This window comes from Rhinopithecus bieti, unplaced genomic scaffold (assembly GCF_001698545.2).
Source record: "Rhinopithecus bieti isolate Rb0 unplaced genomic scaffold, ASM169854v2 scaffold_42380, whole genome shotgun sequence".
NCBI classification, from domain to species: Eukaryota; Metazoa; Chordata; class Mammalia; order Primates; family Cercopithecidae; genus Rhinopithecus; species Rhinopithecus bieti.
Genome location: NW_016818327.1, coordinates 2,050,047 through 2,112,456, shown reverse-complemented (window position 1 = coordinate 2,112,456; position 62,410 = coordinate 2,050,047). Strand labels below are relative to the sequence as shown.

Sequence of the window (62,410 nt, the reverse complement as noted above, 5' to 3'; positions counted from 1 at the left end):
AAAAAAAAAAAAAAAAAAAAAAAAAAGAAGTATATTTGACTCTTACATAAAAGGAAGAAGTAGACAGCTGATGTGATGACTCCATAAAATCTTCGGGGCCCCAGGCTCTTTCCATGTCATTATTCCCCTACCCTGAGGGTGTGGCACTGGTACTCGTGGGTGAAGTAGGATGCAGGAGTTCCAGCTTTTACATTTGTGTTCAAAGTAGCAGATGATAGAAAGGGGAAAAATAAAGATGTTCCCTGTCCCTTTTAAGAGAAGTTCACAAAAGTTCTTGTCAGCATTTCTGCATATATTTCACTGGCCAGAGCTTAGACCCATGGTCATAGCTAGCTGGACTAATAGCCAAGTTGAATGGCTGTAATGCCTAGCTAAAAAAAAAAAAGAAAATTAGAGTTCTAGTTCTGTTACTAAGGAAAATATATGTTAGCTTTAGTAGGAGTTAAATAGCAATTTCCATCATATTTAAAGTTTTCAAAGCTCTTCCTGCCTGATAGAGAGACTGGAACAAGAAGTAAAGTAGGCGCTAGGTGAATTTAGAATGGAAATTAGGATAGCCAAATGGCCATATTCAAAAGGAGGCTCATCTTTTCTAAATTAGTTGCTTGGGAAATCCTAAGCAAAAAGAACAAAGCTGGAGGCATCACGCTACCCAAATTCTAACTGTACTACAAGGCTACAGTAACCAAAACAGCTTGGTACTGGTACAAAAACAGACACACAGACCAATGAAACAGAATGGAGAGCCCAGAAATAAAGCCGCACACCTACAACCATCTGATCGTCGACAAAGCTGACAAAACAAGCAGGAGGAAAGTACTCTTTATTTAATAAATTCTGTTGGGATAAATGGCTGGCCATGTGCAGAAGATTGAAACTGGACCCCCTCCTTACACCGTATATAAAAATCAACTCAAGAAAGATTAAAGACTTAAATGTAAAACTCAAAACTCTCAAAACCCTGGAAGACAATGTAGGCAATGCCATTCTGGACATTGGAACAAGCAGTGATTTCACGATTAAGATGCTGAAAGCAATTGCAACCAAAGCAAAAATTGACAAATGGGATTTAATTGAACTAAAGAGCTTCTGTAAAGTGAAAGAAACTATTAACAGAGTAAACAAACACTCCACAGAATGAAAGAACATTTTCAAAAACTATGTACCTGACAAATGTCTAATATCCAGCATCTGAGAGGAACTTAAACAAATTTAAAACAAACAAAAAAAAAACGTTAAAAAGTGGGCAAAGGACATGGACACTTTTAAAAAAGACATACTTGTGACCAACAAGCATATGAGAAAAACTCAACATCAGTGATCATTAGAGAAATGCAAATCAAAACCACAGTTAGATACCATCTCACACCATTCAGTATGGTTATTACTAAAAAGTCAAAAAAATAGCAGATGTTTGTGAGGTTACCGAAAAAAGGAATGCTTATATGCAATTGCTAGGAGTGTAAATTAGTCCAACCATTGTGGAAAGCAGTGTGGCAATTTCTCAAAGAACTAAAAACAGAACTACCAGTCAACCCAGCAATCCCATTACTGGGTATATTCCCAAAGGAATATAAATCATTCTCTCATAAAGACACATATACATGAATGTTTATTGCAGCACTATTCACAATAGCAAAGACATAGAATCAACCTAAATGCCCATCAATGGTAGACTGAATAAAGAAAATGTGGTACATATACACCATGGAATACTACGCAGCCATAAAAAAGAACGAGATCATGTTCTTTGCAGGAACATGGATGGAGCTGGAGGTCATTATCCTTAGAAAACTAAGAAATTCCAAATACCACATGTTCTCACTTATAAGCAGGAGCTAAATGACAAGAACACGTGGACACACAGAGGGGAACAACACATGCAGGGGACCACTGAAAGGTGGAGGGTGTGAGGAGGGAGAAGATCAGAAAAAATAACTAAGAGGTACTCGGCATAATACCTGAGTGACAAAATAATCTGTACAATAAACCCCCCTGTTGCACATTTACCTATAAACAAACCTGCACACATACCCCTGAATTTAAAATAAAAGTTAAAAAAAAATCAGTTGCCTGGGAAGTAGTATTAATTAATCATTGTGGTTATTTATTATCTTTGCTCTGTTTACAGAATTTCAATATACTACTGGAAACAATAGAAAATAGCCTTAAATGTGGACGGTGTAATCTTGATGTCCTCCGTGGTCCAGTGCTTGAAGGGTTGAATAGCAATGTTTAGAAACTCCTGAATGGCTGCTGTCAAAGACAGCATCTGAACAGGAGTCAAATTTTCACACACACCAATTTTCACTGGCACATCAGCTGGATACCCTGCAACCAACTCCCTATTAAATTAACAACAAAACCATAGCTGCACCTACCCTTCATCAGCAATTTCCTTCAGGAATTATCCAAGGTCAGTGCTCTTCCATCTTACTACTTCATGACAGGAGTCAGCATTTAGCCATCACCCTCCAGATGGTGATGTTCAAGACCTTGGCAAACTGCCTTTCAAAGGTTGTGAGCCCTATTGAGAATAATTATCTAGATATTGAACGATATTTTTCACTCTTTATGGTTAAAGTAATTGGGAGCGATGTGGCTATGTTGGCAGAGCATTTGGCTTGCCTGTTTCCCTTTTTAAATAGCTGCAAGTGGAAAATGATGTGAGCCCACTTATCTGCTGTAACATTCAGAAGAATGGTTATTACGCAGCACTAGAACCTGAACTGGGGCCCTACGTTCAAGAAGAGGAGAAACCAAAGAGCATCCCCAGAGTGAGAAAGTAGCTATTTATTAGAGGTATGTGGCACCTGCAGGAGGAGAAATGCTGATACATTGCAGGTGACACTGGCCACACTGTGGTGTCAGCGGTGTCACATCAGTAGGTCAGACAGGACTTCCACAGTAATCGACAAGGGCTGTGACATGGCTGGCACAAAGCCAGATGAGAACCAAATCTCATCTTGTAGCAACATAAAACCACTTTATTTCACTATGAGCCTCATTCACTTGGACATCTCATGACACATTTGACAAAATGTTCTGTTCATTTTAGGAAGTCATCCACATTTCTGATGGTTTCCCTGGCATCTTTCTATGGCCAATAATAAAAATAGCAATGGCTAACTCATATTGAGCTTTTACTATATGCCAAGCACTATGCTAAATTTATATTCATTTTATCTCACATAATAATGGCTATTGGCCAAACACTATCCAGTCCTGTCTACTCTCCTTCCAATAGAATCTTGAGTGAAAAGTCCAGATAAAGAATATTACCTTTATAACCTCTATCTGTTTATTTAAGAGGAACAAAAATCAATATCAGGGTAATCAACCATAGCGTAGCCAAGGAGCAATTTTAGAAAGAGACATTTCTAAAATATCAGAATTTCATAATATTCTGGTTTATTTTTGGATGATACATTATTCAGGATGGTAAAATTTTCAGGGTTTTTTTTTTTTTTTTTTTCTTACAGGCTTAAGTAAATCTTCTACATCCCCAGGCTTTAGCTTAAAGTACAGAAATGATTCTTAAATCTTAAAGCTCTGGTCATCTGAGTTTTTTCTCTTTTAATAATCCTTTCTTCAAAGGCAATTCCTGCTCAGTGGGAAAAGTCACAGCTCCTAAGTATTTATGTATCAAGGTTTCTGTTCAAGGAATATTTAAAAGCTATTGACCAGATCACTGATTTCAATGGCAAGCTATAATCATTTTACATATAGTAAGAAAAGAAATACCTAATAACAAGGGAATAATATGAGCTATGTCTAAATGACCGCATTTTGTATCTTATACATGTTAAACTTCAACAAAATTGATAAAATACTTGTTATTTGTAGTCAGCCTAACCTGGGTTAAAAATCCTGTTTTACCTTTTATCATTGGAGCAGCCCTGTGTAAATTACTCCATTTATCTAAGTTTTATTGTCCCTGTAAATATCATTACTACATTGTGGGTGGTTTAGAAGTAATGCATGTAAAGCACAGCAGGTATTTGATAAATGATAGCAAGTATTACTATCTTTCTAGTTTTAAAATGAACTAAATGATACAAAGAGTAAATCTTAAATCAATGTGTAGAATAACATGTAAACCCTTTTTAAAAGGAATTCATATTTTAGTCCTTTAATATTTCCTATTAATGTTCTCTTTTGGAATAAAAAAATTAGTTATTAGATATGAGTTTACCAGAAGTAGATAGTTTTTAATTCCGGCAGAATAGTATTAGGCTATATCTGATATTCTCTCAAGCTATCAGGAGAGGTAAAATGTAATGAAAGGAAGCCAGGAGACCCAAGTTCTGAACTCTGCTGCAACACTTATTCTGGAATTTTGGGCTACATTTTCTAAGACCTCGATGATCTTAATGTAAACACAAGTGGTTGAATTAGATGATCTGGATGGCTTTTTCCTGTCCTTGCATTCGACAATCATGCACTCAATATTATGTATAAAATTCCACCAGCAGAAAGTCATTTCTTTGACTGTAGACATTGACAGGCAACATGGTAAAAGGAAAGAAGACACAGTTTGAAGTCAGACTTAGCTGAGTTCCAATCCAGCTTCACTTTCCAGTTATATGACTTTTAGCAAGTTACTCACCTTCTCGGAGGCTGTTTTCTCACTTGCAAAATGCCGATAATAATGACTACCTGCTGAGAATGTTATGAAGATTAGAGATGGTGTAGGTATTCAATAATTGAGTGGACATTCAATTAATCATAGTTATTATTTTCCAGAGTCCTCCAATAAAATGTAAATTCATCAAGAAGGATTATTTTGGGGGATTTTCCTGGTTGCCAGGAATGGAAAGCCACTCAAAACTCAATTAAATAAATGAGAAATATAAAGCATTAGTGTTAATAAGGTTACACAGAGTTTCACGAATCTCAAGACTGAGAGTCTATGGAACCAGAAATTGAAAAGGACGTAAAGCCTCTCCCTCTCTCTCTCTGCCCATAAGATGTGTCCCCTTCTATCAGTGCCTTTGATCCCTTCTCTGTCTTTTCTCATTTCACCCCTAATGTCCCCAGCTCCCTGGACTCCTTTCTGTCTCTCTTCTGCCCACAGAGGGTCCCTTATTGACTAACTTCTGTTTCACTCCCAGCTGTGGGATACCATTACAACCAGAGTGCAGGGCCTTGTAGTTCACTGTCTATTTCATAGGGTTAGGCTGTAGGAAGACTCTGGGATGAGTACATAAGACAGGATAGTACCCCAACATAAAACCAGTACAAAGGGTCACACAAAATGTTTGTTACCCCTGTAATACCAAGTTTCTGACAATAAGGTATATAGAGTTGGAGTGAGGGATGGATACAGTTTTTGTGAGTACTAAAGATTATATAATTTTGAGAACCCTCTTTTAGACCAAAAAATAAATAAATAGGGTGATTGTTTTAACCCATTTTGTGCTGCTGCAACAGGATATCACAGACTGGGTAATGAGTAAAGAACAGAAATTTATTTCCCTCAGTTCTGGATGCTGGGAAGCCCAATATCAAGGTGCCTGCAAGTTAATTTTCTAGTGAAGGCTACATCCTCTGGAGGGTAACAATGCTGTGTCTTCACATGGCAAAAGGCAGAAGGGCAAGCTAGCCAAATACTGCATGGAGCCTCTTTAGTAAGGATCTTAGTCCCATTCACAATGGAGCAGGTCTCATGGCTTAATCACCTCTTAAAGGCATCCTCTTTTAATGCTATCACATTGGCCTGAATGTTGAAGGCAACACATTCAAAAGATAGCAGGTATGAATACAGAATTACATAGAAGAGTGAATATTCGCTTGAAATTAGGAAAGAAAGTACAACAAATTATACATTGTAAAAAGGTTGAACGTAACACAAATGTCACAGAAGCCAGAAAATACTTTCTGTGAATTAATTAACACACATCTATAATCCTTTTTTCCTACATTTTTAGGCTGTATACTTAGTGCTCACCACTTTATGTAACAATAATATTAATAATGTTTTCTATAGAGAGAATCGAAAATAACTATCTTTTCTCTAGCATAGTTGATCAAAATTTATTTTGTCTAATTTATTGTCAAAATGTATTTTGTCTAGTTGACAGTTGAGGTATAAAACACAAGCATTTTCATCAGGTGTAGGAATAGTACAGGTTTGTTTTCTAAAAAGATAGGAACTCTGACCAATTCTATTTTATGATTTCATAAAACTTGCCTAATGCAGCAAACCCTCCTCTATCAATTCTATGACTATCAGGAGAGAACTTCTTTTTTGGTTTGACATCAATTAGAACTGAACCTTTTGGTTACAAGTTTACAAATATGATGTTTGGAAGAATTTTCCACACATCAGCCGCTGGCTAGTCTAAGAAATCTATATACTGCCAATGCCAGGTGATTTATAACACACTTACATAACAATACAGGTTTTAGCATTTGTACCTTTGTGTCAGGTGCAGGGAGGGTGATAAGTGTCAGTCTGGAAAATTTCCTACACTGAGACAACTATAACAATAATAAGTATTCATGGAAGTGACTGTGAGTCACAGTTAAATGTAGCCCACAAAACTCAAGCTAAATGTATACCCAACTTGCCCCCTTAGTCAGATCCCAAAACACTCCAACACTCTCTGTCCATAGGGGAAATAAGGAGCAAAAGCTGAAGTGAAAAGCAATAGCAATACTAACCTACAGTAGTTGTAATAACTTACTTTAGAGAATTAAACAAATATGTATATGCATGGTGAGCACATTGTTAGACTCCTTCTCGGGGCACTTAAGCTTACAATTTATCAACTTCATTGTACATCTGCCTCTGGTTGGGGTGCATGACAGATTATGATAGGCCAATCACTTAAGATGCAGTTGAGGGATGACAACAAGGCTGAAGTAGATGGACGTTGTCTCTGAGAGTTCAGCTTGAGGGCTCAGGGTGATCAAGGAATGAAGACTATAGGAGAACTACTGATAAGGTAGGCGAAGTGACAGCAATGACCAACTTCACCTGTTAAAAGAGTGTGCCCACAGATAATTCTGCATTTGCTAGCCTTTCCTGGGTACCTCCTCTGCTTCAGCAAGAAACTAGCCAGCCTGCACTCAGAGCTGGAGCTTCATTAAGCAAAATGATACAAGAGGTTTTTTCAGGTAAAAAAGGCATACAAGAGACACCAATAACGTGATTGTCAGAAAGGGAAAAACAAAAGTGACAACTGAAAGAGCAGAAAGACACTCTCAGAATTTTCATAACAGTTGTTAAAATCAGTGACAAGTAAAAGCAAATGGAAGACAGAAAAGAAATACCTTCGATAGCTTTCTTGGAAATGCTGTTGTATACAATGCAATGAAACATAACTAAATCAGGTGACAAGTATACTCAGACCATAAATTACAAACCTTCTAGGTAAGTTCATTAGAAACAGATATGTGTGCATGAGAAGAGCTAAACAAGTAGAGAATTAACAGAATGTAATTGTATTATGTACAAATAGGTCAGCTAAATACCATTAAATGAGTGGTTTTGTCAATAATGATCTTTCTAGAAAACTATTTACACACATGTCTAATATGGATGGATGGTGAAGGTAAAACTAAACATCATCTTACAGACTGACTAAAAATGTTATTACATAAGCCTTTGAGTAATTATAAAATGTATTATGTATTCAGTTTTTGCTATTTCCAGGGCCACATTAATGTTTCTTGTACACATATAATTATACAATTTTCATAGATGTCTTGTGAGAAAGGCATTTGTATTTCTTCCCTTTCCCAACCCTTCTCCCAGTTATCTTTCCTACCAATGTTTTATAGCTGAATTAAGATATTTCACCATCCCAAATAAATAAATTTAATACCCTCCCAACCTTCTCAAAACATGCTGGTCTTTTTTCATAGCACATATCGTAATGTGCAACTATGCACTTATTTTTTTGTTTATAGGTTTAATTTCTGTCTTCCTCTCTACCATGTAAACTCCATAAGGGTAGAGAGTCCTGTTTTGTTTACCCAGTAGGCTCTATATATACAGATTGGTTAAATAAATAAATAATGAGAAAACTGAATCTTAGAAAAGTTAATTAAGGCCATAAGTAAGTGGCAAAACATCATTCAAATTCTCCGTGTATTCAAAGCCCTTGAAATTAACCACCGTGTTACTCTGTCCGTGCTAGCAAGGCTGCATAATTTGCAGGGCCCACCACACAATAAAACCGTGAGCTCCTGTTCAAAAAGCAAGGAAAATGTGCCATTAAAGTTATTAAAATATAAATCTTTTTTCCTTTCTTCCACAGTTGTCTCTTGATTTGTGATATTTTTGCTGTTTAATGTGGTTCTAAGTAAAGAAAACTTAAAACTTCAAATTATTACCATGAATTTTACCGTTTATCTTTTGTTGTGTAATACCAGTTTTAAATGCAAATATGAGTATTTAATTTGTATGCAGAATCACCAAAATTACACAATTCTTATTTCATAACTTGGATATGCATATGTATTTTGTTCTTACCAGAACAGTAGAAACACTGCATAGAACTAACTCAATTGTTTTTATGTCACTTCTTACTTATGCACACATTAGACGAATATTTTCTACCTTCAACTTGCTGGTGAGCAAGGAAGGGTTGAAAGAAAAGAGGTTGAGGATTTTCTGTCTTTCTCCTCTCCTCTTATGTCATCATTTCAGCATAAGTATTTGGTTAATAAAGGAAAGTAACAGGAGTAAGAAAACATGTGGTAAGGGTACCTTGGTTGTTCATCTTTCTTTGAATGCCAGACTTCTTTAGATGTTTGAAGCTAATTCTAGTTCAAGAATAAAGTGTGGCTTTTCAGGTCTGTCATCTCTCCTACTTACTCCAGGCAGATATGACACACTTACCTAGCACTGGCTTGGAATCTTACTGAACTCTTACATACCATGGGTTCGCCAGAATTTGGTGCTTATTTGACCTTGTAAGTGCAAATGGGGCAGCAAGGAATGGTTTCCATGCATGGTATGCATTTCTCCTGAATTTGTGCCCATACTCCATTGTCCCATTGCATTTCACTTGCAAAACACAAGCTCAAAAAGAAAAGTAAGAATTTTCCAGACAGCAACAGCAAACCATTAAACCAAGCATGAGGCCTTTATGAGCTTACACACCCACGAAGCTGGCCCTGTATACATTCACAATCTAATGCATCTTACTGCTTTGTGCCTAGTGACACTCTATCCAAACTTCCGCAGTAATGAGTCATATTTTACCAAGATAAAGATACTTGATTTCAGTACACTATGAGTACAATGAAGGATGACAAGTAGTTCCCAAGTCGCTTTTCAAACTTTTATTGTAACTGGCAAAGGAGGCAGATACATATGTTTGCACACCAGGAACAAGGAATTATTTTTATTTGCAGACATTTATAATTGCTTTGCCATTGATTGAGCTATTAAATATTCAAATCTGTGCAGGGAGCAGGTAATTTAGTGCAGCTATATTTTCTTCCCCACTTCATTATTGAAATTGAACAAAAGCTGAATTATACAATCATATAGCTGCAAATATTTTAGTCAGGAGAAGAACCTTGTACTCTTCAGCCTCTTTTGAAGAATGAGACAATCATAAACAAGGTCAATATCTTCACTGTTCTTTGAGTCTGGGTTCATTTTCCATTTTTTCCCCAGTTTCTCCTGACATAATCCCAGTTCAGAAGGCATATGTTCTAGCAATTATACCAAAGTTTATCTGATTTACCATCACAGTTTGGAATTGTCTTGGCTTGAGGAGCCAATCTAAAGTTGATACTTAGATTGTATTAAAAAAATTAAACAAGTTTTTAGGTCTGTTTGACAGGTGAGAAAACCTAGTCTTATAAATGTTAAGGAACTCACATAGATAATCAATAGCAGCATTATAATTTGCACCCAGGACTGGCAAAGCATGCATTCATACCAATTCATTTTCAATAAACTCACTAAAGCCAAAGATAATATCTGTATGCTTTGACCAAACTAGAACTATTATATCTTTTTTATAATTTTCATTAGTCATTTAGCTCCAGTATATTCTTTTGCCCTTGGTTACACATTTTTATTCTATATACATTATTTCTTATATATTTTCTACTTTTCTTCCACAATTTATTTGGTGATATAAAATATACAAGTATATTTTCTTAAACTACATTACAATTAGAACTATACATATGATAACAAAAATATGAAATGTAGATGATATGTATTTTACATACATATATATTATATAATATAAACATAAATAAAAGATGACAAAGTAGATTTATGAATTATCTGAGAGATGTCAGATCTCACATAAAGACACTGAATTTAGCATTCGATCAAAACATTCAAAGATACAGATTTCATCAGTACAGTCCTCATACACATTTAGATTTCTGAGTTTATATTCTGCATTCTATATAATATTTATTATTTATTCAGTAAAACCAAAGATTAGTATGTGCAAAGCAGTGAATTCAACATTGTATTTGCGATGACTTGCATTCCCTTTACAAAGATGCTTAAAACAGTTTAACATCTGATAGCTATGAAGATGACCTTTTTCAAACTTAAGAAATTCTAGAGGCCCACGTTAAAAGATACTATATTCCCTTATGAAAACAAGTAGAACCAAATAGGCGATGGAGAATGTCAAGCTAGAAAGAGGACCCAGAGGGCACCCTACACTGAATCACATGAGGAAATACCCTTTCTTGTAATAGAAGACTTGACATTAACTATTTGTATTTCTTTACAAAGAAGTAAAATACTTTAGTTTTTGTAATTTATAGAGGTTCTTTTCAGGTTTAGTTGATAGAATATTCTGGTTCTATTCCTTGAGATTCCAGTTTCTGAGAAACAGCAGTTCATAAATGATTTGTAAGAGTGAGTTTATTTTTTATTTTTGTTCATTTTAGTGTAAGGGTTCACCAAACTCTATATTTATAGTTAGAATCATAATTTATTTAAATACCAGGTGATAATCAGGCAAATCAATAAATGAACAAATCAAAATACACCAACTAAAGTGAATAGTAAAAGAGCTTATTGTGTAACAAAGACTAAATAATTTAAAGGAAAATTAAGGTGAGTACTAAGCTTCATTCAATAGTTGATGTCTCAGGTGCTTCCTCCCCATTTAAAAGATGAAGAGAAGCTGACGTGATCAGTCCTAGCTGATGTTCCTTGTCCCACCTTCTGTCAACATGAACCACAAAAGCACTGAAATAAGAAAGCTTTTTTTTCTTTTTTTTTATCATAGTAGGCCTAATTCTTACTTGTGTCTGAGGAGTCTATTTAATTCCTTAAAACTTCTATTTGGTGGGTTTTCTTTGAATTTTGGATATCTGAAATGGTTTTTTGTTTGTTTGTTTTTTGGTTTTTGGCTTTTTTTGAGATGGGGTCTCGCTCTGTCACCCAGGCTGGAGTGCAGTGGCGTGATCTTGGCTCACTGCAACCTCTGCCTCTCCAGTTCAAGCAATTTTCCTGCCTCAGCTTCCCAAGTAGCTGGGATTACAGGTGCCCACTACCACGCCCAGCATTTTTTTTTTTTTTTTTGGTAGAGACAGGGTTTCACCATGTTGGTTAGGCTGATCTCGAACTCCTGACCTCAGGTGATCCACCTGCCTTGGCCTCCGAAAGTGCTGGGATTATAGGTGTGAGCCACTGTGCCTGGCCTGAAATGTACTTTTTGATTTAGTTTTGTAGTGTAAGAGGAATACAAATGAAAAAAAGACTAATAGATAAGGAGAAAAAACAAAAGTCCATAGTGAAAAGTGCAAAACATTTCCACCTAAGAGAGTAAATTTTATTTGGTTTTAAAATAGAAGGAAATGAAAAGAAATAGTAATCTTAAATTAGAAGTTCAAAAATCACCTACAGGTTTCTGAAGTGATGTCTCAGCCTAAATTATCTGAACAAATGTGTAATCTATTCCAATTTCCTTCTTGAAAGACTTTTATTTTCATCTGCATGGTCCAGAATGCCTGGGTACGATTTAAGCTCTGCCATTAATAAGCATGCACAACACCTGTAGATGTGGTCTTATTTATAAATAGGATCGTAAGCCTGCATGTCAGCTCTTTTAAAAATGTGAGGTCATGCCACATAGCCCTTGTCACCTCTCCTGTGATTATCCCTGCAAGAATTTAGCCTTGCTAAGCGTCCTTTCCCTTACCTGTAATAAAGGTATAATATTAATACCCACATCATTGTGGGGTTACAAACTTATTATAAATGTATTTTTCCATGTAAGGTTCTTAAAATAGTGTCCAATAAATGTTATTTATTGTTTAGCCAAGGAGGACTAAAGTTCAGCTCTGTCTCCTGCTAGCCATGTGACATTGTACTCAATAATCTAGCTTCTGATTTCATGTCTTGCCAAATGAGAAAAACTCACAGTCATGTTTCTTCAAATAAAACGTCATCAACTGTGAAACAGTAAGAAGGAGCTACTCTAGTGTTTGGCAATCAGTAGCAGTAGGCTCCTTTTCTTAGCAAAATTCAAGCAGGGCATAAATCTGGGCAAATATGACATCAGAGGTGGACATGAATAGTGACAAGTGCCTCCACATAAAACCGCCATTCAAATGATCCTGTTATCTTTGCTCATCTGAAATTTAGTTGTATCAGATTTTTCCTGAAGCAAACTGAAGTAACAACTGGGGTTTGTAGATCTCATTGTCATTGAGAGGATTGGCTGTGATATTAGCTATGTGAGTTAGTCTTAAATGTGAGGGTATGGACTTTGGAAATTCTGGATTGTTTTGACATACTAGTCTTGTTTTGGTTTGGCTTAATTTTTCTAGAATATCAGAAGCAAATTCAGATATAGCAGATACAAATAAGCTCAGTAATAATATTGACTTTATGATAAACATTTTTCTCTTTGCAATAATTTATTCAAGAAGGACTAATGAGTAAAGAAATATTTTCCTCGCTGGAGGATACCATATCTTTTACAGTGCTCAGTTGATCACATCAATTATTATTTAATCTTTAATGATAATTGATATACAATTAATATAAGAAAATCAAACATTTGCTATATAATTCAGTTCTACAATGCCTCAGTCTCCCTTAAGAAGCTCGCTTATTTTCTTCCTAACAAAAAATCATTTTATATGCTTCCATTGAGAATGCTACTAAGATGTTCAATCATTGGAAATTTTAATTTATCAGCTAAAGTTGGTGAGATAAACCTTTCTTTAGATGATCAGTTTTGCCAAAAAAAATTACTGCTTCTATCTGATTGTGCAAGTAAAATAAGTTGGTTGTATAGAACATAATGAAACTAACATATAAAAAGCATTCAGCTATAATTCGTAGATTACTTTGTATGAATGAGTATTACAGAATGAGCCAATATTGTGTTTGCAAATATCTCTCCACAGAAAAAACAAATCTTTGCACTTTTTTCAGCATTGTGTATTAATTTAGAATAATAAAAAATCAGCAATATTCAGATATCTGCTCTTTCTGTATCATATTCTTTTCTCACATTTAATATTTTTGTCATTTACCTTCCCCTGGGGTGACAATGGCATAATGAAAAAGAACATAAAATTAGAAAATCTCTTTAAAGTAGCTATTCCTATCCTTTGGGAGTCAAGACATCCTTCTTTTCTTGTTTTCATTTTATAACATGCACCCATTCCTAATTAGATAACAGAACACTTTATATATATAAGTGCCTCCACATAAAACCGCCATTCAAATGATCCTGTTATCTTTAGCTAAACTGAAATTTAGTTGTATCAGGTATATATATTGCACACACACTTTTCAAGTTAATTAAGTAAACTTTAAATCACAGAATAACTTGTTGAAATATTAAACATAGTGGGATATCAGAAATCAATGATTGAGAATCAAGCACTTACATTCTAAACATAGTGTAGACCAAATACCCCAAGTATACCTCTCACTCATTTCTCTGACTTCCCTTGGCATTCACCTTCTGGAGCATTAGAGAAAGAGTACAGCCTTTGCTAATCAAAATTGATTAAAGAGACTCTTGGCTGGTAAAGGCAGTTACTTTGGATGACTCACATCTTTCTGCTTGCACATGGCAACGATTTGGCACGGTTTTTACAGTAAGACTGTGTCTGTCATCCCCAAGATTTTGTTTTCTTTTAGAAATGTTAAGATTAATTCTGGAAAAAATATATTATAATTGTGTAACCACGTAAGGTAAGTCATTGATCAAGGGGAGTACTGCCCTTCTAATACTACTTAGGCTTTAAATATTCAATCTACCAAAGAATAGGAAATATTGCTACACTAACCTATTTACTTCATGTTAATAACAATTTCTGGGTGTTCTTCTTATCTGCATCCATTACTCCATGATAATGAGATTCTCCTGCTCTCAGAAGATATTACATGTGAAGGGTGGATGTTCCGTATGTAAAGGCACAAACACAGCTAAAACAAAAGCATTACATTTATTTTCAAAGTCATTATGTTAGGACCCTAGAATTACTGTTATTGCAAAATTATGTTGGTTTTTGAGCAAAAAAAATTGAGAAGTTATTCAACCTAGCCATCCCACTACTGAACAGTACATCACACATATCAGGAGAAAGATAAAGATCTTAAAGTTAACACATCACCACAGTTCTACATCCTTTTTAATTAATGGCATTATGTTTTAGTAGGTATAGAGTGGCAACTCTTTATAGGACTCAAAATATTTTCTGGCTTGATATTAAAGGCAACATGCAGCTTCCCATGTGAGTTCTCTACTCTTTCCTGAGAACCACCTGTAGACTTGTTTGACTTGTTTCATTAATTACAAACAAGGGAGTTTAACTTGTATCAGTACCTAAACAATCAAGTTAAAAAAACAATTACTTCTTTTTTTAATGTGAAATTTTTGTTCAGGTTCACTCAGACAAAATAATTAGCTGAGAGAACATTTTTACTTTTCCACTCAGTAAGGCTAAGCCAAATTCCACTTAAGATTATCATATTTCTAGGCTAGCAAGAGTTCATAATTACCTAGCTTCACTCTTATGTCAAATCCTCCATAATCTTTTGGCATGTTTCAATAAGAAAGCCTCACTAAGGTAAAGGAAAAGCTTTTTTTCCACATTTTATTCCTTCTAAACTGTAAAATAATTAGCAATATACTACATATAAGCAGTAAATCCAAAAAATGAATAAAATTAGAAAGTTATATAAAAATTGCTTTTCTGATTTTATTTCATAGAGTTTAATTTAAGGAAAAAATTGGCCACTTATGACTTTCCTACATTAATCTGTTTATTAGGTTATTTGCTCTCTTCTCCACACAGAGGGAGTTTTCATAAATGCATATTCACATGCCCACTGTAGGCTTGTGCGGAAAGGAGAATTAATCCTCCATTGTGTAGCAGTCAAGTCCTATTTAGTGGTTTGTCTGCTGAGATCAATACAGGGTCTCTAAGGCATAATGGCTGGCTCCTTTCACTCTTGCTAGACAAACAAATACCCCTTTTAAAAAATCAGTTCACGAAGAAGAAAATAAAAGCTTTTCTAGGCATAACCAGCCCTAGCTAAAACTTTTCAATAGCCTAAGTTTGGATTTCACTGCCACAGTCTTCATTTCTAGGCCCTTTTCCCTTCTCTAAATGTGACTGCTCTTCAGTCTCTCCCAATGAAAACCTGTCTTCAAGAAATAATTTGATATACATATTTAATCCCAAAGAGATGCCTGTATGAATTCAAAGTCTTAATGTGCTACAATTCTCAGGAATACAGCAGTCCCCCATTATCTGAGGGAGATATGCTCCAAGATCTCCAGTGGATGCCTCAATCCAAGGATGGTACTGAACTCAATATATTCTGTTTCTTTCTATACATATATATCTATGATAAAGTTTAATTTATAAGTTGGGCACAGTAAAAGATTAATAACAATAATTAATAATGAAATGGAAAAATTGTAACTATATGTTTTAGCAAACATGGTTTTTCTCCCTCGTAATATCTCATTATACTCTACTCTTCTTCCTCAAGCCAGATGATGTGAGATGATAAAATGCCTACATCATGAGATGAAATGAGGTGACTAACACAGGCATTGTGACTTAGCATTAGGATACTGTTGACCTTCTAGCAGTCATCAGAAGGAGGATCAAATGCTTCCAGTGATCCTGGATCATGGAACCATGACTATGTCAATGGTTTGATGTCAGGAGCAGACAATGTCGATGACTACTGGGCAGGTAGAGTATATAGTGTGGATACACAGGATAGAAGGTTAATTCATTATTCAGGCAGAACAAGTAGGGCAGAGTGACATTTCATCATTCTATTTAAAAGTGCACATCCTTTAAAACTTATGAATTGTTTACTTCTGGAATTTTCCATTCAATGTTTTTGAACCACAGTTGACACTGAGTAGCTGGAATTATGGAAAGCAAAACAGTAGATAAGACAGGACTACTGTGACTTTAACAAAGACAAGAATTCTTAGACAGAATTAGTCTTTGTGGAATTTATGTAATACAGGTAGGCATTTGAGACATGGAGTTGAAAGCAAACCATCTCAGTATCGTCATAGACAGCAACTTACTCCACCTACTTGTAAGATTATCCTGCAGCCAGGAGCTGCCTGGACACCTCTTAAAAAACCACATCTCTTCTGTTTACTGCTTGGCTAACTTCTTTTTGTTCCTCTAGATTCAGTTCAAATCTTGCCTTCTTATGGAAGTATTTCAAAAGTACACTCAATTCCCAAGGAATCCTACCATCATTTCTATTATTGCAGTTATTACTCTCAAATGTTATTTTCTGTTTGTCTCTCTCTCCTAGAGGTCACTAACAGCAGTGACTGCTGCTGATAATTTGTGCCTTTCCACACTTAGCACAGTGTTTGGAACATAATACCTTCTCCCTTCTCCCCCCTGCACCAATATTACATAAGTGGTAGACAGCAACCAGGGCAGTCAGCTCATTCTCCCTTTCATCTTCTGTCCACCTGTTAATGAAAGGCATCCAGTAATGGTGGAGAGGGGCAGTGATAGGAAAGAGGCAGATGCGCTAAGAGTCAGAGGTGCCTCTTTTCACTTCCCCTAAAGATGTATTTCCTAAAGTCGAGAAGCATGAAATGTTTGAAGAAATACATTTTGCAATATCAATGTTTTGTTGAGTGGTTTCAAACTCTTCTAGAAGAAACAGCACAACACTTAACCTTTCCAAAATGAGTTAATTACACAATGATTGTTCCTTCAAAGTCAGAGTTTGGCCAACTACATATGGCCCACAGGTCAAATGTGGCCCATCTCCTGTTTTTGTACTGCTTACGGGCATAGAAGAGTGTTTGCATGTTTAAATGGTTAGGAAATACCATATTTCTTGACATGCAAAATTAGTATAAAAATCAAATTTCAGTGTCCCTCCATAAAGTTTGATTGGATTACAGTGACTCTTGTTCATTTATGGATTATCTAGGCTTGTTTTTGCATTACAAAAGTAAAGTCGAGTAGTTGTGACAGAGGCAGTGCCGATCTGCAAAGCCTAAAATGTTTGCCAGCTTGCTTGCCTTTTACAAAAAGAGTGCTCTAAATGGGCATATTAGGAACAGCTCAGGCACTCGAATCACATTATTTACACCACTTAAAAAATAATTTAGAAACAATCGAGAGGAGAAAGAGATTCACTTAGGCTTGAAGAGAGTAAGCCATTGGGGCATTCCTCTTTAGGGTGAATAGCAGAGACGTAAATGAGATAATTAACAATTGTTTTCAGGAGGAGTTAGATCCCATAGAGCAGGGAATGTAAACAATAGCCTTGGTTGTCTGGAAAGTAGAACAAAATACATCAAAATATTTAGAAAGCTGAGATAATGAGAGTTCAGTTATTTGTTTATTACTCTAACTTCTTTCCTTCACTGGAAGATCCTTTTGGGGTGGTTCAATAAATTGAACCAAGTGTTCAATTTGTGATCAGCATCAAAGTTTCCAACTCACTATAGAAACTAGATACAGTTTTGAGGGAGGAAAGAAGGGAGGGAGAAAGAAGAAAGAAAAATATATTTGAGAGGATTATTTGCTTTTCGCTTTTACCATTTGCTTTAACTTATTTTTCACTTTTATATGTGGAAGTTCACGAATTTAAGTGTTCTTATCTAACAAGACAATTGTATTTGTATTTATAAAACCACTACCAAATGTTTCAGGGAATGCGCTTCTGCTGTTTCAAGTTTTAGCTTTGTTTTCTCATAATGAAAATCAGCCACCATTGATCATGTAGTGACTGCTCTCAGAGGTTAGTGAAGTCGTGAACACCCTAATAGGCTTTTACAACTACAAATAAATTATTATCATAACCCCTTATTAGTGGTAGAAACATCAAGTTGTCAAACAAATTCTATAAGAGTAGTCTAGCTATTCACTTAATGACACCTATAATGGAATCACTATGTTCTTTCTTGTGTTTAATTTAAAGCGCACATTGTACATTTCCATTTTATTGCCAAAACTCTCATCTGTGATCTTATAATCTCCTTTAAACACAAGAATATTTTTCTGTATTTAAATTTATAACTAACAGCCAGGCTGTGACATGTTTAGCTATAGACTTTCATTAGCATAATAAAAAAAAACCACCAAAATAAAGCAACAAGCAAAACAAAAACTCCTGCGACAAAAAAGACTCATGAGCAATTGAACTTGGAATTGTATTCATTTTTAAAGGCAACTTGGTTTTACATTTATTCACTTGCCCTTAAAATATGGCTTTAATTTATTACTGATGGCATTTTCAGAGATCTGTTGAAGGATTTAACTCTGAAATGGTTTATTCTAATTAAGAGCTTCTTGCCAACACTTAGTCACCATGAGGCTTGGAAGCCCCAGGGACCAGCTTTCATTACACATTGTGCCCATTTCATACAAGTAGAACATTTTACAATAATCAGATCTAATTTACATCTTTATAATGTTCCCTCGTTTAACACTTTTTTTCTCACTCTGTCAAAAGAGATACTTTGGTTCTTTAGTTTGTTCTCCATTTTCAGTGGATTGAAATGCACAGCTTTGACAGAAACTAAAAAGCTTCAAGCCTACCCTAGAAGAAGGTCCATCTTACCCTTAGTTTTTAACATAGTAAGTCTGATTTGCTCATGATCATTCAAAACACAGAGTGACCTGACACAGGAAACTGCTTCCCATCAGTCTCACTACTGTGTTTCCAATATGGATAAAATGCAATTTTCTGCTTTTGGGAGGGGGCGGGGCTGGAGACAAACAACAGTATAAGAGCTCTGCATCTGGTCCATAATGTTTTGGAACCAGGGTGGATCTTTGTAGTGAGCTGTGGTAAGGTGAGCAGAGCACAGCTTTAGGTGAAAAAGCCCTGGGTTCCTGTTTGGTTATGTCTCTTACTAGCGATCCAGATGCCAGCAGGCTGCATCTTCCAAGCTGGCTGGTCATCTGGTTTTCTGCCAGTTGTGCCAGTGGAAAGCACTGGCAGGAGATTGGAGAGGGGCTGGGGAAGGAGCCAGTGTATTTCTCCTCTTTCTTTGCATCTTCTAAGGCAGTTGCTCACACTACTTTGTGGATCTAGTATTTTCTGCATTGAAAGACTGTTTCAATGCAGTCTTTGAAAGAAAGTTCCAGCCTCCATGACACTCTGCCCTAAAACTGAAAAACTTCCTCCTCCCTTTGCCCTGCAGCCTCTTGCTGATGGCGGCTTCCTGCTGTTGCTAATTCCTGGGTTATCTTACGTGATGAGAGTTTTCTTCACTTAGTCCATTCTGTTGTAAACACTTGATATGATTTTTATTTGTCTGCTTAGACCCTGAATATGAGCAATACTATTTTAAAAGTAAGGTACTCTATTCACAATCCAACCTCATTTCCAGAAAATTAAGTGAAGAGAGGAGCATACAAAGAGATGTAAGAAAGTATGCATTTAATGTACTTAGAATGTGGGATATATGCTGCATTTTTTAAAAGTTTTCTAGTGTGAACATATTTTCAAAAAATTTGTTTCCTCTTTCTCCTTAAAATGAAACCTGATGGAAATAATTTTATGGAAAGTTCTTTTCAGTTGGTTTATGTTTAAGCAGGTGTACTTTTGGGTCATCTTTTGTTTTGTGTTGTTGATTTTCTTAACCAGATAGAGTAAGAATATAACCACAGAGCATATTCATACAGAATTCTGATGAAGTAGAACTATAGAGGTAGAGTCATGGATTTTTTAAGATCCTTTTCATGTATATATTTTTTCTGGATATGCCTTAGTTTGTATAGTTAATAAGAAGAATGACCATTCAATTGGTGCTTTAATCTCCTTAGAAGAGGCAAAATAATCCAAACACAAATCCATAAATTATACTCATTTAATTTTAGGAGATAAGTTTGTCTCACATTGATTGGAATAGAATCTTTCTTCTAAAACATATCTAATGTAAGCCTAAGTTCCTGGATTCTCATCAAAAACAAAGTTTGTTTAAGGATATAGAAACTTTCTAGGTTAAATTGAACACTAGAATTTTAGTGGAAGTGCCTGGCTGTCTTTGGGAGGTTAAATCACATTTTCTCTTATCTCATCTCCTTTTATATTTAAATAGCTGTGACTATTTACGTGAAGCATCATCATATTAAATTATTTATACTTAAAGAACTTTGGAATCTTAGCAGGGAAGAAGTCCCTGGTTAGTGACTAAGCAGAGAGGTGCACACATAAAGAAGAAACAAGATGATATGGTTTGGCTATGTCCTCACCCAAATCTTATCTTGAATTGTAGCTCCCATAATTCCCACATGTTGTGGGAGGGACCCGGTAGGAGATAATTGAATCATGGGGTCAGTTTCCTCCATACTGTTCTCATGGTAATGAATAAGTCTCTAGACAACTGATGATTTTATAAGGGGTTTCCCCTTTCACTTGGCCCTCACTCTCCCTTTGCCAGCTGCCATGTAAGATGTCCCTTTGCTCTTGCTTCGTCTTCCTCCATGATTGTGAGACCTCTCTAGCCAGGTGGAACTGTGAGTCAATTAAACCTCCTTCCTTTATAAATTGTCCAGTCTCAGGTATGTCTTTATTAGCAGCGTGAAAACAGACTAATACACAAGGCAAGCCCATGACCTGGCTGTATGAGTGGTAAGAAATGGCCCTATGGTGGTAAACTCCAAACTGGTCCTGTGCTTCCAACACAGGACAGGAGGAGCCCAGGCCCTACCTGGAGTGGTCAGTTGAGTGAGAACACCAGGGCTTTCATAGAACAGCCATTAGATCATGACAAGTATTTGGGAACAGGAATAATATGGGTATGGCCAGACCCACCAGGAGGGACACAACTTGTACTCACAGTTCCATCATCTCAGTTGGACACTGCTGCTGCCAAAAAGGAGCCTAATTCTCTGCCCCAATAAAGAGGTCAAGTCTTATCTCCTAGGTATTTAGAATTTTGTGCATTCTTTTCTGTAACACTTAAGGAGTAGATAACAGGTGGCAAAATTATCAGGCCTTCTTGGGCAGAATTAGAAATAAGGTATGTATTAGGTCATTACTGGATAATCCATAGGTAATTTTAAAAGCACAGTCAAAAATAAAATAGGTAAATACAACTTAAAAATGCCATGAGACCTCTAATAGCTAATGGATTTTAGGCTGTAAACTCAGATGGGGAAGAACATCAAATTAAATAGCTGCACTTCTTGCTTTAAGGCTGCCTAACTGACATTCTCCCCTAAGACTGGCACTGCAGGCATACACCTGGGGACCAGCTTCTCTATCTTCCCCTGGCACAGGCACTTAGGAGTCTTTGAATAGATTGTAAGCAATGCACAGTTTCAGGGGTGTCAGCAAGTGAGAGTGGTGGCTGATTATAAGAAAACAGGTTTATCAACAGCCCTGTCAAAGTGGGGATTTGTCTCTGAGCAAGGAATTTGGCTCCTTGGGTGACAGCCTGTAGGGCAGCAGCAGTGACTGGAACCATGCACCATGGGGAGTTTCATGCAACAGAGTTACCTTTCAAAGGCCAGGAAGAGATGGAAGCAACAGCCGCAGGTAACTGAAGAAAGTCCCTGGAGTGAAAGCAGCCCTGAGAGTGTTGAAGATGAAACCTCTTGGGATGGAAAACCAAAACATGCATCTTAGGGAAGCTGGTGACGTCAGCCCAAAGCCAAAAACTGGGACTTTGATTTACTTGATGGACTAATTTTTTTTTTTTTTCTATTGGAAGACAAACATATCTCCCTCAATATACTCACAAGGTTTAGCCAAGAGGATCTTGTTAAGAAAAATAACTACCACATGATGGAATTTTCAGATAATTGCCAATGCTCACTATCTAAGATTAGTAGCAGCCAACAGAAGAATAGATGGTTATGGAATAATTCAGCCATTTCACAGGTTGATGGTGAGATTCAGAGAACAGAGTCTATATTTGTTCAAATTGTTGGATATTTGAGAGGACAAAATCTGCCAAGTTGGAGTTATTTGTATTTTAAAATTATGGCCAAGCTGAGCGTGGCGGTGCATGCCTATCATCCCAGATACTCTGGAGGCTGAGGCTGAAGGTTCCCTTGAGTCCAGGAGTTCTAGGCTGTAGTACACTATGACTATACCTGTCAACAGCCACTGCACTCCAGTCTGGGCAACATAGTGAGACCTCATCTCTTTAAAAAATTAAAATTAAAATCAACAAATTCTTGCCAGATTTATAGATTCATGTTTGTTAAGTATGTGACCATAGAAAACAGGTAGAAACTGGAAAAGTTGCAGGTCTCACCACTTCTATTTTCATTTTAAATCATCTAGGTTAAAAATGGATTTCTCTGAGTATAAAAAGCAAGAAGCATAAACAGTGTAGAACCAGGTTATGCTGGGCATTTTGTCTAAGTATTGGAGAGAAATTTAGAAAAATTGAGGTGGTGACATGGTGCTGGACCTGGGGACAAATAAGAAATCTGGTTCAGAAAAAAAGAGGAGGAGACCTGTATCTCCCCTCACTCCCTGCCATATATATTGTTTACCATCAGACCTTTCCCTGAAGGATTTATTTAAGCAATAAATATTTATTGACTTCCAATTATTTGCTCAGCACTGGATAAGGTCTGTGCTAGACCTGGGTTTAAAACAATGACATGATCCTTGACCTCAGCGAATTCATGATCTAGCAAGAGAAGATCAGCCTGTAAAAATCTAATTCTGCTGTCTCAGTTGCAAGTAGCATTGAAGGCATAGCAAAGGGAGAGCGGATAATCTTATTGGATAGAGATAAAATTGTCAGGAAGTTTTTAAATAAGAATTGACATTTGAGCTTCATCAATGTAAATTGGAAATTACCCAAAGGATTTATGCAGTAGGAGTGCCAAGAGGAATATTCTGGAAAGAACAGTATTACAAGACATACAGAAATGGAAAGACATAGTACATTCCAGTAATAGAAAGTTATTTGTTCCAGTGAGAATGTGGGGTGTATGTGGGTGAGCAGTGGAGGATGAGGTGGCCAAGTCATAAAGAGCTGTGGTTATCATGCTAAGGAGCTTGGCTTTTTCCTGCAGGTGATGGAGAGACACTGAAGACTTTTATGCAGCAGAATGACATGACCAGACTCACAGATATGTGAGAGTGAAAGGATAGCTCCAGGCAACAAAGAGTAGGAACTCAAAGCAGAGGAAAATATTTCCGGTGGCTCCACAGCTGGCAAAGCCAGTCCCTAGTGGGTTTTTTGTTTGTTTTTAATGTGTACCTCTCAGTAATCAGTTGTACATCTATTTTCATAACTTCTTTAAAAATCATAATTTTAGAAAATGAAGAATAAAGTGTTAAAAACATGGCTCTGAAAACCATACTTTGAAAATAAAATATTCTGTAAAGGAGACTATATAGTCTTTTACTCGTGGCATTCATTTAGGTAAAAAACACTTCATTAGGATGTTAAGTCAGAATCACATGTTCCATTTATAACCTTTAAAGCCTTCCCATAATCATATAATAGGCTAAAAGCAAGAGGAAAAAAATAGGAAACAGGAAAAAATTTGGTTTTTTAAAAAAAGCACAGCTAAAGAACGCAGTCAGTAAGCCCTGCTGAAATCTCACGTTAAGGGTTTAATGTATAAATGTTGAGAATGTTGAGTAGATGTGCTAAAATCATCTTAGTTCTTTCCTTGATTTTTTCTTTTCTATACACAAAACTTAATCCTTTAATTTCACGTGATTTTCACACTAAAGGTCCTAGTTAAGGGTTTCTTATTTAAAATTGTGCCTTAGCGATATCTAGCATTACAGAAAATTACTTATCTTTGTAAAAGAAACACAAAATGCTGTCAGAATTATTTTTGCATCTTTTTGGAAATAACTTGAAAATAGATAATGTATGAAATTTGTGGGGTACGGGTCAACTATTTCCAGAGGAATAAGATGCCCAAAATATATCCTAAATATTGCATGTGTGCAGGCAAAGATAAGGAATCGGTACAGGCAATTTACTGGAAATACTTTTCTCGCTCTCAGCTTGTGAAAACCAGCAAAGACCTGGTTTGTTTCCAAACTTTCATTTAGGTTTTTATGCCCCCTAGTGGGTATTCGGTATTTCTGCAATTATAAAATAATGCTGATATTTTTCAGCAATTCCTTCGTGCATTGTGAGTTCAGACTCTTTATGTTGACAATATTTAACATTGATATTCCCATAAGTATCTTAAGTATTCAAATTAAGAGTTTTAAACATTATGTGGGCTGTAACACTTTGGATAATTTAATAATAGCTGTGAAAACACTTTTCATGAAAACGCATATGAAAACATAGTATCATGGAGTTCCCTGACTCCCTTGAATTTATCCACGCATTCCTTGAAAGTGCATAGACTCCAAGGTAAAAATCTCTAATTAGGGTGTGGAATCCTCTAGTTTCCGCTTTCATTTAGTGGGCGCTAATTAAGATTATTAACGCTCTGAACAGTGGAAAGAGATTGTTTTAAGTACACTATTAAAAGAACAGTAGCTCATAATTTGGCTGAAACAAGAAATAACACAGAGTACTTTAAACAACTATATTACGTTAGATGATCCAAAAAAAATGTTCTTGGGCTTTCCTGCAGAGGTGAGATCGTATAGGAATTGATCCTCCAGGCAAGAGAGGTGGAGACAAAATCAAGGCAACTTTTTAGGCAAATGTCGATTTTATAATGTCAAAGAGAAATCTGCCTATTGTGAAGTAATCCCAGAGTCCCTCTGGCAAACAAGTTCAATACCACAAGCAGGTGTTATGTAACAACACTCAAAAAAAAAGGTCATTTGCTATTTGCAAACATTACAGCTACTATAAAAATCATCCATCAAACTGTGATCCTTCTAGAATATCAAGCTGATGGCAGAAAATCCATGAATAACATAGATACTCACCCTAAGGGGTAGAATTACTAGTTACAAAGTGATCCAGCTTCCAGGTCGGAATAAATTGTTTCTTAGACCTCTCAGACTAACACTCTGGTCAAAGAGAAAAATTCAAGGGATACATCAATAATTTAAATGCACATAGATGTACACACATAATCAACTAACGGCTTTCACCGGGACATTATATACATGACTTAGTTTCATCTAACTTTTTAAAGGATACCTGCTTTTCAAATACTTACACTCCAAATACTGATTCATGTCCCATATGAGTTTATTTTAATTATTGTAGTAGTTGAAATGCAGCGTTTTTTGAACCAGCAACTGCCATACACAATGTACAGAATGCTCCTGAACTTCTGGGCACCTGCACAGGATGTTCATTCGTTCTATTCCTTATACCTAGTAATTTACAATTTTTCCTTGTAAAAAACGAAAAAGAGAATGTGAGAGTTTGAGTTACAGTAAGCATCAAGGTTTATTTTAAAATCAGCATTTTCTTCCTGTTGTACAAGGATATCTTCTATCTTCATGATTATTTATCAATTACATGAATTTTGTTTTCTCTTTTAGTATGTGTGGGACATAATTTCAGAGGTGGAAAGTCGTGCATTAGCTGTGGAGATTTGCCTTATATAACATTTGTACTCTATCAAATGAACATACAATTATACCCATCAAATAAAAAGAGAAAAAAATATAAACTATGTGAATAGGACTAGGAAGCTAACAGTACTGTTTGAAGATGGTGTAAGAAAATTCAGGGAAATATTTCTCCATTTGAGATATAAAGACAACCACACTTTAGTCATGCAACTTCTGAAGAAATACTAAACAGGGAAAAATGTAGTAAGATATCAATGAAATTTGGTTTATAATGAATTATGTTTTAAAATTATGTACATTTTCAGTCTATCAATATTACTCGATAAATAGGAAGATGGATAGATGGATGAATGGATGCATTGTCTGCCTGAATTAATCAGTTTTCACCATATTTAGCATTAAGTAGAGTGCATGCCAGAATTCAAGAACTTTGCATGAAACTTTTCGATAATATTTGAGACTGAAATATTTAATAGCCAAAAATTAAATCTCTTCTGAGGAATTGGTCTTCCATCCAAAATAATCTTCAATATTTGACAAAATATAAAATTTTAGCCAGTATTTTTGGGAAGTATGCAAATTTAGAATTAACATTTTATGCAAAGGGCACTTCCATATTGTACCTTTTTAACTGATATAAGGAGGAAAGGGAGCGGTAAACATGAGGTCTGGCAGATGTCCAGGGTGAAAAAGGAGCAGAAGGAAACTGGTGGCTCTACTGACATAGTAAATACAGGAGAAAGAAGGAAAACTTAGAAGCGGGGGAAGAGTAGAAAGAGTATGGGGGGGCCAGGCACGGTGGCTCACACTTGTAACCCCAGCACTTTGGGAGGCCGATCTTTGGATCACAGATCACAAAGTCAGGAGATCGAGACCATCCTGACCAACACGGTGAAACCCTGTCTCTACTAAAAATACAAGAATTAGCTGGGTGTGGTGGCGTGTGCCTATAATCCCAGCTACTCGGGAGGCTGAGGCACGAGAATTGCTTGAACCCAGGAGGCAGAGGTTGCAGTGAGCCGAGATGGCACCACTGCACTCCAGCGTGGCAACAGAGTGAGACTCCGTCTCAAAAAAAAAAAAAAAAAAAAAGAAGAAGAAGAAGAAAAGAAAGTAGTATAGAGAAAAGTTTCCTTTCAATTAACAAAGTTCAAGTTGCTGTATTATCTAAAATATTCGATAGTTATTCTCTCATGATATATTCTCTTGTTTCCTTCTGTTTTTTTTTTTTTTTTTTTTTTAATTTTGAGATGGAGTCTCACTCTTGTTACCCAGGCTGGTGTGCGATGGCGCAATCTTGGCTCACTGCAACCTCTGCCTCCTGGGTTGAAGCAATTCTCCTGCCTCAGCCTCCCAAATAGCTAGGATTACAGACATGTGCCACCATGCCTGGCTAACTCTGTATTTGTAGTAGAGACAGGGGTTCTCCATGTTGGTCAGGCTGGTCTTGAACTCCTGACCTCAGATGATCCACCAGTCTCTGCCTCCCAAAGTGCTGGGATTATAGCTGTGAGCCAATGCACCCGGCCTCCTTCTTACTTTTTTGTGAATTCATTATTTATCTTATTAGACTTTAGGGGCTCCTCGTAGTCTTTTAATCAATCTTATTAAATACAGAAAAAAAAATATATGAATATAAACCCCACATATATGTCATGTTTCGGTGTAACTTTTTTTGGGAAATGATTTTTCAAAGACTGAATACATAATATAAAATTCTGAAGAAAAACAGAAAGAATGAAATAAATAATCCTACTGGGCTTAGCATAAATTTACAAATAAGGAGTCAGGAAAAATGAGATGTATTTTTCTATATTGAATGTAAGTAATAAAGTACCAACAGGAAACCAAGTTGCCTAGGATATAAATAATCATTAAAAGGTGGCAGTATTTTAGAAACACTTAAGCTTTCAATGATCATTTCACCACGGTAAGTGTCACTTCGCAATATAAGCTTTCTATTCTAAGCCTTTCCTCCACGGAATTTCAGAGAGATGTAAATCCTGAGGTGTATAATGTGTTTTTGCTTCTTGCTATGAGTTTGAATACTAGTTAGAAGATATTTTACTAAACAAAGAAAAGCAGCTGGTTTTGCCAATGAGATATATCCCATCCCTAGCAGATTCTATGCTCAAATACAAGTTTGCAGATAAACATTACCCATTTTCATTTCTCCAGGTCACTCCTAAATGAGAAGAGAGACAAAATGAGTAATGTAAAAACAGACATGAATCATACTATATTTTTTGCTCTTCTCTGACATATTCAAATAGTGAGATATGCTTAAAATATTACAAATATCAACAGCAGTCAACTTTAAACTGGTAAAAGGAAGCAGGGAGAAGGATAGAAGGAGTAATGTAAATTGTACCAAGAGTATGAGGAACCAGGCAGCTGGTGTTCCATGGGAACCAGCCAAGGGCTCAGGCTGTCCTTACATGAGAATTTGCAGGACAGCCTGGACTGTCTTAACACCCCTGCCTGTTCTACTTCCTTGTACTCTCTTACCATCTCCTCTGCTTTATCTCACAACAGCAGAGCCTTGGAGACCATCCTAAATGGCTATAAAGTGAGGAAACTCTGTGTCTCTACCCAAGAGTGTAAACGTGAGAGAAGATGTACCCATTGATGAACACTTTGTGCCCCCTTCCTCTTCTCACCATAATCATTGCAGTCCTGCTTAGTCCTTGCAAATACTCACCTGTGCTTTCTCAGTTGTGAAGGAATGTTGGATTATAAAACAAAGATGGTAGAGCTAAAAAATAAGTATTTTATTTTATGTTGATTACCATAGCTTTATGACACGAAGCTTCTCTTATGTATCTGAAACCTCTTTTCCCTTATGGACCCTTCTAGACTGTGAATTTGCTGCCTTTCAACGAACTGGTGTATCTCCCTACTTTTCGTAATTTTCTCTAATAATTGCAACTATTCTGAGCTTGCCTATCCTGTGACATAGTGAACCAAGAATACAAAAATTAAATAATAAATAATGACTTTTAAAAATCTTTCAAGGACAGGAGAAAGTATATGATGGATTCACTTAGCTATTTTATATATTGATATTTTAAAAGGCTTACTTCAATTACATGGACTCAGTACTTGTCTTCTTTAGCCATAATAAATAATTGAGTTTTTATTAAAAATCAAATCTCTTTTTTAAAAGCCGTGTGTGTGTGTGTGTGTGCGCGCACACGTGTACATGCGTGTGTGTGTGTGTCTGTGTGTGTGCCTTCTCTGGGGCCTACTGCATAATCAATGTGAAGGGGAAAAACACTGTGTATCAAATATGGCTGGACATTCAATGGGAACTGTGACAGATACATAATTTGTCTCATAGGTACACAGCATTGTATAAAAAGGAGTTGACCTTCCAATCCCACTGACATATCTCTATAGTAAGAATTTCCCCAAGACTTTTAAAAATCATCTTCTAAATTCCTTTAGTTTTCACTGTTTCTTCACTAACATAACCTTTAGATTATAATTTAGCTTCCCAGATAGAAGGAGATCATGTTTTATATGAACACAGCATTCTGGTTCTTAGGTTATTATTTTTGTACTATAAATTAATACTGTCATTCTGGTGCCAAAGCCTTGTGGGAACTTTAGCCATGTTAAATTAGCTCAACTACTGATCACCCACAAACACCAACAGGAATGAGTATCTCAGTCTTCAACGCAAAGGACCAGAGCTCAGAATAGGGTCACTAAATGTGGCACTAGATAGTATCACCTTCTGTCTCTCTCAAGTTTTTCTTCAGCCGATTCCTCTCCATCTCCATATTGACACACATATGTTTTCCCACAAAACAGTGTTAGAGTGACTATTGCCTAGGCTACCTCTCAAGATACAATATAACCGCAAGTCCTCCTAAACTCCCTTGAGTATGGATTCTAGTATGTGAGTTCCTTTGAGCCCTGTCTCTCAGGATTACACTCTCTGAGCATTGAGCTCTCCAAAGCCCCAGAATGAGCATGGAATAGTTGGAGCTCAGACATAGCTGGGTAACTTCTGCAACAATAAGATGGAAAGAACTCTTCCTTGTCCCCTGCCCCAGGAGTGCACTCTTAGACAGTCTCCATCAGTAAAGAAGAGAAAATGTATTCATTCAAGTAGGAGCTGGCCTTATGCTCATGAAACACAAAGTAGAACAGCTCCAGCTTTAGCAAGTTTACATTCTAATGTCAGTAGGGTGGATGAGGAGTGAAAAAATAGATCAATAAATAAGAAAATGTTACTTGTTAATAAGTACTCTGAAGATAATCAAATGAGGAAATGTTATAGGGAATGATTAGGGAAGACAATAAGACTATTGTGAATTAGGTGGCCAGAAAATCACTTGGATGGAGACATTTAAATGGCACCCTGAATAATCACCATCTGGGGGCTGCACACGAAACAGAAGGCCAGATGGCCAGTGTGGCCAGATGCCAGTGAGCTTGGTGAAAGGTGGTGTAAAATATAGGCAGGAACTAAATGAGGTACGCCCTTGGAGGCAAAACTAAGGAGTTTGGATTTATTTCAGTTTCAAGTCCATTTCAGGGTTTAAACAACATAGCAGTAGTCTAATCTCCATTTTTAAAACCAAAATTCTGGCTGCTATGTTGGTATGAATTGTAAAGTGGTAAATGTAGAAAGGAGAGTCAGGTAAGAAGCTATATCTATGGCTCTGGCAAGAAATGACCATGGTTTGGTTTATTGTCATAGAGAGGCTTGAATGGGATACAATTTGGTTTGTCCACAGACAAGAAGACCAGCTAAGAGATGAAATGTTGATACTGGCAATTAAGGCGATGGCTCTTCCAGTTTTAGTATGAACAACTGCATGGTGGTGGTTCTGTTTAATTATAGGTGGCAGACTTGTGGGAGGAAAAGATTTGAGAGAGGCAGAGGAAGCTAGGTAAATAAGAGTTCCATTTTGTCTGATTTAAATTTTAATGGGTTCTTAGGCATCCAGGGGTAGAAATAATCAGACCAGACTACTCGAGATATGAATCTGGTTTTCAGGAGAGACATCATGGCTGTCAATATAAGTCAGAGTGTCAGCTGCATGGAGATAGTTTTAAGGTATGAGATTGGACAAAGTCACATACGAAGTGGGTTTATATGGAGAAGATAAGAGGACTGAAGACTGAGACCTAAAGTACTCTAAGGTTTAGAAATCGGATAAGGGGAAAAGAGGCAGAAAAAAAGATGGAGAAGTGGTAGCCAATGAGGTAGACGGGAGAATAAGAATATTTGCTAATACTAAAGCCAAGAATGAAAGGAGTCTTTCAAGGAGAGAATAGTCAACTAATAAGCTACAAATGAGAGACTGAGTTAGATTTTTATGGAGAAACAGCCATTAGATTTCACAAGTGAAGGTTAATGGGGGCCTTGAAAAGTTTATTTTTTAAATGATGACATCTGGTGAAAGGAATGTGATGTGCTACTTTTTCTACTTAAATTTCATAACCAATTGAATGTTGAAAAAAAACTAAGTGGAAAATTGTGTTATCCAGACTATAAATTTCAGCATAGAATTATTGAGTATTAAATAAATGTAAAGAACTATGTCACAGCATATAAAGGAAAAATTGAACAGCTATCGTTACATCATCTGACTTAACATATTTTCCAATCAAAAAGATTCCTTAATGTTAGAATCATTTTCTACAAGGTTGAAAGGTAATTTTTATATTCATATATTTATAATTTCTGACATTAACATCTGAAGCCATGTATATTGTAGTCACAAAGTAGAAATAGACATGTCTAAAAAATCATTTGACTTAAAGCAAAAAATTCTAGTTTCAGGTAGAAATGTCTTTCTGTGACTTAAAACAATATACGTATTTTTTTTCTTTAACCCAGGTATGGTGACATGGTGCCAAAACCATAGCAGGGAAGATTTTGGTTCTATCTGTTCGCTGAGTGGGGTCTTGGTCATTGCTCTACCCGTTCCGGTGATTGTATCCAACTTCAGTCGTATCTACCACCAGAATCAACGAGCAGACAAACGAAGGGCACAGAAGGTGCGTATTCAGCTCTATGCAACCATAGTTTAGCACTTCCCACTTTTTATAATGAGCTTTAATAGTTCTTAACGGTTATTCAGTGCTCTGGATTGGTCAGTATGTGCATCAATCAGGACCGAGTAGGTTATTCTACACTAAAAAGAAGCCTAACATCTCAGTGGCTTAAAACAATAAGCAATACTTCTGAATCATGCTACAAGTCCATTACTTGTCCAGAGAATAGAGAGTCCATCTTGACAGTGTACTTCTGCAGTCTCCAGGAGGAGTAAAGGGCATGATGAATCACACACGGCTTCCTAATGCCCCTCCTGGAAGTGGTTTGAGTCACTTTCTTGTCTATTGCATTAACCAAAGCAAATCACACAGCAGTGTCTAATTTCAAAGTAGGCAGGAAAATACAATTCTACTATGGGACCAGAAGCAGAAAATAAGAAATATCTGATGAACAGCACTAATGACAGTAGCAAAATCAGAAACAGATTCTTGGCAAATTTTATTAAAATCAGATTTCTAGATCTGATTCACTGAGTCTGTATCTATCAAGGGTCAAGCTGGTTCCAGTAGATGAGGGTTATTAAAGGGCACCAAAATGTGTCTCAGATATTTTACATAGTTGACACAGGAAGTAATCTGATCATCTGGGGCTGAGTTTTATTCTCATCCTAGCAGCTTACCGTTTGTTTGAACTTCATGCCAATTAATCCCTCAAGAATAAGCATAGTGTACACTCAACTATAAAATGGGGAAAATAATAAATAATAAGATTAAGATTATATACAAGTATATGTAAATTTATATAACCACATCATATTATAAATATTTAATGTTTACTTGTGGTTTATATGTGCCAGACATTAGCCTAATGTTTTTCACAAAAGAATTCAGATGTTAAAAGACAAACCTTAGCCAAATTAAATTGAAAACTTTAACTGAGCAAAGAACTATTCATGAATTGGGCAGCCTTTCAAGCCAGAGTAAGCACAGAAACTCCAGCACAGCCACACGGTAGAAAAATATTTACAGGCAGTAAAAGGAAAGTGACATACAGAAAACAAAAAGTGAGGTACAGAAACAGTTGTAATGATTATAGCTCAGCGTTTGCCTTATTTGAACACCATTGGAACAGTTGACCCCCTTTGATTGGCCAAAACTCAGTGGTTGACACAAGAGTGGGTTGCAGTCTGTTTACTCCTCCATTTAAGTTACAGTTCACTATGCATAGAGAAACCTTTAGGCTAAATTTAAAATATGTAAGGAGGCAACTTTAGGCTAACTTGAGTCAACACATACAACCTTCATGAAAACTCTAGCCGTTAGTTACCATTATTATCCTCATTTTATAGATGGGAATTCTCCAGTATTCCCAAATTAAGCAATTGTAAGGTCACATACCTGTTGAGTTGGAGATCCACCACTCCATCCAAGCTAGTCTGGCTCCCAGGTTCATACACACAAACACTATGATAGGATGCCTCTCAGAAAAGCTATGTAAATGTTATCATACTTCCCTTCCCCAATCCTTGTCAAAATAGTTACCTTGAGAGGCAGGGCCCTTGTTGCTTAGAAACAATCTTGGAAATCTCTTCCATAGTTTCCTTTGGGCTTATGGCACTGTATTTCCAGTATTCTTCATAGTCATTATATCTTTGTCCTTTAAGGATAGATTCATTTTTTTAAAAAACATCCAAAACTATTCATAATCATGACTAAAGTGGATGCACAACCTGGGTGATGTGTTATAACCACAAAATACTATGAGAGGCTTTGGTGTAGTTATTCACTGGCTTTGTAGGTAATTCCAGAACAGGATCTTAAACACACATATGAACAATGTCAGCCTCTTGAGTAAAGTATACAATCTCATGAAGTAAGTCTTTGGAAAGTTCTAGTTAATCAGTGTGGCCACACAGCGTATTTGTCCAGAGAACTAATTTATGCCCACTGTCAACGATCTTCTTCCTTTAGCAAAGAATCACTTTTCCAAGTCCTGTAGTTACTTGCTTTATGGAACCCTTCATTTTTGGACGAATGTCTAGTCTTTAATTATTACAGAGAAGAGTTAGAAGTAGTCCAGTCAACATGGATATAGAGAACTGATCATCTAATGAATAGGGAGGAGTAGAAAAAGGCACCCTCTGGACAGTTGTAGTCTTATGTAGGGAATACATACCCTTGGCAAGCAGAGGTAAAGGGGTTTCAGCCACAACTGACCCCACCACCAAGGACCTTCAAGCACCACAGTCGTGACACTGCCCATACAGTCCAGTCCCTCCACTGGGTACAATTGCGCATTGTCTAAAGTAACAGGATCCTACTAAAAGTTTAACTTTCAACCACCCATCTATCTCCATTCTAGACATTTCTCCTTTAGTGTAAGAGCCAACTATATGAAAACTATAGGAAGCACAAATCTAAATTTCTGGTAAACCAATTTCCCAAACACCTGTATTTCTTCAGAGTTTGTCATCTGCAACAAAGAAATAATAAAGAAAACCTTAGAGTATTTTAGAAGCCTTTTGGTCTACTAAATATTAATACTAAAATACATTTAGAAATCAAAAGTAAGTAATGTGACATTCTAAAAGTACACTAATTGAAAAGTATATTTTGTGAATGCTTTTAGGAATCTTTAAAATATTTGCTATATTTTAGTTTCTGCCATAATGCAATGAATTTTACAGAGTTTTACTATTAGAAAATTGGATTAATAAAGTCAAATATAATAACCAAGTATAATATGTCTAGTATGTAGACTGTGACCAATAAACTGAACATAATCTTCTAAGAAAGAACAGTGAATATGAACTAAATAAGTTACCAAAGGATGTTTCCTATTTTCGTTCCCAAGAGATTAGGGGGGAAAAAAAGCAGAACAAATGCCCATTAGGCTAAGACAGTTTAAATTTATCTGGGACTGGGCTATGTGCCAAATATTAAAGTTATGCAAAAATAACCAGCTAATTCAGTCAAGTAAACATTCAATTCAGTAAAAACATCAGTCCAACTAATAAAAGTAATGTTACAAAATGGTTTTTTTAGACCATATTTTTGTTGTTTAATTCAATTGCCACGCCAAGACCAAGCAAAAGCATGAAATAGACACAGTATTAATTTAAGAACATTCCCATCATCACCATCAGAAATACTTTCCTTCTTCTAGATTCTTCCATTTGCAATACCCTTCATGCTTTTGCTACCCACTCCTGCTGTTTACAGGGAATACATCATTTACCCCATTTCTATCAATCATTGATAAAGTCTTAACTAAATCTCAGCCCTTTTTCTGCTTAGCCCTGCCATCTCCAGGATTAACCAAGTTCTGGACCTAGGAATATTGCACTGTCTGCCACTGACTTCTTTCCTCTCTTTTTGTTGTTGTTGGGTACTAATTTGTCTCATTTCTAGCACATACTGACATGCTGGTGGATATAGGCCTAAACCGTGACACCTCTCCTCCACTCCCACCCTTGGTAATTGTATTTTAATAGATTTATTGATTCTCTTAGTTATTCTATAAATATTTACTGAGTAGAATGTATTAGCCAAAATAAAGCTAGATTAATGCAATGACGAGTGGAAGGTTGATATTTTGAAGCAGCTCTTTTAAAATATGGATCACATCACCTAATCATCTGCATACTCACAGGCTAACCTGTGAGTAATTATCACAGAATAATCATAGTAGTAATTATAGTTATAATTTAATAATACAAATTGCAACAACAAAACCCCTCACTAGTTTCTAGAATGTCCCAAGTGTTTTATATCTGTTTCTTGTAACATTCACAATCAACTTGCAAAGGAAGTATACTATTTCCATTTTACAGATAACTTTCTCATCCTCACAAACCTAGTGATTAAAGTCCAAGGCAAAACAATTCTAGTATTATTTGAACTATTACTATTTTAAGGTATTCCTGTAGATAATTCTAAATGCAGTGAGAAGTTTAGAATCAATGAGCCAATGTATGGTGTAATATTTTTAATTTTCACATTAAAATTTTCACACTGACTTAGAAAGGTACTACCCATATGTAATCTGCCATTTATCATACCCTGCTAGGGTGGTTTTCAAAGTTTAGAATCATCTGAAAAAGAAAAAAAAAAAGATTGTTGAGCCCTACTCCCAAAACATCAGACTCTGTAGTTTTGGGTTAGAACCTAAACATTTGCTAATAAATTCCCAGGTGATGCTGATATTGCCGTTTGGGAGACCACATTTTGAGAACCACTGCCTAGTACATTCAGCAATGTCCAAATGAAAGATTTTTTTTTTAAGTAGAATAATGAAAAAGCAAGAAATAACTACTTGCTAGAACCTGAGAGTGATCTCTTAGGCTATCTACTATTAAAAACAAAATTACGCAGCTCCTAATTCCACCCAAGAATTTGGTCGCGGATGCCTTCCTATATTCTCTTTCAGTTCTCACCCCTTCCAACATGGAATCCTCTTGCAGATCTCTCATTGCTTAGCCTCTTCCACTGACCCAAATCCCAGCCTTTTTCTACTTAGCCCTGCCATCTCCAGGATTAACCAAGTTCTGGACCTAGGAATATTCCACTGTCTGCCACTGACTTCTTTCCTCTCTTTTTATTGTTGTTTGGTACTAACTTGTCTCATTTCTAGCACAGTTATTTTTTCTTAGCAAGTAAAAAGATTCCAATAAATGTCTTAAACTTCTAAAAGATGATAAAGTTTAATATGCTACCTCCACCTGAGGCATTTTACTAAGCCTTAAATGAAAGGAACAACTGGAAGCAGAATTTCCAGAATGTATGTTACAGGGAGTGTGGGGGCAAGTATTTGAGGAATAAGGAATTACCAAAGAGAAACACCTTCTTTACCTCACTTTTAAGGCTGCCTAGGATACCTTTATTTTTCAAAATATTTTGCGATTTAGTAACAAGATGGCCCAATAACTTCCTTTAATCTACCTCATACTTCATCTAGAAATGACTGACCATTTAAGGAAATCAGTGTCTCAGCCGTGTTTAGCTCATAGATCCTTCTCAGATTGACTTCCACCATCCGTTCCACACATACACTGTAAAGTTTATGTCACTTCGCGTAATTAAAAAGCAATCTACTTGATAAAACTCATTGTGTTCCACTGCATTCTAACCTGTGAGTACTTCACAATACAAGATTTCTATGTCAAATTAGTTTGAGGAAACTTGCAGACTACATATCCCTGTTCTCCTCACAGTGATCATCAACAATGTCATATGGTGTGAAGAACCCAAGAGCAAAGAAACCTGTTTAACACCTCAGCATTTCCCAGCCTTTTCTTGACCACAGAACCAGTCCTTTGCTTCATCGGTTTGATTTAGATTTTACTTTTGACACTTACGAATTCCTTGGAACCAACTTTGAGAAATCCTGCTAAGATTAGATGATTAGACAAAAACTGCTGCTATGAAGAAGCAGGATGCATAGGAAGAATATGTTTATGAGACAGACAACTTTTCTCCAAACACTATCACCATTTAAGGCAAATAAATTATTTGAAAATAACTATAATGCTTTTTTTACACTGAAAATGTAAACCTTGCTTTAATTAAAATTTAAGAAGTCTCCTACTTTTCATACAGCTAAGATAAAGTACTTACTGAAACTTTTATCTAACTTCCATATTATTTGCTGATACTTTGCCATGCCAGAAGTTGTATGTCCTAAAAGGGTCAGGGGTAAGAGACTGAAAGGAATACGTTTCTTTTTACCAGCAGATGGCTTTCTCTTAACCTCCCAATTACATAATCGGCGCTGCCAAGATTGTCATACTGAGAGGGTCAGAAGTAAAATGATTTTCTAAAATGTCTTTGTGAAATAATTTCCCTCAATTACCTGCTGGAACCAAAGAGATAATCACAAGTCATAAAGGCTAGTATTCAACAGGCATTTATTGTGGTGCTCCACAAGACCAATTAAACCAATTAACTCCTATGGAATTGTAGTCGGGTCAAAGAAAAGCCATGATTGAAATTGAGATGGGAAGTTATTTTTCTAACACAGTGCATGACTTAGCATAAATGGATAGTCTGTCTCTAAAGCAACTTCTTTTTTGTCCCTAAGCCCACAACTACTTCTACAGTAGTGTTTTCTACCATATGTAGGCTTCCCATTACATGATGAGAAATATATGTCATTTTATTTTGCTGGAGAGTATTTTTGGTTAATGTATATGTTTCCTTAATAAAGGAAAACAGTATCACCCAATGCTGCTGCTGAATGCTTAGAGAATGAAGGGAGGGAGGGGGGGAGGAGTCAGGAGTCTGGAGTAGAAAGGCAATGAATGTTCCAGGAGACTAAAAAGACTAAGACTGAAATTTCAACAATAATCCCTTTTTGGAAACAAATATATAAATTTCTTATTTCTGAATTATTAGGCTAATTCTGAGTCGTTTCCAAGTGTCCTTGTCACTTGCTATTGTTACTGAGTCTGGTCTGAAATCCTGAAACTGCCGCCCAGCTTTTGAAGTTAAAAATTTTCTACCTTCCAACTTCATTCTCTACTATTGTGTCAGTATTTTGACTGATCTAAACATTATGTTTCCAACAAAGAATGAAATTTGTCTAATTTTCTCATCATTTATAAATATGATCTTTGTACAAAGTATATTATTTTAACCTGGAGTCAGCATACAGGAAGAATAAATTTAGGAAGGAAGGGAGGAAGGGTGGTGTTAAAGACAGATGATATCTTAATGCGATTTTGAGAGCTTCAAACATCTCAGTGCTACTCTCAAATGATACATGTGAAAGGCATCTTGGTACAATAACTTTGGAGGGAAATTTGGTAAGACTTAACAAAAGAAACACACACACACACACACACACACACACACACACACACACGTGCACTGTCTTTGGTCCAGGAATAATTTTGCTTTCAGAAATATGTCTTGTAGATAAGCTCATCATCATATTCAAAGCAGGCAGCATTGCTTATAGTTGCCAAACTGCTTTAAAAATTAATTGGTAGTTGGCCTGGTAAATAAATACTTCTTTGTTTATACCGTGGTGTATTATACATTCATAGAAAATGAGGTGGATCTTTACATGTATATATGGAAGGAGTTCCAAGATGTAATTTAAAAACACAACTAAATGCAGAAGAGTGTGAGGAGTATTCTCTGGAGTAAAAATGTATGTGTATATACATGTGAATATATATACTTGCTCTTTTATGCTTAGAAAATTTCTCACAGGATTCTCTAGAAATATTACCAATGATTGATTCTGAAGCCTAGTAGTGGGATGGCTCCAGGGTCACAGACAATTGTTTGCATGCACTTCTGTAGTATTAAAAATTTTGTCATATGTATATATTTATTTTTCATTTAAAATCTAGATAATTTTAAAATTTTATTAAAAGAGCATTCCAGGTCTTGAGACTAAAGATAGTATTTTTCGGGATTGTTTAGAAGGGAAAAAGAAGAAATTTTGTGAGTTAAGCTTACACGAAACTTATCTAAGCCATCCCAGTCTCTGTTTTACATACACTTGCCAGCTACATGTAATACAAATAGAATGATCACCAAAATAGTGATCTCCAGGAAGGGAAAACAGGACTCTTTCCATAACAGTCTAAATATGCATCAATAACAGCAGTTAGAAAGTAGAATGGAATATCAGAAATCTGGCTACACAGCCAGATGCCTAGTACTTTCACTTTAGGGATCTCACTGTAACTTAGAGGAACAATTGGACTGGTCACCTAAACCCTCTACATTGAAGGATATTATCTACAGACACACACACAAAAAAGCTTTAAAAATGAAAAAAAATGTTTAAATCTCTCTGGATAGGCTCACTATGTTCTTCATTTCAGCCAATCCAAGAGTGAAATACAAATCAGATGCGCATACAGTTGTGTGGACCCGTGCTGGTAGACAAAGTAGATAAATTCAGAGTTGGTTTTGTTTGTTTTTGTTTGTTTGTTTGTTTAGAGAGAGAGTCCATGTTGTTTGGCATGGATCTACCTTGACTAACTTAAAGGATAATTGCAAAAATACAATTTTATATTGGAGGATGCAGATATAGATGAACAGTGGTTCTTATTAAAAAAAAAAAAAAAAGGAAGGAAGGCAATCAGTTCTTGGTATTTAATTACTAATTTTTCAAGGACATTAGTTTAAACAAAAAGGATTTGGCAGCTGGTTTCCTGAGCTACCAGTCTTCATTTCATTAAGTTACTCAGATAGGTACGTAAAGTAATACTGCTATTTTTCTTTTGACACAATTGAAAGAAACAATAATGAAATAACTTGATCTTACTGTAAAGACTTAATTATAATTTTTAAAGGCATAAGCCAGCTCCAAGGTAGTTCATTGATTTTACTGATAAATATTAACTGAAATAAAGCACTTAAAAAGGTAGAGAGGTAATTTTCAATAGTTGCATTTGAAAAGCTGGCTTACTTTTAAAAATATGTAGGCTGACAATAGGATTATACAAGAGTTCGTTCACTGTTTTAAGGAAACAGTTCGTAAATGTTAACGGAATATTTATTTTTCTTCTCCTGTAGAAAGCTAGACTGGCCAGGATCCGGGCAGCCAAGAGTGGAAGTGCAAATGCTTACATGCAGAGCAAACGGAATGGTTTACTCAGTAATCAGCTGCAGGTACGATCAAGCACATCTCTTTTTTTAATGTTCATTTTATTGGTTTGAGATTGATTTAGTTCTACTTCCATATAATTTTATTGTGGCTAATTATGACGATGGCTATCCAAACAACAAAAGTGTTTTTTTGTTTGTTTTTTTTTTATATATAACTTCACCCTATACATCCTCGTTGGCTGTAGAAGGTTAGAAAGTGCACTATGAAATATTGCCAGTGAATCATGATGACTATTCATCATTAGGCAATGTTTCTACATTGTCTCTTATTAACATGGTAAAGGTTAAAAAAACATACTCAATAATTCAAATGCCTAATTCTTTTTTTTATTTCAAATTTATCTTTCTTATCATTCAACTGGATCAAGGGTTGAGGTGGGTGGCTAACATGGTGTCTTTTACTTCATAACGAAGAGGGAACAACATTCAACGTTAGGAAGATCATATGGCATAAACTACAATTTGAGAAAATTTATTTTTACCCCAGAATTTTCCTTTAATATTTAGGATTCCAATCTTTACTTACAAAATAGTTTTTATTTACGTGCGCATGATCACGGTTTCAAAATTTGCTAAGCACTAGGTTAAATTTGATCATCAAAACATAACAGCTTCCCATCTTACAAACATAGTTGGTAGTTGAATGAGTAAAAGAGATTTAAAATTTCAATTCAAAGAGGCATGTCTAAAAGACCAGACCATTCATTTGATGAAATTGTAAATGCCGATCATCCAACTTAACAGGAACTGCACATTTGTTCCTTTCTAGTTAAAAAAAAATAAAATGTTGCCAGTTAATAGAGCAGATCTCTCTGTGGAAATGTGTAGCTGAGGTTCGAGTTGTTTGCAAATAAAATAGAAAGCTCTTCTGTCTTCTCTTTGTTAACAGTCCTCAGAGGATGAGCAGGCTTTTGTTAGCAAATCCGGCTCCAGCTTTGAAACCCAGCACCACCACCTGCTTCACTGCCTGGAAAAAACCACGGTAAGGAGACAGTATGACTGCCTTCCTCTGCTCTCCGACAGTAATTCCATTTGCTTTTGTGCATACTTCATGCTTCCGAGTGTGATTTCACTCTCTGCATTACTGGACAACATGCTAAAAAACAAACAAACCAAAACCTCACAATATTTGAAATTATTTTGAAAGACTGTAATGACATTTCAACTTGGAAAGTATTTTAGAAACTTATTTAGAATGTTTTATTCTTAGCCGCTATCTTAACTCTAGTCTAAGAAGTCGGTTAATACAGATGAAGAGTGGTCTTCCAACAGTAAATCCTACACAATATCATTTTTTGTGATTCTTAAAATGCTGATTAGACAGAAAAAAAATTACTGGTGCTCGAGGATACCTAACATCTAGATCAAGAGAATAGCAACAGCAATAACAAAAAACAGAGAACAATGGAATATAAGCATTTGTTTCATTCACAACCATAATGAATAGAGATAGATAATAGAAACTATTCTCATTAGAAAAATGACTCATGTAATTACCGGTATGCCCCTGGGTGCTAAGGAGTGAGTCTGTATTTCTCCACTTACAAGCTCTCATTTGGACCTCCTCATTGGCAAATCTACCAATTTCTTAGCCAGTTTGTAAATAGGAGTCACAGTCTATGATGATTACAGGGCAGAACAAAATCTTCACCATATTTGGATTGTGTCATCTCACTCACTCTCGAATGATACATGATTTGTAATCTCAGTTCCAAAGTATTGCCTGTCCATGTACTTATTTACCAATAGAGTCATTCATGCCTACTATGTGCCCAAGAGCAAGCCAGATCCAAGAAACGCCATGAAATGAGTTGTGGCCTCTGCTGCCATTAGCCTCCATTATAAAACAAAACCCCAGACAGCGCTGTTACTGGAAAAGAGCAGCGAACATGGAAAGCAACAATGGTGCCACTGGTCAAGGGAGCAAAGAGGGCAGAGCCATGAGGGGACAGGTCAGGCAAGGCTTCCTGGAGGAACTTGAGTGGAGACCTGCAGGGTGACTAGAAGTTAGCTAGGCAGAGCAATGAAGGGGCTAACAGGTGATATAAGTACCTCAAGAAGGAAAGAACTCAGCCAAGGAGGAAGTGAAAGAATTTGAGGGTGGTCAGAAGGAGAGAGTGTAGCATGGCAAAAGAGGAGGTGAAGGGAAAGGCAGTGTCCAGGTAATGTTCGGCTTTACAGGCATGTGGACAATTTTGATCTTCAGCTCATGGAAATTATTTAAGTGTTTTAAAAAAGGTAGTAACATGATTATACTTGCATTTTTAAATAAAGATATGGACAGGTCTATAACCTAGTAGGATAAATTTGAAAGTTAAATGATACGTTAATAATAAAATGTTGGCCGGGCACAGTGGCTCACGCCTGTCATCCCAGCACTTTGGGAGGCCGAAGTGGGAAGGTCAATTGAGGTCAGGAGTTCAAGGCCAGCCTGACCAACATAGTGGTCAGGCTAAAAATACATAGTGGTCTACTAAAAATACAAAAAATTCATCAGACGTGGTGGCGGGAGCCTGTATTCCCAGCTACTCAGGAGGCTGAGGCAGGAGAATTACTTGAACCCGGGAGGCAGAGGTTGCAGTGAGCTGAGATAGTATCACTGCACTCCAGCCTGGACAACAAGAGCCAGACTCTGTCTCAATAAATAAATAAAGAAATATATAAGTAAAATATTTTTATTCTTATCTTTTTTGTTCCCTGTATTTTCCTTTTTTGAGGTCTTTTTTTTTTTAAATCAAAAACCATTTAACACCAACTAATATAAATTGTGCTACCTACAAAAGTACATAGTAACTAATAACAGAATGACTCCCACACTTTCAATCACTGATGAGATAAATTAGAATCTCATGCATTATAACTTAGGTATGTGAAACCATGCATTGTAAGAGAAGAAAACAGATTGTGAATCTTTTGTGCACCATTTTTTCTTTGAAATTTAATATTTGACATGAAATTCTGTCTTATCTGATTATTTTATTCTCTAGACTTCAAAGAATAGAATGTTAAATTTCATTTATTTCAAAATGCTTGTCTCAGCAAAGAAATGACAAAACGAGTAGCTAAAACATAATCTGTTTCTTATTAGCCAGTGTCTTGCTTCAATTGTTTTACTAATATTTTGGCATGAGAGGTGGCTAAGTGGAATTTAGTATGTGCAAACCTTCCATTATAAGACTATCCCCACCCACGCAAAGAAAAACAAAGTAGTAATTGAGGTCATTCGCAAGTAGTTCAGACCAAAAATGTTTTCCTGTGTATTTCTGAGGTGAAATTCTTGCACAGGCATTTCAGGAGGTTTTTGTTAAACATTTTAAAAGCAAAATTGATACCATGTTTCTACAAAATATGATATATGAAATGATGCCTATTACTATTTGCTACTGGGCTAAAAGTTAAGAAATAGCGATAGAAAAACCCCAAATGCAAACAGAGATCATAAGTACAGCCAGTGATGCCAGTGATGTATCACAAAGATTACAAAAAAGGCCACAAAATTTCAATGCTAATCCCTTCTGTGTCAAACACAAAGTGACACATTCACAGCAGACAATTATATTTTATTTATGTAACTAATAAGTCATATTTTCTGCACTGGGTATTTTGGAGGAACATATAAATAAATGGATAGTGTCTTGGGGTCTCATTTTCTCATTTAGGAATGTTTTCAATCCCAAGTGAAAATATTTACTAATATATAACAGACAATCTAACTTGGGGCATCCTATTAAAATAATCTATTTTCCATAATTTCAACCTGTTTTAAAAAATAAAGTCAGTGAGAATTTATAACTTCCATGTGGGTTTTATCTGTATTCATTTTTTAAGTTTTTTTTTTCTTAGCTTATACCTTCCAGATTTTATGTTTAAATAAATAAATGATATTTCAAGATAAAGTTAGTCTATAAAGGGACACTAAATCAGCCTACAGATGTCAATCTCTAGGTTTAACTACAAAGATATTTCCACATAAATGCCAAAAATAAGTGGTTTTGATGTCAATCTTTGTGAGAATGGTTTTATTTAACCATTGTATCAAGTCTAACTATACTTGGGCGTATTTGAGCTTTAAAAATAAAGCTATGTATTTCGTTTTTTAAAATGTGCTTCTCTGTTTCTTCATTTACTTACAACTGTGGAACAGAATCACGAGTTTGTGGACGAACAAGTCTTTGAAGAAAGCTGCATGGAAGTTGCAACTGTTAATCGTCCTTCAAGTCACAGTCCCTCACTGTCTTCACAACAGGGAGTCACCAGCACCTGCTGTTCACGACGACACAAAAAAACTTTTCGCATCCCAAATGCCAACGTATCAGGAAGCCATCGAGGTAGTGTACAAGAACTCAGCACGATTCAGATCAGATGTGTGGAGAGAACGCCTCTATCTAACAGGTACCTGAGATTAATCTGTGTTGTCTACACACCTGTGCTGGTTCCCAGGGTGTGTCTTCTGCACTCATGTTGTCACCTATGTGGCATCTAAATTTCTAGCTCCTATGGTTCAGGAAGAGACAAAACTGGTAGTGTAACAAGTAGGAAAATGGTTCTACTTGCATATCCATTAAGGGTTAAAAGTAGCAATTATATCAGTATTCAAAGAGTCAAAAGAAGAAAACATGATTCAGTGCACACAAATGTGTTTTTCTCTCTTCTGCTCCACAACCTTTTCTCATTTGGGCAAGGACTTTTATACTCAGGATTCTCTTATATATTCAATAGCCTGAAATGATGGTGGACACTACTAAAAGAGTCAAATGAAATTGAGATCAACATGGCTAAAAGTTATTTAACAGCACGTAAAAATATACAAACACACTCTCTGTAGCAGTAAAAATGAAAACTTTGCCTACACAAATCATTTATATCAATATATAATTTTGATCAGAAAGATATTTTTGGCCATATCAAACACAAAATCAACATAATACAAAAAATAAGTGAAGTACTAAAATTGTTTGCCTCTGGTTAGTTCATGAGCAAGTTAAGTAAAATTTCCATATTGATATTTTCCTTTGCTTTTCCTTATTCACTGTCTTTACCACAAATGTGTAAAAGAAAAGTAGTACACTTAAACAATATATGTCATTAAAATATCAGTTTCTGCCAAAATAATTTTATTCTGTTTTCAGATTGAATAGCATATGTTTTTAGCATTAGAGTCTGTAAATTCAGTCCCCTTCTTTGTTGGCATTCAAAAGTCTTTGTTGAAATCTAGATGAGATTCTGAATTCAGGTGATGCTGATTTACATAAATTGGATGTCTCTGGGACTAGAAAATTAAACTTAGGAGCCATAAGACTTCTATCTTAAAGATATTTTAGCTTTGCAGTCTTATATCCTTTATAAAAGGAAGTCAACAACGGAAAAGTATTGAGCAAGAAAATCTTAGGACATAAACATCTTAATTATGTTTTCCATGAAAATAAAATAATTAAGTTCAAGCTTCTGTGTATATCCTTCTCTCTCATTTCCCTTTTATCCCCTTCCCCATATAGAGTATACAATTCATCCAAGGATACCATTTGGGAAAACCTTAAAGTATTAGATAGTAATAGATAAATTTTTTGATTTTTATGATATGTGGTCATCATTAAGTTGAGAGATTTGAGGGCATTGTACATCCCAAAAAGACATGAAAATAAAAATATTCTGTGGTCAAAAAAATTAAGAAATCAATGTGATATGGCTCTTTCATAGTGGTTTCTCAAACCTCTTAGAGGCCCTGTCTTGAATAAAACTACTTTGTTCAGCCCAGGCTATCCAAATCTTACTCGATGCTCTTTCTTTCTTACATTTTTTAGTAATACATTTAGTTTGATAAATACTTGATGGAACCAAGTGAAACTGTCTTTTAGAAATTTATTAAATGTTAATTACTGACTATATTCATCTTTAACATAGATTAAGATTTGGGGTTTGATATTTTAATTATAATAACTTTCCTTAGACAATTAAAATGTTTTATAAGCATTACAACACATATTCCTCAGTTGTATGAAAAAATTTTAACTAAACAACTTACTTTCTTAAATATTTTTTTTCTATCAGCCGATCCAGTTTAAATGCCAAAATGGAAGAGTGTGTTAAACTAAACTGTGAACAACCTTATGTGACTACAGCAATAATAAGCATCCCAACACCTCCAGTAACCACACCAGAAGGAGACGATAGGCCAGAATCTCCTGAGTACTCAGGAGGAAATATTGTCAGAGTTTCTGCTTTGTAAGACAATTGGAATAAGGTTTAAGAGAATTTGAGTCCTGGCTGTGAAAAGAATCTCAACGTAGAAGAAAGAAGAAACAAATATTCTGCAGATTAAGGCAGCAAAGCAAGAAGGTTGGAAATGAAACAAAAACAAAGCTTCCAATCTTAAGGATGTGAATAAAACCACCAAATGGCATTTCTAGACAGTTTGACCTGTTATACAGAGTAATATTCTGTGGCCCTTTGACTTTGTGAATGAGCACAATGAAATGCCGCCTATTGATGCTTCTTATGATCAGAACTCTTTTTTAATAAAATTAATAAAATAAATCTTTGAACATAATGTTCCAGTTGAATGCAAAACAAAAAAAATATGGAAAACATTTTGATAAAATTTTTTCCTGTTAAAACCATGAACATTGGCTATGATGAAGATTATTACATATGAAAAAAAAACCACAACATATTTGTATTGACTGAAGGAAGCCATCATAATGCATGCTAGAATTCTTTGAAGCAGTGATCTCAGTTTCTTTATGTTGTCTTCAGAATAGGCATGATAAACTATAATTGTAGAAAGGGGTAATTTCTGTGCACTTACAACAAGCTGAGTGTTCATGTTCCATGGTGGGCTGTGCAAATAAACTCCTTTTAGAACTGCAGTATTTCTCATGGGGATACTCATTAGTAAATCTAAAGTGTTCAGATAGTTCAGTATTAATTATCGTTTAACTTTGCACCTAGATACTGTTACAACTGCAATAATTCATTGTACAACTGTTGTATCAGGAATCAGGATTTTTCTGTTGTTGTACTTTCCAGATCTTTATAGATACGGTAGAGCCACATTCGTAGAAAAACTTCTGGTGTGGCCAGGTTTTAGGTAACTTTTTAATCCAAAACTATTGTGCCATAAATGTTTTTCAGTAATATTCTTTGGTCCACTGTATACCTGTGACACAGTGCATTATCTGTTCTTGTATTTCTATAGCACCTTTCTATTGGGTTTATCATCATCAACAAGACTAATGTTTACTGTAGTTCAAGTGACTTTCCTACTTTTGTATTTCAAAAAAAAAAAAATTATCTGGTAAGTAGATTGTCATCAATCCCCTTGTCAAAAATGAGAAAAAAAAGGAGTTGACCCATGTAAATTATCACTAATGTCTTTGTTGTTTATGGAAAAGCCCAGATACTGGATCTATCACTATGTATTTTATGAAAAGAATTGACTGGGACTAATATCACAGGATCGGTCATCTCAGAGTCTTACTTGATGTATTATTTATTTTGCCTCAGATCTTGAATACATTTTGAGAATAACTAATGTGGACTGAAATGTAGAGATAAACTAGAGTGCTTTATTGAGCAATATTTGATGAAAGCATGCTTTCTACGCCATTCAGGAAGGCAGCACAAATTTATCTCAGAAAAGTTCCTGTGTATTGCGAGGTACAATTTTCTCCAATAAATCAGGAGGACAGGAGTTTGATGATACAAAGTTGATCTCTGTACATTTAAGTGAAAAGTTTTGATAACTTTTCACCCTTAAAATATTTCAGCAGACATGTCTGCACGTGACAGTGTAAAAAAGTTTAAAGTCAAATGCAAAGTTTTTATTCATTCCAAGCCACCACTGTAAGGAATAAAGCTTAGCTTCTGTACATGGAAAGAGTTAATAATTATTCCTCTATTAGAGATGAGATTTTAAATGCTTATCATATTTTGTCATAAAAGAGATTAATCCAACCATTTTCAAGTAAAGCCAGAAATCCTTGCTTCCCATTTCTAGAATAGCTTCTAGAACAGTGCTATGCACATATTAGATCTTAATAAACATTTGCTGACTGAAAGTAAGATAAACTCAACTATCTCTTGGGAAGAACTGGCTTTATTCCTAGTACATCTTTTAAAAAGTTACTAATATTCCAGCAGTACAAATATTAACAATTATATTAACACCTGCCTCATGTCACTTTGTGCTTCTAGAGCAATGTCTAGTGAAACTTATCTGATGGCATTTATTGAAAACTTTCTAAAAAGTAGACTAAGGAAACCATAATCAGAATTACTATGTCTTTTGATTCCCAATGAGAAGTTCTATTTTCATGTTCTTAATATTACATAAAAGAAAATGCAGTTAGGTTATTTCAATTGACAATTCTGCCTTCTCTTTTGATTTATCACTTATCCAAAATTATTAATTTTATTAGGCTTTTGGAAAAGAAAAAAACCTTTTTGATGTTTTAGGTGATTTAAAAATATACTGTGTTGGTGGTGAATGACTATTGATGACTGTTAAGTGCATCTGTATTGTAAGTGAAATGTAATTATTTCTGTGTACCATATGGAGTAACTAAGGTCATTGTTTTTGACAATTTTGTTTGAAATTCATATATCTTATTTCAAAGGATAGCATAATATCTGCATTATGCTGGAAAAAAATAGACCTTTGGAGAATACTTAAATAAAACATGTGCATGCTTGAACAGGACAGAATGTTGACTGTTGACCTATTTTGTTAGATTTCATTCCTTTCCAGGAATTAGGATATGCCACATCCATAATACACATGTGGGAGTACCCTGTGAGACATACAGCTCAAAGGACACAACAATTGAAAGTAATGCTTAAATCTCATCTGAATGGGTGGAGACAGTAGCTTTTGCCAGTAATGGGAATTAAGGCAGAGACTGTAACAGAAAAGATAGTATCAATTAAGGAAAGCCAGTCCCTGAACCTTATATACTTCTTAAACACCACTACTTGCATTAAGCAGAGAAGCTCAGGGGTAATTGTTTTGGTCAGAACTTAACTAAATTCTTAATCAAAGGCTTTATTCTATCTAGGAAAGCAGGGTGATTTATTTGTCTAGCTATTTGTGTGTATGTATGTGTATATGTAGATATAAATTTATTCATACACATATACATAGATTTTCATTCATTTTAATATGCAACCACTAATGGTTTCTCCTTAATATCCTGGAAAGGATAAAAGCAAGCAAAGGTTAAGAGTTTATAGAAGAAGGAAAAGACAAAGGAAATTATTTAGTAGAAAGACTGATTTTAACTGGTGATATATATGATCCTCTTGGTGGATAGTCTCTATCTTTTCCTGTTAATTATTTTCATTTATAGCCTTTGATTTATTAGGTGTCAATTTTGCATTAAAAAGTTCAACACACCTCCCTATTCCTTCAACTTAGTCACAATGTTGGCTTAGAAATAGTCTCTGGGGAGCTATAATATGTCTGCCAGTAACATTGCTCAAAAGAATAAAAAAGGGTTCTTGACATTAAATTGATGACTCCTCAGAGTTTCATAAGAAAGGCATCTTCTCTTCCCTACAGTCTCATTAAGGTGTTTGTTTTATTAACTCACTGGTACAAGAATGGTTATTACTCTCCACTGTGTAAACATCTGAATTTTCAACACAATTGTGTAGGCACACAGAATTTTTTTAATGAAGGTTTAAATTTTATCTATGAAGGTTTAAATCGTATCTACTTCAGCTGGTTTTATTAGGAGAGTAAAATATTCTTTACAGAGTTTGATTTTTTACTTCTAAGGAATTACTAGTTTTGAACAGCTTTTGACTTTGCTTAAGATTGTTTTAAAATACAATTATTACAAAATATTTTTAGTTGAAAATAATATTAAATACATAGCATACCTTTAATCTTTCAATTTACTGCCTGCCCTGCCTTTTTTCTCCTTTATCTTCAAGCATTAATTATTATTGTAGTAGATTATTCTTTGCCTTTCCCTAATTACTTTTTTCTCTAGCTTTTCTATGGAAATCCTTTAGGTCATATAACTATATTCATTCTACATATAATCCAATTCATTGAATACAGATGATGGGCCAGACGTGATGGAGAAATACAGATTAAGGAACCAGATCAAATCCTTTTGAAGGAATTATCTAGTGGAAAATATTTCAACTCTCTTCTTTACACTACTGTTCATAATCTTACACTTCAAATCTTCACCTTTCCATTTTGACAGTAACTCTTCTACTTCAGTCTCCTGAAGACATCTCTCCAACAGTGGTTACATAAAGATACTATTCTTCAAGGTGCTTTCTAAAATATTTTCATCACGTCATTAAAACCTTCTTTCAGTAGGTAATAGTTCTGTCTCTATGGGGGCTGGCAGGCAGGGCAAATGAATTCCTACCTGCCCAGAGAAAGAACAGGAAACAATAAAGGTAAAACAAAACCCAAAGGAAGAAGAGCTTCATGTTTACGCATCATGTTAAAGTTAAAAGAAAAAACTTTCTCAAGTATCCACTCTACCTTTTCAACTATAATTTCAGAGAATGTGAAGAACGCTATTAAAATAGTTTTGCAGGAGGACTAATACACAATGCTTCTGTGAATCTGAACACCACACCTCAAATTGTATTATCTGATGAATCCTATTGAAACATCTGTGTAATTGGGACAACAGAAAGGTAAGTCTGTAATAAAGGGCACTCACTAATAAGGTGGGCCTAGTTGGTTCACATCAATTCCAAAGCAAGAGGATGGTCGAAGAAGGGTATTGAATGAGTAGATAACAAGTATTTGGAGAGATTTGGAGGAACCCTGGAAGACAAGAGTAGGATATTGGCAAGGGCTACAAGATGGTAGGGGCCTCCTTGGGCTTTGACTCTAACTGAAAATACAGACTTTTGACCTGGCGCAGTGGCTCATGCCTGTAATCCTAGCATTTTGGGAGGCTGAGGTGGGTGGATCACTTGAAGTCAGGAGTCCAAGACCAGCCTCACCAACTGGTGAAACCAAATCTCTACTTAAAAAAAAAAAAAAAAAAAAAAAAAAAAGTAGCCAGGTGTCCTGGTGCATGCCTGTAATCTCAGCTACTCAGGAGTCTGATCTGAGGCAAGAGAATTGCTTGAACTTGGGAGGTGCAGGTTCAATGAGCTGAGATTGCATCACTGCATTCCAGCCTGGGTGACAGAGGGAGACTCCGTCTTAAAAAAAATAAAAGGAAAAACCAGAATTTTAAAGTTCAGTTTAGATCAATTTAATTCCTTGGTTAGAGCTACATATTTCAGCACCAAAAGTTCTCTTAACCTATTACCAGTTTTTAATAGTCATACATCAATACTGCTCAGACATCTCCTACACTGCCTGCAAAATGAAGAACAGAACCCTAAAATTAACAGAATAAGCTATTTATCTGAGACATGTGAAAGGGAGTTGAAAGAGCCAAGGCTGAGTGGACATTGAATTGGATAGAGAGGTTTGTTAAATTTCCCAGTCAGAGACACCTTCTTGGAGAGGCAGAATATTTCATTACAGAGGATATAACAATTTTGAAAGTAAAACTGTTATGTGCATCATAATTTTACACAGCGATCATTCTGGACATGCATTAATTTATTGCCGATCAATCTGGTTAAAAAAAAAAAAATGTAAACCCACAGAAGTAAAATGCTAATGCACCCTTTTCATTTTATACTTTCTTTCTTCAATAGATTAACAGTGAGCACTAAATAATGATGATTACAACCACCATGGAAAGATAACAATAATGACTGTTAACTTCATTGGATATTAAATATAGGCCAAGCACAGTGCTAATGACTTCACATGTATCAATGCATTCAGTAATTATTAGCCACATTTTCTGATGAGAAAACTTTAACACTGAAAAATTGTGAGTCTGGGGTTTCCTAATTTAGATAATATAAAATTTTAAATTATGTATTTCTATGACAGAGTTCCATTGTGTCGAATTATTGATGTTATTTCTTCTTTTAGGCTAACAGAGAAATTAAAAGAAATAGGGATGGGACACAGAGGGAGGCCTGGACATACCTGTGCCCTGGTGATTGCGGTCATTATCAAGGATGATCATTTTCTCTTCCCGTTTTCTTAGGTCCAACATATTTTATCATCTTGTTGTGTTCTGATAACAACAGCTTCCTAATTGACTATTGGTAAATTAAAATAAAACGGGACTTGGCTAGGAAATATATTACTGTCCTAACTGACAAATATTTTTCCAACAAGTCCATATCAGTACAGAATACACATTTAGTTAATTTTCCAGTCACAGAGATGGACTGTGTTAGAGCATCTATTATTTCTCACTTGCTCCCCTTTTTTAATAAGGTCTGCCAAAATTTTCAAGGTTGTTTATTAGGGCCGCAGTTATAGCCTGCAGCATTTAATTGGTGCACAGTCCAAGTCCTGAAGGCTGATCATGAAACGGAAATATTTTGGAATTAACATCAATAACCACAATTCTCATCCTTCATTATCTTTTGCATCTTCCTAAAGTCTTGCCTGAAAAAATTTCAGAAGATAGGAGCAAAGTGCCTATTGGCATTTAATACCACATACAAAATAAAGTGCAGAGAGATTCTGACAGGCAAAATAAGTGCATAATTCAGTATTCCAAGTTAATATAATATAATTAAAAATACAATTGGATTTTTTTCAATCCTGTTGTTCCAATCCATCCTCACAAACATTTCCAAAATTTTTCTGAAGGTCATTGAAAATTTTATTTGTTCCTAATAAAATAAAAAGCTCCAATAAAGGTGTAAACATAGACATTTGATTTATTCAGAACTGTAGAAAATTTAATGTACCTTTTAAAATGGTACTTGGGATATAAGTACTTCCCATAAAACTTATTTGGGCTTCATCGTTTGCTTGTTTTATGTTCCAAAAGAATACTGGCTTATTAATAATATCTCTTTACTTTCCACTTCAATCTTTCCCCTTCTACTTTTCAAATGGTAAATTTGTTATTCATTGTAAATATTAATATTGTGTCCAAAACTTTCTTTATATGAGAAATTAAGATACAATCATGATCTAAAAGACATGTATGGGAAATTAATGTCACATATAGCTTATTATTGTCAAATTCTGATAAGTTATATAAATTTAATATAATAAATTTTATATTATAAATTTTAATTTTCTAAGATTATACAAATTTTATTATAAAATAATAAAAGTTCCCCAAGTTGTCATACAGAAGGATAAAAAACATAATTTTTGTTTTTTCCAAACTGCTAATACACAGCAGATAGACACTAATACAAAAATCACACCACACTATGAAAATGAGGCATACATATATACATACACAAGTACATACACAAGTACATACAGTCATGGGCCACATAGCAATGTTTCAGTCAATAATGGACTGCATATATGAGGGTGGTCCCAACAGATTATAATACTGTATTTTTACTGTACTTTTTCTATGCTTAGATTCACAAATACTCACCATTGTGTTACAATTGCCTACAGTATTCAGTACAGTAACATGCTGTACAGGTCTGTATCCTAGGAGCAATAGGCTTTACCATAAAGCCTAGGTGTGTAGTAGGCTATACCATCCAGGCTTGTGTATGTACACTCTGTGATGTTCTCACGAGGACAAAATTGCCTCATGACATGTTTCTCAGAACTCATCCCTGTTTGTGTGTGTGTGTGTGTGTGTGTGTGTGTATCAGACAGCTCTACTAATATCTAAAATGAAATGAATTTATTCATCCAAATGTGCAGGAACTGACTAATGAGAGACTAGTGAGAGAAATGGATTTATGAGCGACTAGAAGAACTTGAAACCATATACCATTTGGAAGAAACAGAGTTTGGAAAACCAGAAGAATTCAATGTCATACCGGTTTCTTTGGTTATCATATTTATAATTCAGTTCATTAGCAAAGATTCTGAGAATTTAGTTAAATTGTACTGCAATTATTTAGATATAGACTTAATGAATTTTGTAGGATCATCTGAAATTAATTCAAGACATTTCTCGCATCATCCGGTATTTCAACCTAAACTTAGGCTGAGTAATAAAGTGATTATAATAAATTCACCTTAAAAGACTAAGATTAGGAGCCGGGCTCAGTGGCTTATGCCTGTAATCCCAGCACTTTGGGAGGCCAAGGTGGGCGGATCGTTTGAGCTCAGGAGTTCGAGACCAGCCTGGCCAACATGGTGAAACCCCGTCTCTACTAAAAATACAAAAATTAGCTGGGCGTGATGGCGGGCGCCTGTAATCTCAGCTACTCGGGAGGCTGGGGCAGGAGAATCATTTGAACTCAGGAGGCAGAGATTGCAGTGAGCCGAGATCACGCCATTGCAGCCTGGGTTACAGGGCAAGACTCTGTCGCAAAAAAAAAAAAAAAAAAAAAAAAAAAAAAAAAGGACTAAGATTAGCGCCATAAGTCAAAAACATGAGAACATAAATGCCTAAGTGTCTGTATGTCTGTATCTGAGTACTGCTGATTCTAACGACCTATTTTTTCTGTAATTATTGCTGACTGAAGTCTACATTTAAATACAAATGAACTATATATATTTATGACTATGACTATGGCTTATTTATCATTAGTTGCACTTCTCCATTTCTTCTCATAACTAAGAGAAAAATATATTCAATATCCAAAGTTTATCATAAAAGCACCACCTTAACTAAGGCTTTTAACAATATAAAAGAAAGCCAAATAAATCAGCTAACTTAGATTTCTAGTGCATTCCTCGTAGTAGAAATACATAAAATAGGCCGGGCGCGGTGGCTCACGCCTCTAATCCCAGCACTTTGGGAGGCCGAGGCGGGCGGATCACAAGGTCAGGAGACCGAGACCATGGTGAAACCTCTTCTCTACTAAAATACAAAAAATTAGCCGGGCGCGGTGGCGGGCGCCTGTAGTCCCAGCTACTCGGGAGGCTGAGGCAGGAGAATGGCGTGAACCCGGGAGGCGGAGCTTGCAGTGAGCCGAGATCTCGCCACTGCACTCCAGCCTGGGCGACAGAGCGAGACTCTGCCTCAAACAAAAAAACAAACAAACAAAAAAAGAAACACATAAAATAATATAATAAAAACAAATTTCTTGTGCATACATTTATATTCTTAATCATAGATTACCAAGTAGTTTACATAGATGTTTTATTATAAAATCTTTCATGTTTCAGATAAAAACCAGGAAAGAAAACATTGAAAGAAAGGGTGAACACGTGGACACACACGAACACATACACACTGCACACAAATCAAGGCAGGCAGAATGTGGAGTTTTATTTATTTTGCCACCAGAAGAAACTAGAATTTTAGCGAAATCTGAAAGAAGACTTTTTCTTCCATAGTCATTATACTTCCTTATTTTTTTCCTTCGTCGATTGTAGAAAATAATAATGTAGCAGTGTTTAGGCTTTTAAATGAATCTTTCCAGAGGTATCATAAGTAGAATTCTTACGATTACTAAGGGCGTTATCTTTTTTCTAAACTTAAATGCTTTAGAATGCCTGAACCTGCATTAGCTAGTACAAGAAAGAAATAAAATAGCAGCGATTTTGATGCACACATGAAAAAGAAAAAATCCTTGTTTGTTAATTTGGAATTTATTAAGCGTCTGTGCTCTTTCAGATCCTTAATACATTTTCATAACATTTAATCAATTTCTTAGGTAAATTGTTTAAAACTTTAAGGTAAATATAGCTGGCAGTGGATGTATTAAAAGCAAACCATTCTTCAATTGTATCCTCATGAAATTAAAAGGTACACCAAGAAATTCAAATTCTTGTTTACAAAAATGTATCTGTGAGCTTCTACCCTATTATCCTCCCTACTTTTCAAGTGGCTAAGCCCTTTTCTTTGGATTTTATAATTTATAAAGATCACAGATGTATACATATGCCCATATCCTCTGGTTCATGTTAATCATTGTATATGATACTATGTAGAAAACTGGGGACACACCAAAAGCAAGGAGGCAAAAATCCCTTCACACAATGGGAATGCTAAGTGTATCCTACGTATTAAAAAGTATGAGATAGAACTTCAGAAAGTTACTATAAGTTCCCTTGATGGACAGCATAATGTCTGCAGCTGAAAATTACATAAATTTCGAGGTATTTTCTAAAAACAATATTTTTTTTAAAGAACGACCCTTATGTTTTGCTTCAGCTATGGCTAAAACAATATGCCAAAGGGGCTTAATGAAACTCAGGCAATGTAGCTATTCTACTTATCCATGTTCTTTGTGAGCAGGTACTGTGCTCGGTGCTGGGAATGCAACGTAAACAAGATCCTGCCCATGGTGGTATTTGTAGTTTATTTGTTGACTTGGACCCTAAACAAGTAAAATTATAATTAAACAACCTAAGTTCAGAGCAAGATGTATTCAAGGGAAAAACATACAGGGTTATCAGATCAGCAATAAAATGGTGGTATAGGGATGCTTAACATGTTAGTGAAGGAAAAGCCTCTAGGTAAAGATGTGAGAACTGAAAAGGGAAACGTCAGCCAAGTAAATAACAGTCCAGATCTGGGAAGAACATGTACATTTGCTTTCGTAATGTTAAGAACCAATCTATTTGTGAACTTATGGATTATATCAGAAATTAAAATATAAAAATAAAAAAGAACCAATCTGTTTGATTTTAATAAAATTCATGGGTTTTGAATTTTTCTATTCTATTGCCTATTATTTCAGGCCTTTATATGATTTGGGGGCCATAAAAGTTTTGAATATGGGCTGGGCATGGTGACTTATGCCTGTAATCCCAGCACTTTCGGAGGCCGAGGTGGGTGGATCACCTGAGGTCAGGAGTTCAAGACCAGCCTGGCCAACATGGTGAAACCCCATCTCTACTAAAAATACAACAATTGGCCAGGCCTGCTGGTGCACACCTGTAATCCCACCTACTTGGGAGGCTGAGGCAGGAGAACTGCTTGAATTCAGGAGGCAGAGGTTGCAGTGAGCCAAGATCGCACCATTGCACTCCAGCCTAGGCAACAAGAGTGAAACTCCATCTCAAAAAAAAAAAAAAAAAAAAAAATTGGATGTGATAAATAGATCAAAAGTTTATCAATTCTTGATTCCTATGTCTTTCCTTTTCATAGTTAAGTGCCAAAAGAGAGGTTTTATTCAGTGCAAATGACAGCTAACATTTATTCATCAAGCAACCAACATGAGCCATTTACTTTATTTCAATTCGCTGCAACAACCATATAAACTGGTGCTAGGATGACCATTTTCGAAGGAAGGGACAGAAGCTCAGGAAAGTTAAGCAACTTGCCCCAGGCCATATCACTGGTAGATAAGGATTCAAACTCAGATCTGACTGCAAGTCCGTGTACTTTCCCCTCTAACATTGTCTTCCATTGTGTTAACAATACAATTTAATAATATTGAAGTTGTGTACAACACGCAATTCTAGATTTCGTCACTTGAACACAGAAAGTCTAGAAACGTCTTGTGACTTATATATGTCTTAATTATAGGACTAATTATATTTAATCATTGAAATGACTATTAACTATTTATATTGGCCACAGTTGATTTATTCACTTTATTAATTCAACAAATATTGATTAAGCACCTTCTATGGACCAGATGCTCTGCCAGATACTTGAGATGAAACAATTAACAAGACAAATATGGTCCCTGTCATTACAGTGCTTGTTTCTAGTCAGGAAGACTATCATTAAGCAAATAAACACACAGATTGCAAATTTTGGAAAGTGCCATATGGTAAATAATGAGGTATTACAAAAGGGATAACAGAGGGTTCCTCAGTTAAAATTTAAGGTTCAGAAAAATTATCTTAGAGTAATGTCATTTATTGAAAACCCCAAGGAGGGGTGAAAATTCAAAAAAGGAATGAAAACATTCCAGGCATATTCTAGAGGCAAAATTATAATCCATAAGGTAAAAAAGGTCTTGCAACATTTGAAAGCCTTGAACCACTGAGTGAGGGGAAGACTGACTACAGGTTGGAAGGTGGGCAGGGATGAGGCCGTGCATGAACTCACAGACTCTTCCACTCAACAATATGAGACTTTGTTCTCTGTCCAATGGGAAACTATGAAGAATTTTGAGTAGAAGAGTGACATGATTCAATGTATGCTTTAAAAAGTCACTCTAGTTGCTATGTATTGAAGAATGAGTTCAGAAAAGGGTGCAAGAGGGAGTAGGAAGACTGATTTGGAAACCATTACAGTAACTTAAGGGAGAGTCAAGGTATGGTTGATTTAGGTGGTCTATGAGAGAATTGGAGTTAAAGTAATAAAGACTTGATAATGATTGATATCAGTGTGAGAGGTATCTAGGGAAGCTGTCAATTTCTGATTTAAGCAACTGAGAAGAAAGTGTTATTTGCTGAGATAATCAGAAATTCTGATTTGAATAGATGTCCATGAATCATCTAAGAGGAGAGTATAAATGTTAAGAATAATTTTTTAAAAAGAATTAGTAAATACTTATTAAATGCTTACTGTATGGCAGGCATAGTTTTTAAGTGCCTTAAATGTATTAATTCATTTGTTATCAGAAAAGCCCTATAAAGGATATGCTGATTTAGAAATGAACAAACAGAGGTGCAGAAAGGTCACATAACTTATATAGGGTCACACAGCAAATACGTTACAAAATTGGTATTGAACTCTATGTTTCTGAATCTGACTCCAAAGCCTGAAAGCTTAACCACTCCAGAGATTTCTCCCTTTCATCTTTAAACAAGCAACTAGATATAAGAGAACACTGCGCAGAAGAGGATTCCAGAGCTATTCATTTGAGAATCAGCAGCATAGAGGAGGAATTTAAATCCAAGGGAATGGAATAAAGTGTAGAATAGGAGAAGGATTCCTGAAATGATCTGGCAAGAGCCACAAATAAGTCTGAAAAAGAATGGCCAGACAGATGGGAGGAAGCCAAGAGAATGTTGAGGGATTTCAAGAAGGGAAGGGCCAACGTATTGAATGCTGCTGAAATGTCTCATAAGATCTGAGCTAAGTGTTTGAGAATTTGACACATAAGATATGCACTAATAGTATTTGAAGGTTTGGCACCAAATTGGTCATCATTCAACCAAGCAAAACACCTGACGTGATGTGTTGAGCACAAAACCTAAACTAGATTAGAGACACCAAGTGTAGAAAACATTCTTGAGCTGCCAGGCTCTGAAATGTAACTCAGAGATGGGGAGATTTCTAAAGGGAAATCTGGGGTGAAGGAAGCAGATTTTTTTTTTATTTTCTCAGCTTATGAGATATAAAATGGTATGTTCACATGTTGGTAAGAAAGCTCTAATAGCTAGAAAAGGAGCGGCTGAAGTTGTAGGCAAGAGAAGAGAAATATAAGGAACGAAATATGAAAAAGGAGAGGGCAGAGTCAGAAGGGTGGAGAAGGAAGGGGCCCTGACGGGAGGTGGGTCACTTCTTCCAAGGAACATGCAGGCAGGCATCTCTCTGGAGGGTCCCCTGGCTGGTTATGTGTGACAGTGCATGAAATTGTCACTGAATATGCACCCTTGCTGTCCTCTGCTTGTGCTCACCGAGGAGTGACTGTGTCTACTGGGAACAAGTTTGCCTTTTCACTGTTCTGAAAAAAAGGATCAATGATCTCAAATCTAAAGAGCATCAGGAAACCTCTGAAGCACAGAACTGTACCAGGCAGTCAGGCATTCAGCAAAATTTAGGAACAACTATCTTTTCCATTCCTCACCATTGCCCAGTACCATAAAGAAAGGGAAATCCCTATGATCCGGGAAGATAATCCAGGAGATGTCACCTCAGCCAGTAAACCACGCTCCAAGAACCAAGTGTCTCTCAATTTCCTTTTCTGAGACCTTTTCACTCACTCTTATCTCTGGTTTCTTGTAAGTACTAGGAGGAAGACAATTTAATTATAATACTCACAGGAAGATAAAGATGACGATGCAACTCCCAGGATATTTGCAATTGACAAGAAACCACTTAAACTGAATGAGTCTCTAGAGAAACATAAAGACAGAAGATAATCTGTGGTCTATGAGTACTTGCAAGGGAGCTGTCTATTCTGCCCATTCTGTCTGATCTGCCCATAAATCAGGATGGCCCTGTCTACAGGGGAACACACCAGATACACACATCCAGGCACGCATGCACACAAATGTATATACTCAAGACACACACTCAGACACATTCCCAGATACATACTAACACATCTATCCACACAGCATGCACATAAACACACATGTACACACAAACGAAGACACACATGCACACAAAGTTTGTGCTACTTTAACTAAGCACCACATATAGTGAAGACCAGTGTGGCTGACGGATGGCAGGAATAAGAATATGTAAAAAATTCTAAGTCAGAGCAAATAGTTTAGATTTATTATTCTAAATGAAATAAAAAGCCATAAGGAGCTTTAAGTGGAGGAGTGACCTGAACTGATTTCATTTTCAAAATGCCCCTGAGAGGTGACAACGTGCTGGCAGCCCTTGCTGGCTCTAGGTGCCTCGGGGAATACAGGCTTCGGGTCCACTCTGGCCGTGCTTGAGGAGCCCTTCAACCTGCCACTGCACTGTGGGAGCCCCTCTCTGGGCTGGCCGAGGCCAGAGCGGGCTCCCTCTCCTTGCTGGAAGGCATGGAGGGAGAGGCGTGGGTGGGAACCAGGGCTGCGCCCAGCTCTTGCAGTCCATCACGAGTTCTGGGTGGGTGCGGGCTTGGCAGGCCCTGCACTGGGAGCCTCTGCCCAGCACCACCAGCCCCAGGCAGTGAGGGACTTAGCACTCGGGCCAGCAGATGCGGAGGGTGCGCCGCCTCCCCCAGCACTGCCTGCCCGCCTGCGCGGAGCTCGAATTCTCCACCGGCCTCAGCCTCCCTGCGGGGCAGGGCTCGGGACCTGCAGCCCACCATGAGCAAGCTCCCCTCCCCACTGTGGGCTCTTGCACGGCCCAAGCCCCCCCCCCCATCCCCCATGGGAGCCACCCCTTGCTCCTTGGCACCGGTCCCATCAACTGCCCAAGGGCTGAGGAGTGCGGGCAGGCACATAGGACTGGCAGGCAGCTCCACCTGCAGCCCATGCAGGGGGATCCACTAGGTGAAGCCAGCTAGGCTCCTGAGTCGGGTGGGAACTTGGAGAACTTTTATGTCTAGCTGGAAGATTTTAAATACACCAATCAGCACTCTCTGTCTAGCTAGGAGTTTGTGGATGCACCAATCAGCACTCTGTATCTAGCTAATCTGGTGGGGACTTGGAGAACTTTTATGTCTAGCTAGAGGATTGTAAAGACACCAATCAGCACTCTATCAAGGCGGACCAATCAGCTTTATGTAAAATGGGCCAATCAGCTCTCTGTAAAATGAACCACTCAGCAGGATGTGGGTGGGGCCAGAAAAGGGAATAAAAGCAGCCTGCCTCCTCAGCAAGGGCAACTTACTCCGGTACCCTTCCACCATGTGGAAGCGTTGTTATTTAACTCTTTACAATAAATTTTGCTGTTGCTCAGTCTGGGTCCTTACTGCCTTTATGAGCTATAACATGACAAAGGTCTGCAGTTTCACTCCTGAAGCCAGCAAGACCACAAACCCATTGGGAGGAAAGAACAATGCCAGACACGCCGCCTTTAAGAGCTGTAACACTCACTGCGAAGGTATGCGGCTTCATTCCTGAAGCCAGCAAGACCACAAACCCACCAGAAGGAAGAAACTCTGAACACGTCCAAACGTCAGAAGGAACAAACTCCAGACACACCATCTTTAAGAACTGTAACACCAAGAGCGTCTGTGGCTTCATTCTTGAAGTCACTGAGACCAAGAACCCACCAATTCCAGACATACTGCCATGGCTGTAATGGGGAATGCTTACAGCGGACAGAGAAGACTTACTAA

The 62,410-nt window shown here is 36.3% G+C and overlaps 1 protein-coding gene across 1 annotated transcript; it reads left to right on the top strand.

Annotated features, from left to right (window-relative positions):
- Positions 1 to 16,099: 16,099 nt before the first annotated feature.
- On the top strand, positions 16,100 to 49,276 carry KCND2 (potassium voltage-gated channel subfamily D member 2). The gene is made up of 6 exons (XM_017856924.1): positions 16,100 to 16,179; positions 31,773 to 31,933; positions 40,466 to 40,561; positions 41,448 to 41,540; positions 44,703 to 44,950; positions 46,607 to 49,276. The coding sequence occupies exons 1-6, from the start codon at positions 16,143 to 16,145 to the stop codon at positions 46,782 to 46,784; spliced, it is 813 nt and encodes a 270-aa protein (XP_017712413.1). The 5' UTR covers positions 16,100 to 16,142; the 3' UTR covers positions 46,785 to 49,276.
- Positions 49,277 to 62,410: the final 13,134 nt, after the last annotated feature.

Excerpts from the sequence above, each read along its gene's own strand:
- KCND2 (XM_017856924.1), top strand. The coding sequence starts at position 16,143 with ATGTCAGGAGCAGACAATGTCGATGACTACTGGGCAG. Across the intron at positions 31,934-40,465 it reads ACAAACGAAGGGCACAGAAG|AAAGCTAGACTGGCCAGGAT; the intron begins GTGCGTATTCAG and ends CTTCTCCTGTAG. Across the intron at positions 41,541-44,702 it reads ACTGCCTGGAAAAAACCACG|AATCACGAGTTTGTGGACGA; the intron begins GTAAGGAGACAG and ends ACTGTGGAACAG.